Source organism: Cervus canadensis, chromosome 20 (assembly GCF_019320065.1).
Source record: "Cervus canadensis isolate Bull #8, Minnesota chromosome 20, ASM1932006v1, whole genome shotgun sequence".
Taxonomy (NCBI): Eukaryota; Metazoa; Chordata; class Mammalia; order Artiodactyla; family Cervidae; genus Cervus; species Cervus canadensis.
This window is the reverse complement of record NC_057405.1, coordinates 19,524,010-19,596,098: the sequence shown is the minus strand read 5'-3', so window position 1 is coordinate 19,596,098 and position 72,089 is coordinate 19,524,010. Positions and strand designations below refer to the sequence as shown.

General features: G+C 36.8%; 1 long non-coding RNA gene across 1 annotated transcript; it reads right to left on the bottom strand.

Annotated features, from left to right (window-relative positions):
- Positions 1 to 23,355: 23,355 nt before the first annotated feature.
- On the bottom strand, positions 23,356 to 49,711 carry LOC122422921. Its single transcript, XR_006264016.1, has 3 exons — positions 49,681 to 49,711; positions 43,770 to 43,773; positions 23,356 to 23,470 (listed from the first exon to the last, which is right to left on the bottom strand). It is a non-coding gene; the product is annotated as an uncharacterized LOC122422921 (long non-coding RNA).
- Between the last annotated feature and the right edge of the window lie 22,378 nt (positions 49,712 to 72,089).

Sequence of the window (72,089 nt, the reverse complement as noted above, 5' to 3'; positions counted from 1 at the left end):
GATACAGCATCCAGTAGGCACATGCGATTATTGAGTAGTTTAGGTATGACTAGTGCTACTGAATAACTGAATTCTTAACTTCACATAATATAAATTTATATGGTCTTATGGCTAGTGGCTATCATATATTGTTCACCATAATCTTAGAAGTTTTCTTAATATTATTAAGAAACTGTATTAGTTTATTAAAATAACACCTCATTGTTATCTCATAAATAGAAAAAAAGATTAAAAAAATAAGGCTCAGTTTTGACCATGCTGTGGTAGGAGTAACTTTCTAACAAAAATCATTAGGCCAGAAGATATTAATACTACATTAGAAAGAAAATTGTTACCAATGTCTTAAATTGGAACCAATGTCTTAAAATCTTAAAAGTTTTTACTTTACCATTTCCTTTGCAAAATAGCATAAGAAAATAGTTTTCAGACTTACACTTTTGCACACTCTACTTTCATTTTAGAGGAAATTGATCACTTGCTATAAGACGTCATTATTCCACTGTATGTGGAAAACATGGAATACTACGAGTTCAGTTCAGTTCAGTTCAGTTCAGTTCAGTTGCTCAGTCATGTCCGACTCTTTGCGACCTCATGAATCGCAGCACGCTGAGTAACAATTACTAATTAAATTAAGCACTTATAAATTTGCACAAATCAATGTGAGTTGCTGTATAGTGAAAAACAACAATAAAAATAATGCATTAGGGCCAGAGGAAAAAACTTTCCAGTTCTGGTGTCTGCTAATTGTCTGTCTTTGGGAAAATCAAATGACTGTCCCATGTTTTGCTTTCTTATTTGCAAAAATCACAGTTAAATAATCTATAAAAGGCATTCCATTCTATAAATCTGTCTCTTGATATTTTTCTTTTTTTTTAATTTTTAATTTATTATATTTTTTAATTTTTTAAAATATAAATTATTTATTTTAATTGGAGGCTAATTACTTTACAATATTGTAGTGGCTTTGTCATACACTGACATGAATCTGCCACAGGTGTACATGAGTTTCCCATTCTGATGCCACTCCCACCTCCCTCCCCACCCCATCCCTCTGGGTCACCCTAGTGCACCAGCCCTGAGCACCCTGTCTCATGCATCAAACCTGTTCTGGTGATTCTTTTCACATATGATAATATACATGTTTCAGTGCCATTCTCCCAAATCATCCCACCCTCGCCCTCTCCCACAGAGTCCAAAAGACTGTTCTATACGTCTGTGTCTCTTTTGCTGTCTTGCATACATGGTTATCATTACCACCTTTCTAAATTCCATATATATGCATTAGTATGCTGTATTGGTGTTTTTCTTTCTGGCTTACTTCACTCTGTATAATAGGGTCCAGTTTCATCCATCTCATTAGAACTGATTCAAATGTATTTTTTTAAATGGCTGAGTAATATTCCATAGTGTATATGTACCACAGCTTTCTTATCCATTCATCTGCCAGTGGGCATCTAGGTTGCTTCCATTTCCTAGTATTATAAAGAGTGCTATGATGAACATATAAGTACATGTGTATCTTTCATTCTGGTTTCCTCAGTGTGTATGCCCAGCAGTGGGATTGCTGGGTCATATGGCAGTTCTATTTCCAGTTTTTAAAGGAATCTCCACACTGTTCTCCCTAGTGGCTGTACTAGTTTGCATTCCCACCAACAGTGTAAGAGGGTTCCCTTTTCTCCACACTCTCTCCAACATTTATTGCTTGTAGACTTTGGATAGCAGCCATTCTGACCAGCGTGAGATGGTACCTCATTGTGACTTTGATTTGCATTTCTCTGATAACGGTGATGTTGAGTATCCTTTCATGCATTTGTTAGCCATCTGTATGTCCTCTTTGGAAAAATGTCAGTGTAGTTCTTTGGCCCATTTTGTGATTGGGTCGTTTATTTTTCTGGTATTGAGCTGCTTGTATATTTTTGAGATTAATTCTTTGTCAGTTGCTTCATTTGCTATTATTTTCGCCCATTCTGAAGGCTGTCTTTTCACCTTGCTTATAGTATCCTTTGTTGTGCAAAAGCCTTTAATTTTAATCAGGTCCCATTTGTTTAGTTTTGCTTTTATTTCCAATATTCTTGGAGGTGGGTCATAGAGGATCCTGCTGTGATTTATGTCTGAGAGTGTTTTGCCTATGTTTTCCTCTAGGAATTTTACAGTTTCTGGTCTTACACTTAGATCTTTAATCCATTTTGAATTTATTTTTGTGTACGGCGTTAGAATGTGTTCTAGTTTCATTCTTTTGCAAGTGGTTGGCCGGCTTTCCCGGCACCACTTGTTAAACAGGTTGTCTTTTCTCCATTTTATATTCTTGCCTTCTTTGTCAAAGATAAGGTGTCCATAGGTGCATGGATTTATCTCTGGGCTTTCTATTTTGTTCCATTGATCTATATTTCTTCTTTGTGCCAGTACCATACTGTCTTGATGACTGTGGCTTTGTAGTAGAGCTTGAAGTCAGGCAAGTTGATTCCTCCAGCTCCATTCTTCTTTCTCAAGATTGCTTTAGCTATTTGAGGTTTTTTGTATTTCCATACAAATTGTGAAATTATTTGTTCTAGTTCTGTGAAAAATACCGTTGATAGCTTGACAGGGGTTGCATTGAATCTATGGGTAGTATCTATCTATCTATCTATCTATCTATCTATCTATCTATCTATCTATCTATCTATCTATCTATATCTATCTATCTATTGATCTATCTATCTATCTATCGCTTTGGGTAGTATACTCATTTTCACTACATTGATTCTTCTCATCCATGAACATGGTATACTCCTCCATTTATTTGTGTCCTCTTTGATTTCTTTCACCAATGTTTTACCATTTTCTATATATAGGTCTTTTGTTTCCTTAGGTAGATATATTCCTAAGCTTTTTATTCATTTCGTTGCAATGGTGAATGGAAGTGTTTCCTTAATTTCTCTTTCTGTTTTCTCATTGTTAGTGTATAGGAATGAAAGGGATTTCTGTGTGTTGATTTTATATCCTGCAACTTTACTATATTCATTGATTAGCTCTAGTAATTTTCTGGTGGAGTTTTTAGGGTTTTCTATGTAGAGGATCATGTCATCTGCAAACAGTGAGCGTTTTACTTCCTCTTTTCCAATCTGCATTCCAATATTTCTTTTTCTGCTCTGACTGCTGTGGCCAAGATTTCCAAAACTATGCTGAATAGTAGTATGAGAGTGGGCACCCTTGTCTTGTTCCTGACTTTAGGGGAAATTCTTTCAATTTTTCACCATTGAGGATGTTTCCTGTGGGTTTGTCATATTTAGCTTCTATTATGTTGGGGTATGTTCCTTCTATTCCTGCTTTCTGGAGGGTTTTTTGTTTGTTTGTTTGTTTGTTTTTTCTTTTTATCATAAATGGACGCTGAATTTTGTTAAAGGCTTTCTCTGCATCTATTGAATAAGCATATGGTTTTTAGATTTCAATTTGTTCATGTGGAGTATTACATTGGTTGATTTGCAGATATTGAAGAATCCTTGCATAGTTGGGATAACCCCACTTGGTCATGATGTATGATCTTTTTAATATTTGTTGGATTCTGTTTGCTAGAGTTTTGTTAAGGATTTTTGCATCTATGTTATCATCAGTGATATTGGCCTATAGTATTCTTTTTTTGTGGCATCTTTGTCAGGTATTAGGGTGATAGAGGCCTCATAGAATTAGCTTGGAAGTTTACCTTCCTCTGCAATTTTCTGGAAGGGTTTGAGTAGGATAGGTGTTAGCTCTTCTCTAAATTTTTGGTAGAATTCAGCTGTGAAGCCATCTGGTCCTGGGCTTTTGTTTACTGGATGATTTCTGATTACTGTTTCAATTTCCGTGCTTGTGATAGGTCTGTTAAGATTTTCTATTTCTTCCTGGTTCAGTTTTGGAAAGTTGTACTTTTCTAAGACTTTGTCCATTACTTCCAAGTTGCTTATTTTATTGTCACATAGTTGCTGATAGTAGTTTCTTATGATCCTTTGTATTTGTGTTGTCTGTTTTAATCTCTCCATTTTCATTTCTAATTTTGTTGATTTGATTTTCTCCCTTTGTTTCTTGATGAGTCTGGCTAATGGTTTGCCAATTTTATTTATCTTCTCAAAGAACCAGCTTTTGGCTTTGCTGACTTTTGCTATGGTCTCTTTTGTTTCTTTTGCATTTATTTCTGTCCTAACTTTTAAGATTTCTTTCCTTCTACTAATCCTGGGCTTCTTCATTTCTTCCTTTTCTAGTTGCTTTAGGTGTAGCCTTAGGTTATTTATTTGACGTTTTTCTTATTTCTTGAGGCAAGCCTGTATTTCTATGAGCATTCCCCTTAGCACTGCTTTTACAGTGTCCCAAAAGGTTTTGGGTTACTGTGTTTTCATTTTCATTCATTTATAAGCATATATTGATTTTTTTTTTTTTCCATTTCTTCTGTGATGTTGGTTATTCAGCAGCGTGTTGTTCAGCCTCCATGTGTTGGAATTTTTAATAGTTTTTCTCCTGTAATTGATATCTAATCTTATTGCATTGTGGTCAGAAAAGATGTTTGGAATGATTTCAATTTTTTTGAATTTACCAAGGCTAGATTTATGGCCCAAGATGTGATCTATCCTGGAAAAGATTCCATGTGCACTTGAGAAGAAGGTGAAATTTGGTGTTTTGGGGTGAAATGTCCTACAGATATCAGTTAGGCCTAACTGGTCTATTGTATCGTTTAAAGTTTGTGTTTCCTTGTTAATTTTCTGTTGAGTTGATCTACCCATAGGTGTGAGTGAGGTATTATGGTCTCCCACTATTATTGTTAATTTTCCCTTTCATACTTGTTAGCATTTGTCTTATATATTGTGGTGCTCCTATGTTGGGTGCATATATAGTTATAATTGTTATATGTTCTTCTTGGATTGATCCTTTGATCATTATGTAGTGTCCTTCTTTGTATCTTTTCACAGTCTTTGCTTTAAAGTCTATTTTATCTGATATGAGTATTGCTACTCCTGCTTTCTTTTGGTCTCTATTTGCGTGGAATATCTTTTTCCAGCCCTTCACTTTCAGTCTGTATGTGTGCCTTGTTTCGAGGTGGGTCTCTTGTAGACAACATATATAGGGGTCTTGTTTTTGTATCCACTCAACCAGTCTTTGTCTTTTGGTTGGGGCATTCAACCCATTTACATTTAAGGTAATTATTGATAAGTATGATCCCGTTGCCATTTACTTTGTTGTTTTGGGTTTGAGTTTACACACCCTTTCTGTGTTTCCTGTTTAGAGAAGATACTTTAGCATTTGTTGGAGAGCTGGTTTGGTGGTGCTGAATTCTCTCAGCTTTTGCTTGTCTGTAAACCTTTTGATTTCTCCTTCATATTTGAATGAGATCCTTGCTGGGTACAGTAATCTGGGCTGTAGGTTATTTTCTTTCATCACTTTAAGTATGTCCTGCCATTCCCTTCTGGCCTGAAGAGTTCCTATTGAAAAATCAGCTGTTATCCTTATGGGAATCCCCTTGTGTGTTATTTGTTGTTTTTCCCTTGCTGCTATTAATATTTGTTCTTTGTTTTTGATCTTTGTTAATTTGATTAATATGTGTCTTGGGGTTTTTCGCCTTGGGTTTATCCTGTTTGGGACTCTCTGGGTTTCTTGGACTTGAGTGATTATTTCCTTCCCCATTTTAGGGACGTTTTCAAGTATTATCTTCTCAAGTATTTTCTCATGGCTTTTCTTTTTGTCTTCTTCTTCTGGGACTCCTATGATTCGAATGTTGGGGCATTTAACATGGTCCCAGAGGTCTCTGAGTTTGTCCTCATTTCTTGTAATTCTTTCTTTTCTTTTTTCCTCACTGTTTCATTTATTTCTACTATTCTATCTTCTACCTTACTTATCTTATCTTCTGCCTCTGTTATTTTATTTTTGGTTCCCTCCAGAGTGTTTTTGATCTCATTTATTGCATTATTCATTATATACTGACTCTTTTTTATTTCTTCTAGGTCCTTGGTAAACATTTCTTGCATCTTCTCAATCCTTGTCTCCAGGCTATTTAATGTAACTCCATTTTGTTTTCAAGATTTTGGATCACTTTCACTATCATTATTCTGAATTTTTTTTATCAGGTAGGTTCCCTATCTCTTCCTCTTTTGTTTGGTTTGGTGGGCATTAATCCTGTTCCTTTACCTGCTGAGTATTTCTCTGCCTTTTCATCTTGTTTATATTGCTGTGTTTGGGGTGCCCTTTCCGTATTCTAGCAGTTTGTGGTTCCTCTTTATTGTGGAGGTTCCTTGCTGTGGGTGGGGTTGGACGGGTGGCTTGTCAAGGTTTCCTGGTTAGGGAAGTTTGTGTCTGTTCTCTGGTGGGTGGAGATGGATTTCTTCTCTCTGGAGTGCAATGAAGTGTCCAGTAGTGAGTTCTGAGATGTCAGTGGGTTTGGTGTGACTTTAGGCAACCCGTACTTTGAAGCTCAGGACTGTGTTCCTGTGTTGCTGGAGAATTTGTGTGGTATGTCTTGCTATGGATCTTGTTGGCTCTTGGATAGTGCTTGGTTTCAGTGTAGGTATGGAGGTGTTTGATGAGCTCTTATCAATTAACATTCTCTGGAGTCAGGAGTTCTCTGGTGTTCTCAGGTTTTGGACTTAAGCCTCCTGCCTCTAGTTTTCAATCTTATTCTTACGGTAGCCTCAAGAATTCTCCATCTATACAACACCAATGATAAAACATCTAGGTTAATGATGAAAAGTTTCTCCACAGTGAGAGACACCCAGAGAGGTTCACAGAGTTATATGGAGAAGAGAAGAGGGTGAGAGAGATAGAGGTGACCAGGAGGAGAAGAGAGAGAATCAAAAGGGGGGAGAACAAGCTAGCTAGTAATCACTTCCCTATGTGCTCTCCACAGTCTGGATCCATCAGAGATGTTCACGGAGTTACACAGAGAAGAGAAGAGGGAGGAAGGAGATAGAGGTGGCCAGGAGGATAAAAGGGAGAATCAAAAGGACAAAGACAGATCCAGCTAGTAATCAATTCCCTAAGTGTTCTCCACAGCTCAGAACACACAAAGAGATTCACACAGAGTTGGGTAGAGAAGAGAAGAGGGAGGGAGGAGATAGAGGCGACCTGATGGAGGAAAAGGAAAGTCCAAAGTGGGAGGGAGCAATCAAGCCAGTAATCTCGCTCCCAGTAAAAATGGGTACTGAAGATTGGGTTCTTAAATGTACAAAATTAATAACAAATACCAAAAAGCAAAGATTAAAAATCTAGAGTAGAAGTTATATTCTCAAAAATACAATATTAAAGAAGAAACAAAGTCACAAAAATTATCTATATATAATAAATTATTATATATATATATATATGAAGTTTGATTTAAAAATAGGGTCTTTTTCTGGAAAGTAATAGCAGGTTATAAAAACAAAAGTTAAAGGGGTAATAGGGGACTTAAAAATAATAAGCAAAATTTTAAAAATGATAATAGTAAAAATATATCTAGGACTTTCTCTTGTGTTGTGGACAGTGTGGGGTCAGTTCATTTTCAGATAGTCCCTTGATCCGGCTTATACTTCTCAAGATCTATAGGCCCCTTCCTATGTAGTCGGCGCTAACTGCAGGGTTTTAATCTATTGCACCTGTCACTTCCAAAGCGGTTCCCTCTGTTTATTTTAGCTTCTTCTGTTTGTTGGTCTCTTCAGTGTCTAATTTCCGCCCTGACACAAGGGGGCGGTGGTGGTCACTCTTTTAGGCTCACTTGTTCAGTCGTGCTGTGGGGAGGGAGGACTTCTCAGATGCTCCGTGTGTCTCTTCTGCTGAGCTGATCTCTGGCTGTGACCCTCCGGGTGAATGTTGACTGTCCAGAATTCCAAGAAGTCTTGCTTAGCAACGAAACCTGCTTTCAGTTTGGTAGATGATGCCTTTCTGGGGCTTCAATTGCTCGCTTCCAGCTCTGGCTGTCCTCGCTTACCTGACTCAGGCAGGGGATGGGCCGGTCCACAGCCGGCTAGCTCTGTTCAGTCCTTTGTTATGTGACCGGGCCTGGCAGTGTCTCAGGTTAGGGCTTTTCGCAGGATGGCTATCCCACAGTCTGGGTTGCTATCTCAAGTTAGTTCCCTCAGATTGCCCTCAGGGCATTCAGGCCCAGTCCTTACCCTAAGCAATGCAGCCCACGCCTCCTTGTCCAGTCCCCGCTTGCTAGTGGCGGATGTGAAGGTCTGTGCTGCTTCTCCATTGGGAGTTGCCGTTAGGCACGTAATCTGTGAGTTTTAGTTATTTATTTATTTTTCCTCCCAGTTATGTTACCCTCTGAGGTTCCAAAGCTTGCCACCAACTCGCCCGTGAGGGTTTCCTGATGTTTGAAAACTTCTCTGTTTTTTTAAGACTCCCTTCCCGGGATGGATCTCCATCCCTACCTCTTTTGTCTCCCTTTTTATCTTTTATATTTTTTCCTACCTCCTTTCAAAGACAATGGGCTGCTTTTCTGGGTGCCTGATGTCCTCTGCCAGCATTCAGAAGTTGTTTTGTGGAATTTGCTCAGCGTTCAAATGTTCTTTCAATGAATTTGTGGGGGAGAAAATGGTCTCCCTGTCCTATTCCTCCAGCATCTTAGGACCGCCCCTCTCTCTTGACATTTTTCATGCAAAAAGCCAGAGACAAGTTAAAGAATAGTCTTATTGCCTGTCAAATTGTATTTAATGGGAATTTGGGCAAGAATTGATATCTATCCTAAGGCAAAAATGTTTCTAAGTCAATTTAATTTGTCAAATACTCTCTGAGAATATGTTGTTGTACATAATCAAAGGGAGGGTGAGAGCACAGGGCCTGTCTGGAGAAACATACAAGAGAGATTCCCTGAGTATAGCATATGATGTGGGAGCTCCAAGGCACACATGACAGTCAGAGGAAATGAGCCCAGCAACAGAGTAAATAAAGTATTAACTTTAGTGAGAACTTGACTACTTCTATAAAGTTTAGTAATTAAGACAAAGACTAAGAGCAGCACCTTCTGAATTACAATGATAAGCTGGAAAGAAAATCTCTACATTACTTCTATAGGATGCTGGTGAAATGAACTTACATGTAGAAACATTTTCTGATTGAAACAATTATTTATATCTATATCTATCTATCTTATCTATCTATACCAAGCATTAGATTTAGATATGAACCCATAGGTGACAAAGAATGTTAAAAAATAATGACCTAGGAACTATGAATGTGAGAAGAAGAAGAGAACATTTTGGAGAAAAGATCATGTTTTAGTCCCTGGTTTAATAGAATTAATAGTATCATGAGATCACTAAGGGAAATGGAAATCCGAAGGCAAGAATACACAGAAGACATACACACAAAAATATCTTCATGACCCAGATAACCATGACAATGTGACCACTCACCTAGAGCTAGACTTCTGGAATGCTAAGTCAGGTGGGCCTTAGGAAGTATCGCTATGAACAAAGCCAGTGGAGGTGATGGAATTCCAGTTGAGCTATTTCAAATTCTAAAAGATGATGCTGTGAAAGAGCTGCACTCAAAATGCCAGCAAATATGGAAAACTCAACAGTGGCCACAGGACTGAAAAAGGTCAGTTTTCATTCCAACCCCAAAGAAAGGCAATGCCAAAGAATGTTCAAACTACCACACAATTGCACTCACCTCTCATGGTAGGAAAGTAGTGCTCAAAATTCTACAAGCTAGGCTTCAACAGTACATAAACCGAGAACTTTCAGTTCCAAATTAACCTGGATTTAGGAAAAGCAAGGAACCAGAGATCAAATTGCCAATATCCGTTGGATCATAGAAAAAGCAAGAGAATTCCAGAAAAACATCTACTTCTGCTTTACTGATCATGTCAAAACCTTTGACTGTGTATATCACAACAAAATGTGGAAAATTCTTCACGGAATGGGAATACCAGACCACCTTACCTGCCTCCTGAGAAATCTGTATGCAGATAAAGAAGCAACAGTTAGAACCAGATATGGAAGAAAATTGGTTCCAAATTGGAAAGACTGGAAAGGAATATAAGGGTGTATATCGTCACCCTGCTTTTTTAACTTCTATGCAGAGTACATCATGGGAAATGCCAGGCTGGATGAAGCACAAGCTGGAATCAAGATTGCCGGGAGATATAGCAATATCCTCATATGTGCAGATGACACCACCCTATGGAAGAAAATGAAGAGGAAGTGAAGAGCCTGTTGATGAAAGTGAAAGAGGAGAGTGAAAACATTGGCTTAAAGCTCAATATTCAAAAAGCTAAGATCATGGCATCTGGCTTCATCACTTTGTTGCAAACAGATGGGGAAACAATGGAAACAGTGGCAGGCTTTATTTCCTTGGTCTCCAAAATCACTGCAGATGTTGACTGCAGCCATGAAATTAAAAGACGCTTGCTCCTTGCAAGAAAAGCTATGACCAACCTAGAAAGCATATTAAAAAGCAGAGACATCACTTTGCCAACAAAGGTCCTTATTGTCAAAGGTTTGGTGTTTCCAGTAGTCGTGTATGGTGGATAGTTGGACCATAAAGAAGGCAGAGCACTGAAGAACCAGTGATTGTGAACTGTAGTGTTGGAGGAGACTTTTGCTTGTCCCTTGGACTGCAAAGAGATTAAACCAATAAATTCTAAAGGAAATCAGTCCTGAATATTCATTGGAAGTAGTAATGCTGAAGCTGAAGCTCCAACACTTTGGCCACTTGATGCAAGGAACCGACTCATTGAAAAAGACCCTGATGATGGAAAAGATTGAAGGTGGGAGGAGAAGGGGGTGACAGAGGATTGAGATGGTTGGATGGCACCACCAACTTGATTGACATGAGTTTGGTAATGGACAGACAACCTGACAAGCTGCAATCCATGGGTTCACAAGGGGTTGGAGACAAGTGAGTGACTTAACTGATAAATGTAGGGCAGCTCTGAATTATGCATTTAATTTTAAAGATGTCCTATTTATAATCATACTTTAGATGTACAGATTGTATTCACACATTAACTTCACTGTTATTTCTGTTTTATTTCTTGGCTCTCATCATTTGAACTGTATCTCAATGAAATTCTAAAATATTTTCCCTTCTTAAGAGTACAAAACAACATTTAACCATGCAAAATAATATTAGAGACAATTCCTATATCAGGTTTAAATAAAAACAAAACAAAACAACAACAACAACAAACATGGAAAGGATTCCTCCCTATCTGTAAGGAAGAGCCCTGGGAAGAAGGCCATTCTGTTCCTCATCAGTCTCCCTTTTGTATCTCCTGAATCACCCATCCTTTCATGGGCCACCAGGAGTATTTACCTGTCAATGAGGATTATCAGACCTTGTTAAGTCTCTTCTCCTCCTTTTCTTACCTGCTTCTGTGGAACACCAGATGGAAGCAGATTTAGTCACTACAGGTGATTTTAACTACTGACACAGAAATGAGAGGTACTCTCCAGAGTCATTCTATCCCTCTGGATTATCTCCATTTTTTAGTCTTTGTTATGTAGGGCAAAATATGAGTTGTTGAATCAGTAATTTCATGAAGTTTATAAAAATTTCCTCACTGCTTTCATTTTAAGTAAATTGGAAAGAATTTGAAGTTTCAACATGGTGATGAGTCAGACAGTAGAAAGCATGAAGCTCAAGATAGAAATATTCTATCAGGGATTAAAATTATAAATTTACCAATGAGTAATTCCATTGAACTACATTTGTATTGCCCATGGAATAGAGGAGCAGTCATAAGTGTGAGGTAAGTACATTTTTGGTAAACTAATAATGCTAGCTTCCACATTTGGGAATTTTATACATGAGGAATGCATACCAAACAACAGTAAATTTCATTTTCCCTTTATTTTTATTTGCAATGGTTTCCTTAGATTTCAAGTTATACTTTTGCAGTTGTATTTAATGTTGTTCATGCTACCTCACTCTCTTGTCCTCTTTCTTTATCTCCTTCTTTGTATGATAAAATTAATGAGAAATTTCTCACTTATCTTCACAGAAATTTATCTTTTAAATTATATTCTCCCATTTTGAAAGCTAGTTTTAATATTTGCTGAGTGTTGGTAAATGGCTAACTCCCTAATTTCTGAAGGCAGGTAAATTGAGGGCTTGGACAAATGATCATAATTAACTGTAAAATCAGCAGATGCTTGCTATAACCATCATGAGAATATCTTTAATATAAATGCTGATCCCAAAAAGAAGTAAATCCATTTACCTGATAGGTATTTATTCTAAATGGAGGATGAATCTATGGTTACAGGAGTTTGGCAAGTTGTCTTATTTTAAAATTCAATTCTATGTTTTATGACAATTTCTGTATTAAAGTGATAGTGATCCCAATAGCAGCAGAGGAGCATACTTATTTATGAGTTCAACTAGTGAAAGAAAATCTTCAAAATTGGAAAAAAAAAGTTAAATGTTGATGAAATACATTTAATTTTTAATTTAAACATTTGTTTAAAATGTTTAAAACTTAAAACATATGTTTAATTTGCTTGAGTAGATTATAGAAAGGAATAATGTCTGTTTTATTCACTGCCCTATCTCCATTGTCTGGCTCATATTAGGTGTTTGACAAATATTTTTGGTTGATTGAATGAATGAATGATATCTTACAATAATCTTTTCCAGATGGCTGTTGCTGTCTCTATTTTCCAGGTATCTTACTGTTTATTTTAATTTCTTTCATTTTCCAAGCCAAGTAACATTTAGCCAAGTTTTACATAAAATATAGGATTAACAGTAAGGAATAACAATGCACAAAGGGGAAAAATTGTAATATGTATACAATATGACTACTCCAAAAGTACATAGCATGAGGTCCTTTATAATAATCCGTTCTAATTAAGTCTGGAGACTTGTTTACGGAGGACAACTTGCTTACTTCACCCTTACTTTCATTCCAGAAAGGGCTCAAATAATGTCTGCAGCTCCTGGCTGGAATTCTCCAATTCTTACTCCACCTACACATGTTAGAAGCATATTATCAGAAACAGAAATATTTTGCAGTCTAAACACTCTTAACATTATGGACAGAACTATTTACCTCTTCTCTTCTTAACAGTTTGATTCCAGTACAAGACATCTGCTTTACATTTATATAACTAAAAATCCAGGAAAAAGGAAACATTTCTCTTAAATATTAATTCATATATTTACTTTATTTTTTAAATAAATTTATTCATTTTAATTGGAGGCTAATTACTTTACAGTATTGTAGTGGTTTTGCCATACATTGATGTGAATCAGCCACGGGTGTACAAGTGTTCCCCATCCTGAACCTCCCCCCTGCCTACCTCCCCATCCCATCCCTCTGGGTCATCCCAGTGCACCAGCCCTGAGCACTCTGTCCCATGCATCAAATTTCACATATTTACATTTTTTTTTCCATTTATTTTTATTAGTTGGAGGCTAATTACTTTACAATATTGTAGTGATTTTCGCCATACATTAACATGAATCAGCCATGGATTTACATGTATTCCCAATCCCAATCCCCCCTCCCACCTCCCTCTCCGCCTGATCCCTCTGGGTCTTCCCAGTGCACCAGCCCCGAGCTCTTGTCTCATGAATCCAACCTGGGCTGGTGATCTGTTTCACTATAGATAATATACATGCTGTTCTCTTGAAACATCCCACCCTCGCCTTCTCCCACAGAGTCCAAAAGTCTGTTCTGTACATCTGTGTCTCTTTTTCTGTTTTGCATATAGGGTTATCGTTACCATCTTTCTAAGTTCCATATATATGCATTAGTATACTGTATTGGTACACATATTTACTTTAATGAAAGGAAAAAAATACAAGTCTTGGAAATTTGAAAAAAGTTCTACCCCTTCTACTCATTTGAGTTTCAATTGGAGCCAGCTCATACTTGATAATTTAGGGAGGATGAATATGATGGATGACGATTTCTTGAAGTCCAATTGAATTTAGCAAAAATGGACTGAGCACCTACCATATGCCAGATGGTTTTCAATAATGAACAAAATGCTACAAAGTAAAACACGGTTTAGAAAAGGGGTAAATATGTCCAAATGTAGCTAAAATATAATGTAATGATTACTATACTAACATGACGAGCAAAGTTCTGGAAGAGCAAGGAGGGAGGAGTAGTGCTCTGTTTTGGGATTTCAGGGGATAGGCATTGAATGTGTCATTTAAACTGAGCCTTGAAAGAAAGAATAAAGAACTTACAAAAAGAATTTTAGTAAGTGTGGAAAACTGAATATATCTGTTAACATTTTTCATACCATGTATATACTTGATAAAATTATAGAATGAATGAAATGTATATCACTCCAAACAATAATAAATAAGGAGAAGTGGAGAATAAACAATAGCAGACATATTTTCATGCAATGAGGAACACCTGAAGGAAATAGTAGAAAAAGAAAGTTAAATGACAAGAAATACCTAAGATGAGGAGAATAAGATGAGTATGTTGTTGTTTCTCAGTTGCTAAGTCATGTCAGACTCTTTTCAACACTGCAGACAGCAGCACGCCAGGCCTCCCTGTCCTTCACCATCTCCTGGATTTCACCCAAGTTCATGTCAGTTGAATCAGTGATGCCTTCAAACCATCTCATCCTCTGCCTCTCTCTTCTCCTTTGCCTTCAATCTTTCCAATGATTCAGCTCTTTGCATCAGGTGACCTTAGTATTAGAGCTTCAGCATCACTCCTTTCAATGAGTATTTAGGATGGATTTCCTTTAAGATTGACTAGTCTGATGTCCTTGCAGTCCAAGGGACTATCAAGAGTCTTCTCGAACATCACAATTCAAAAGCATCAATTCTTTGTCACTAAGCCTTCTTTATGGTCCAACTGTCATATCAGTACATGCCTAATGGAAAAACCATAGCTTTGACTACATGGACTTTTGTCAGCAAAGTGATGTCTCTGCTTTTTAAAATGCTGTCTCGGTTTGGCATAGCTTTCCTTCCAAGGAGCAAGTGTTTTGGAACCTTAGAAAATAAAATCTGCCATTGCTTCCATTTCCTGCCACCCTCACCTTTATTTGCCATGAAGTGATGGGACTGGATGAGATGATCTTAGCTTTTTTAATATTGAGTTTCAAGCCAACTTTTTTCACTTTCCTCTTTCACCTACAGCAAGAGACACTTTAGTTCCCCTTCAACTTTCTATCATTAGAGTGGTATCATCTAAATATCTGCAGTGGTTGATATTTCTCCCAGCCGTCTTGACTGCAGCTTGTGATTCTTCCAGCTCAGCATTTCACAATGTACTCTGAATATAAGTTAAATAAACAGGGTGACAATATACAACCTTCTCATACTCCTTTACCAATTTTGAACCAGTCAGTTGTTCCATTTTTGGTTTTAAGTGTAGCTTCTTGACCCACATACAGGTTTCTCAGGAGACACCTAAGGTGGTCTGGTATTCCCATATCTTTTAGAATTTTCCACATTTTGATGTAATCCATACACTCAAAAGCATTAGTGTAGTCAACGAAGCATAAATGGGTGTTTTTCTAGAATTCCATTGCTTTCTCCATTATCCAATAAATGTTGGCTATTTGATCTCTGGTTCTTCTGTCTTTTGTATATCCAGTTTGTACATCTGGAAGTTCTTGGTTCATGTTTATCTTTTTACAAAGAGTTTTAAAAACTTTAAAAACTTCACTTAATACAAGCTTTTAAATTGTCAAAAGTTTAAGAAAAAATAAGTATAATGAAAGCAAAAATAATTTTCAAGAAGACTGCTTTTAACTTTTAATTAATGAATGATATTAGGATGTATGAACTTCCATGGGACAGAGAAGAAAATGGAAAGCCTGACAATTAATTGTAAGCATAAAAAAAAAAATACACTCAGATTAAAAATCTCTAGGGATGGGGGCAGTCTAAATAAACCTAAGTACTAGAAAACTGAAGGTGACAATATTGACTTATAAGCATATTTTATCATGCTGGATTATCATTTAAACTTGGCATGGGAAGACTGTTTGATTCAGGAAATGATGAATATCATGCTGATTATTGTTCAGATAAGGTGCTAGTTTATGTTCATCTTCACTGATTCTAAGAGGCTTAAGATAAAAATTGGATACCATAATGCTATGATGACTAACCACTCCAAATTCTTTAATACTGACAAGTGTCTCAGTTCTGTTTTTGTTTTATCTTAATAACCATAGGTTGTTCAGATATTCTCCTTGGGTCTTCTTTTCCTGGAAACTAGTCTGGAGGAGGATCTCTATTTGATACATTCTCTCAGCAGAGGAGGGAAAGAAAAAAAAAGCAAAACAAACAAAGAAAAAAACTCACAAAAAATACAAGACAGTCGATGAAAATTTGTGATTTTTTTAAAAAGCTCTGCTCTTAACTAGCATATTTCATGCTTTCCCAAATGTCATTGATCCAGTGCTTTACAAATCTACAAATATCATTAAGAGGACAGTGTATCCCTCCTAAAAGAGACACTGGCTATCGTGTGGTGCTGAACTGAAATAAATGCTTTTATAGGAAGTAGAGAATACAGTTGGGAACCATAATGCAATCTACCATATTATTTGTAAAATAAAAACAAATCAACAAGAATGCTAGCAAATAATTTTTTAAACACCAACAAATATTTTTAAAAGAAATAAAGTTGCAGAATATATTCCTTAACATTATTAAAGAGATTTTATTTATCTATGGAAAATCTTCTCAAACATAAAAAAAGAAATTTTAGATGGACTCACTGAAATCAAAATGAAACATGGGTGGTGACTATCAATATTATTTACACTTTTTTTTTTTTTTTTTTACTTTCTGCTAAAAAACCAAAAACAAAAACATGAACGTATATGGAAAGATTCTCTATTCATCAAGTTGTAATGGCTGAATATAAAATTACCAACATTTGTTGAATCATGGAAAAGCAAGGGATCTCTATATATACATCTACTTCTGCTTCATTGACTAGGCTAAAGTCTTTGATAGTGTGGATCACAACAAGCTATATAATATTCTTAAAGATATAAGAACACAAGACTGCCTTCTCTTCTGAGAAACCTGTATACAGGTCAAGAAGCAACAAGTAGAACCAGACATGGAACGATGTAGTGGTTCAAAACAGGTAAAGAAGTACGTGCAGACTGTATATCATCACCTTGCTAGTTTAACTTATATGCAGAGTACATCATGTGAAATGCAAGGCTGATGACTCACAAGCTGGAAACAAGATAGCTGGGAGAAATATCAACAACCTCAGATATGCAGATGACGGCAGAAAAGTAGAGAAGAACTAAAGAACCTCTTAATGAGGCTGAAAAATGAATTTGAAAAAAGTTGGCTTTTCCAGGTTTGCATTCCCACCAACAGTGTAAGAGAGTTCCCTTTTCTCCACAACCTCTCCAGCATTTATTGCTTGTAGACTTTTGGATAGCAGCCATTCTGACTGGCGTGTAATGGTACCTCAATGAGGTTTTGATTTGCAGTTCTCTGATAATGAGTGATGTTGAGCTTCTTTTCATGTGTTTGTTAGCCATCTGTATGTCTTCTTTGGAGAAATGTCTGTTTAGTTCTTTGGCCAGTTTTTTGATTGGGTCATTTATTTTTCTGGAATTGAGCTGCAGGAGTTGCTTGTATATTTTTGAGATTAATCCTTTATCTGTTGCTTCATTTTCTATTATTTTCTCCCATTCTGAAGGCTGTCTTTTCACTTTGCTTATAGTTTCCTTTGTAGTGCAAAAGCTTTTAAGTTTCATTAGGTCCCATTTGTTTATTTTTGCTTTAATTTCCAATATTCTGGGACGTGGGTCATAGAGGATCTTCCTGTGATTTATGTCGGAGAGTGTTTTGCCTACGGTCTCCTCTAGGAGTTTTATAGTTTCTAAGTCTTAAATTTAGATCTTTAATCCATTTTGAGTTTATTTTTTTGTATGGTGTTAAAAAGTCACAATCCCACTCCTGGGCATACACACCAAGGAAACCAGATATGAAAGAGAATCATGTACCCCAATGTTCATTGCAGCACTGTTTATAATAGCCAGGACATGGAAGCAACCTAGATGTCCATCAGCAGACGATTGGATAAGAAAGCTATGGTACATATACACAATGGAACATTACTCAGCCATTAAAAAGAATGCATTTGAATCAGTTCTAATAAGATGGATGAAACTGGAGCCCATTATACACAGTGAAGTAAGCCAGAAAGATAAACACCAATACAGCATACTAACGCATATATATGGAATTTAAAAAACATGGTAACGATAACACAATATGCAGGACAGAAAAAGAGACACAGATGTACAGAACAGACTTTTGGACTCTGTGGGAGAAGGCAAGGCTGGGATGATCTGAGAGAATAGCATTGAAACATGCATTTTTTCAAGTGCGAAACAGATCACCAGCCCAGGTTGGATGCATGAGACAAGTGCTCAGGGCTGGTGCACTGGGAAGATCCAGAGGGATGGGATGGGGAGGGAGGAGGGAGGGGGGATCAGGATGGGGAACAAATGTAAATCCATGGCTGATTCATGTCAATGTATGGCGAAAAACACTACATATTATAAAGTAATTAGCCTCCAACTAATAAAAATCAATGAATATATATATATTCATATATATCTTATATATAAGATATCCAGGTAAATTGGAATTTCAGATAAAAATGAATCATTAAAAAAGTTGGCTTAAAACTGAAGATTCAAAAACTTAGGATCATGATATCTGGTCCCTCACTTCATGGCAAATAGAAGGGGAAACGGACAGATTTTAATCTCTTGCAGCCACTGTGAATGGTGACTGCAGCCATGAAATTAAAAGATGCCTGATCCTTGGAAATAAACTTATGGCAAACCTAGGCAGTGTATTAAAAAGCAGAGACATCACTTTTCTGGCAAAGGTCCGTACAGTCAAAGTTATGGTTTTTCTTGTAGTCATGTACAAATATGAAAGTTGGACCATAAAGAAGACTGAGTGCCAAAGAATAGAGGTGTTTTTTTTTTTGTTTGTTTTTGTTGTTTGTTTAATTTAAGGGACTAGAAAAGACTCTTTAGAGTCTCTTGGACACCAAGGAGAACATTCCTAACAGAAATCAACCCTAAATATTCACTAGAAGGACTGATACTGAAGCAGAAACTCCAAAACCTTGACCACCTGATGCGAAGAGTTGACTCATTGTAAAAGACCCTGATGCTGGGGAAGTTTGAGCACTAGAGAATAGAGTGACAGAGGATGAGATTGTTTGAAAGCTTCACCACCTCAACGGACATGAGTTACAGCAAGCTCAGAGAAATAGTGAAGGACAGGAGGGCCTGGTGTGATGCAGTTTATATGATCACATAATCAGACATGTTGTAGTGACTGAAAGCAACAATGGTTTTCAAGGCATTTAATCATTATAGTTTCTTTTCATGAAGGTCCTATGCATTTGTAAAAGTATGGCTAGATTATTTATGGAATTTGATCTGCTGTGAGTTTTTAAGTGTCTTCTGCTGAGGCATGGTCAGAAGTGGCCTGCCACAGGGACAAGGTCATTGACCACAGCAGTCTTAGGAGGCACAGATTGTTGGCATAAGTCCTCTTGCAGTAGGTAGCCATTAGCTCTACCATAGAGCCTGTGGTCTTACTATAGAGACTGCAGACTGGAGAACTGGGCTGTCTCAGGCCAAAAAAAGTACTGGGGAGTGAGCAGAGCCCCATTCAGCAGCAGAAAATTGGATTAAAGGTTTACTGAGCATGGCCCTGCCCACCAGAGCAAGACTGAGTTTTCCCCACAGCCAATCCCTTCCATCAGGAAGCTTGCACAAGCCTCTCAATCTCATCCATTAGAGGGCATACAGAAGAAGCAGAACTACAATAACATGAGCTCCAGAACGAAACACACAATCTCAGGAAACTAACCAAAATGATGACATGGATCACAGCTTTGTCATCCTCAATGAAACTATGGGCCTTGACATTCTGGGCCACCCAAGATGGGTGGGTAATGGTGGAGAGTTCTCATAGAAGATGATCCACCAGAGAAGGGAATGGTGACCACTTCAGTTTTCTTGCCTTGAGAACCCCAAGAAAAGTATAAGAAAGCAGAAACATATGACACTGGAAGATGACCCCTCCAGGTAGGTAGGTGTCCAATATGCTACTGGGGAAGAGCAGAGAAATAGCTCCAGATGGAATTAAGATGCTGAACCAAAGCAGAAACTGCACCCAGCTGTGAATGTGTCTAGTATTTTCCCAGTGTCTCAGAGGATAGCAAATCCACTGCAGTACAGGAGATACAGCAGATGTGTGTTTGATCCCTGGGTGGGGAAGATCTCCTGGAGGAGGAAATCGCAACCCAATCCAGTATTCTTGCCTGAAAAATTCCATGGACAGGGGGTCCTGGTGGATCCTACAGTCCCTGGGGTCACAGGAGTTGGACATGACTGAGTGACTAAGCACTAGTGGTGAGTAAAGAGCAATATTGCATAGGAACATGACATGTTTGGTCCATGAATCAAGGTAAGTTGTAAGTGATCAAACAGTAGATGGCAAGAGGAAACACTGATATTTTAGGAATCAGTGAACTAAAATTTACTGGAATGGGGAAATTAAATTCAGATGGTGACTATATCCACTACTGTGGGCAAAAATCCCATAGAAGAAATGGAGTAGACCTCATAGTCACCAAAAATCCCCAAACACAGTACTTGGGTGCAATCTGAAAAATGACAAAGTGATCATTTTTTCATTTCCAAGGCAAATCATTCAACATCACAGTAATCCAAGTCTATGCCCCATCAACTAAAGCTGAAGAGGAGGAAATTGAGTGACTCTATGAAGAATTATACGACCTTTTAGAACTCACACACACACACACACACACACACACACACACACAGGTCATTTTCATCAGATTTAAAAGTAAAAATAGGAAGTCAAAAGATACCTGGAGTAACAGGCGAGTTTGGCCTTGGAGTACAAAATGAAGCAGGGCAAAGGCTAAGAGGTTTGTCAAAAGAACACACTGGTCATAGCAAACATCCTCATTCAACAACACAAGAGATGACTACACATGGACATCTCCAGATGGTCAATACCAAAATCAGATTGATTTTATTCTCTGCAGCTAAAGATGGAGAAGTTCTATACAGTCAGAACAAGATCCACAGCTGACTGTGGCTCGGATCATCAGCTCCTTATTGCAAACTATAGACTCAAATTCAAGAAAGTGGGGAAAACCAATAGATCATGCAGGTACGACCTAAATCAAACATCTTATGATTATACAGCTGAAGTGATCGATAGATTCAAGGGACTAGATCTGATAGAGTGCCTGAAGAACTATGGATGGAGGTTTGGGACATTGTACAGGAGGTGGTGATCAAGACCATCCCCAAGAAAAAGAAATGCAGAAACGCAAAATGGTTGTCTGAGGAGGCCTTACAATAGGGGTGAAAAGAGGAGAAGCAAAAGGCAAAGGAGAAAAGGAAAGATATATCCATTTGAATGCAGAGTTCCAAAGATAGCAAGGGGAGATAACAAAGCCTTCCTTAGTGATCAATGCAAAAAAATAGAGAAAAAACAATAGAATGAGAAAGAGTAGAGATCTCTTCAAGAAAATTAGAGATACCAAGGGAACATTTTGTGCAAAGATGGGCTCGATAAAGGACAGAAATGGTATGGACCTAACAGATGTGAAATATATTAAGTGGCAAGAATACACAGAACTGTACAAAAAAAGATCTTCATGACCCAGATAATCACGATGGTGTGATCACTCAACCTGGAGTCAGATATTCTGGAATGTGAAGTCAAATGGGCCTCAGGAAGCATCAGTATGAACAAAGTTAGTGGAGGTGATGGGATTCCAGTTGAGTTATTTCAAATCCTGAAAGATGATGCTGTGAAAGTGTTGCACTCAATATGCCAGCAAATTTGGACAACTCAGCAGTGGCCTCAGGAATGGAAAAGGTCAGTTTTCATTACAATCCCAAAGAAAGGCGACCCCAAAGGATGCTCAAACTATCGCACAATTGCACTCATGTCACACGCTAGCAAAGTAATGCTCAAAATTCTTCAAGCCAGGCTTCAACAGTACGTGAACCGTGAACTTCCAGATGTTCAAGCTGGATTTAGAAAAGGCAGAGGAATCAGAGATCAAATTGCCAACATCCGCTGGATCATCGAAACAGCAAGACAGTTCCAGAAAAACATCTACTTCTGCTTTATTGACTATGTCATAGCCTTTTACTATGCGGATCACAACAAACTGTGGAAAATTCTTCAAGAGATGGGAATACCAGACCACCTGACCTGCCTCCTGAGAAATCTGTATGCAGGTCGAGAAGCAATGGTTAGGACTGGACATGGAATAGCGGACTGGGTCCAAATCGGGAAAGGAATATGAAAAGGCTGTATATTGTCACCCTGCTTATTTAACTTATATGCAGAGTATATCATGAGAAATGCTGGACTGGATGAAGCACAAGTTGGAATAAACATTGCCTGGAGAAATATCAGTAACTTCAGATATGCAGATGGCCCCACCCTTATGGCAGAAATGAAGAACAAAAGAGCCTCTTGATGGAAGTGTAAGAGGAGAGTGAAAAAGTTGGCTTAAAATTCAACATTCAGAAAACTAAGATCATGACATCTCGTCCCATCAGTTCATGGAAAATAGATTGGGAAACAGTGGCGACAGTATCAGACTTTATTTTTGGGGGGCTCCAAAATCACTGGAGCTGGTGACTGCAGCCATGAAATTAAGAGACACTTTTTCCTTGGAAGAAATTCATGACCAACATAGATAACATATTAAAAACAGAGACATTACTTTGCCAACAAAGGTCCATCTAGTCAAAGCTATGGTTTTTTTCAGTAATCATGTATGGATGTGAGAGTTGGATTATAAAGACTGCTGAGTGCTGATGAACTGATGCTTTTGAACTGTGGTGTTGGAGAAGAGTCTTGATATTCCCTTGGACAGCAAGAAGAACCAACCAGTCCATCCTAAAAGAAATCAGTTCTGAATACTCATTGGAATGACTGGTGCTGAAGCTGAAACTCCAATACTTTGGCCAGCTGATGTGAAAGTATGAGTCTGGGGGAGGGCTCATTTGAAAAGACCCTGATTCTTGGAAAGATTTAAGGTGGGAGGAGAAGGGGATAACAGAGGATGAGATGGTTGGATGTCATCACCAACTCAGTGGACATGAGTTTGAGTAAACTCTGGGAGTTGGTGATGGACAGGGAGGCCTGGTGTGCTGCAGTCCATGTGTTTGCAAAGTGTCAGACACGAGTGAGTGACTGAACTGAACTGAAATTGCAGGAAGTGCAGAAAAACGTGCAAGTTTCTTGATGAAGATGAAAGAGGAGAGTAAAAAAGCTGGTTTGAACTCAACGTTCAAATACTAAGATCGTGGCTTCCAGTTCCATGATTTCATAGCAAACAGATGGGGAAAAATGGTACACTTCATTTTTTGGTGCCCCAAAATCACTCTGGACAGTGCTTGCAGCCGTGAACTTAAAACACACTCGCTCCTTGGAAGGAAAGTTATGACAAACCTAGACAGCATATTGAAAAGTAAAGACATCACCTTGCCTCAAAGGTCTGTAGAATCAAAGTTGTGTTTTTCCTGTAATCGTGTATGGATATGAGAGTTGGACCTTAAGGCTGAGGGCCAATTAATTGATGTTTTTGAACTGTGGTGCTGGAGAAGACTCGTGAATGTCCCTTTGACAGCAAGAAAATCATACCAATCAATCCTAAGTGAAGTCAACACTGAATATTCATTGGAAGGACTGATGCTGAAGCTGAAGCACCAATACTTTGGCCTCCTCATGAGAAGAGCTGAATTCTTGGAAAAGACTTGATGCTGGGAAGAGTGAGGGCAGGAGGAAAAATGGTCAACAGAGAATTAGATGGTTGGATGGCATCACCGACTCAATGGACATGAGTTTGGTCGAATTCCAGGAGATATTGAAATACAGGGAAGGCTCACATGCTGCAGTTCTTGAGATGGCAGAGTCAGACATTACTGAAGAACTGAAAAACAACAATCTATTGTGAACGGAATTCTTTTCTCTAGTGTGCCTATTTGGTTATAGTAGAAAACCTATGCATTCTTATTAAGTCTATTTTCTTTTTCACTTGATTGCTTTAAATATTTTGTCTTCAATAATGAATTACAATTGATCTCACTTTGATTTTCAACTTTATCTTTAACATGCATATATTATATTCATGTTCATGAGATTCTCCAGGCAAGAATACTGGAGTTAGTTGCCATTCCCTCCTCCAGGGGATCTTCCTGACCTAGGAATTGAATCATCCTCTCTAATGCTCCGTGCATTGGCAGGCAGATACTTTACCACTAGTGCTACCTGGGAATCCCCTGATATCTATATCCAATAAAACAAAACCAAAGTTGCTTGGGGTTCTTTAATTAATCTTGCTATTTAATGAGTCAGTGGCTCCCCTTATTCTGACATTTTATTAAACACTGGTCAGATGGGCCTTCTCCAAAAAATGATGATAAATCTATAATTTACCACAAAGATAAATTATATTTGACTGGCAAAATACCAATTCCATTCAGAATTCCAGTTAAATTTCTTTCAGGTAGACACCTAGTAGTAAAACAGAGCAATGAGAGTACTCTTAACCCAAGATATGAGAAAAAGTCATGTAGTCCTTCTTTCTTTAGTATGAAAAGAATTTTAAGACTGCTAGATATACAAGAAAAAGCTGTATGAAAGATAACAATCAAGTTAAAACTAACAAACAAAATAGCAAGAACAATGGCTCAGTAGGAAGCCAAAATATTTACTGTAAGTGTTCACTGGGAAAGTCAAGAAGATATATCAATGACAAGATAATAATAAATTTCTATAAAAGGAAAATTATATAAAAGGATCTGTGAAATAAAAACATAATGGTCAACATAGTAATTCAAAACCAAGATAATATGAAGGGAAAATAGTTTTCATAATGAAGAGAAAAGGCTGAATAATATAAAAAAATGAAGATAGAGTGGAGTGATTTAGAAGTCATGTCGATCAATAGTAGTTCTTGGAAGGGATTATTGAGGAGACCAAAATCATTATGGAGATCCTATCAGTACAGTAGGATGAATTAGACAAATGGTTATGAAGCAAACAATGTTCATACAATTATAAAAATGATAAACAATGTTTACATATATTCATTTTTAGACATAACTTGTATATAGAATATATGTTCAGAGCTTCAGTCAGTTCAGTTCAGTCGCTCAGTTGTGTCCGACTCTTTGCAACCCTATGAATCGCAACACGCGAGGCCTCCCTGTCCATCATCAACTCCCGGAGTTTACCCAAACTCATGTCCATCGAGTCGGTGATGCCATCCAGCCATCTCATTCTCTGTCGTCCCCTTCTCGTCCTGCCCCCAATCCCTCCCAGCATCAGGGACTTTTCCAGTGAGTCAACTCTTCACATGAGATGGTCAAAGTATTGTAGTTTCAGTTTCAGCATCAGTCCTTCCAATGAACACCCAGGACTGATCTCCTTTAGGATGGACTGGTTGGATCTCCTTGCAGTCCAAGGGACTCTCAAGAGTCTTCTCCAACACCACAGTTCAAAAGCATCAATTCTTCGGTGCTCGTCTTTTTTCACAGTCCAACTCTCACATCCATACATGACCACTGGAAAAACAATAGCCTTGACTAGATGGACCTTTGTTGACAAAATAATGTCTCGGCTTTTTAATATGCTGTCTAGGTTGGTCATAACTTTCCTTCCAAGGAGTAAGTGTTTTTTTAATTTCATGGCTGCAATCACCATCTGCACTGATTTTGGAGCCTGAAAAAATAGTCTGACACTGTTTCCACTGTTTCCCCATCTATTTCCCATGAAGTGATGGGACCAGATGCCATGATTTTAGTTTTTTGAATGTTGGGTTTTAAAACAGCGTTTTCACTCTCCTATTTCACTTTCATCAAGAGGCTTTTTAGTTCCTCTTCACTTTCTGCCATAAGGGGGTGTCATCTTCATATCTGAGGTTATTGATATTTCTCCCAGCAATCTTGATTCTAACTTGTGCTTCTTCCAGCCCAGCATTTCTCATGATGTATTCTGCATATAAGTTAAATAAGCAGGGTGACAATATACAGCCTTGATGTACTCCTTTTCCTATTTGGAACCAGTCCATTGTTCCATGTCCAGTTCAAACTGTTGCTTCCTGACCTTCGTATAGGTTTCTCAAGAGGCAGGTCAGATGGTCTCTTATTTCCATCTTTTGAAGAATTTTTCACAGTTTATTGTGATCCACACCGTCAAAGGCTTTGGCATAGTCAATAAAGCAGGGAACTCTCTTGCTTTTCCTGGAACTCTTGCTTTTCCAATGGATGTTGGGAATTTGATCTCTGGTTCCTCTGACTTCTCTAAATCCAGCTTCAACATCTGGAAGTTCATGGTTCACGTACTGTTGAAGCCTGGCTTGAAGAATTTTGAGCATTACTTTGCTAGCGTGTGACATGAGTACAATTGTGCGGTAGTTTGAGCATCCTTTGGGTTTGCGTTTCTTTGGGATTGGAATGGAAACTGACTTTTTCCATTCCTGCAGCCACTGCTGAGTTGTCCAAATTTGCTGGCATATTGAGTGCAGCACTTTCACAGCATCATCTTTCAGGATTTGAAATAGCTCAACTGGAATCCCATCACCTCCACTAGCTTTGTTCATAGTAATGGTTTCTGAGGCCCACTTGACTTCACATTCCAAGATGTCTGGCGCCAGGTTGAGTGATCACACCATCGTGATTATCTGGGTTATGAAGATCTTTTTTGTACAGTTCTTCTATGTATTCTTGCCACTCTTCTTAATATCTTCTGCTTCTGTTAGGTCCATACCATTTCTGTCCTTTATTGAGCCCATCTTTGCATGAAATATTCCCTTGGTATCTCTAATTTTCTTGAAGAGATCTCTAGCCTTTCCCATTCTGTTTTCCCCCTCTATTTCTTTGCATTGATTGATGAGTGAGGCTTTCTTATCTCTCCTGGCTATTCTTTGGAACTCTGCATTCAAATGGGAATATATTCCCTTTTCTCCTTTGCTTTTCACTTCTCTTCTTTTCACAGCTATTTGTAAGGCCTCCTCGGGCAGCCATTTTGTGTTTTTTTGCATTTCTTTTCCATGGGGATGATCTTGATCCCTGTCTCCTGTACAATGTCATGAACCTCCATCCATAGTTCATCAGGCACTCTGTCTATCAGATTTAGTCCCTTAAATCTATTTCTCACTTCCACTGTATATTCATAAAAGATTTGATTTAGGTCATACCTGAATGGTCTAGTGGATTTCCCTTCTTTCTTCAATTTAGGTCTGAATTTTGCAATAAGGAGTTCATGATCTGGGCTACAGTCTCTTCCCGGTCTTGTTTTTGCTGACTGTACAGAGTTTCTCCATCTTTTGCTGCCAAGAATATAATCAATCTGATTTCGGTGTTGACCATCTGGTGATGTCCATGTGTAGAGTTTAAATGTAATCATATGGGTTTTGAAGAAAATGTATACAAGCAGTTACCCACAACCCTGTCATGTTGTAGAATATTCTTATTGTCCTAAATAATTCCTTGGTGCTTTTCCCCTGTCAACTCTTTAGCAGTACATGCTGCTTCTGCTAAGTCACTTCAGTCGTGTCTGACTCCATGTGATCCCATAGGTGGCAGACCACCAGGATCCCCCGTCCCTGGGATTCTCCAGGCAAGAACACTAGAGTGGATTGCCATTTCCTTCTCCAATGTGTGAAAGTGAAAAGTGAAAGTAAAGTTGCTCAGTCGTATCCGACTCTTAGCGACCCCATGGACCGCCTACCATGCTTCTCCATCCATGGGATTTTCCAGGCAAGAGTACTGGAGTGGGGTGCCACAGTACATAATCCCAGTCGAAACAGACTGTTTGGATTTCTGTTGTCATTTATATCATTACTTGATGTGGACCTTTATATAAGAGCTGTCACACAATATGCACCCTTTTGTGATTTTACTCAACAAAATATCTTTGAGATTCTTAAATCTTGTTGTCCAGTTGCCAAGTTCTGTCTGACACTTCATGACCCCATGGACTGCAGGGCTCCAGGCCACCTTGTCCCTCACTATCTCCTGGAGTTTGCCCAAGTTCATGTACACTGAATCAGGGATGCCATCCAACCATCTTATCCTCTGTTACCCTCTTCTCCTTCTGCCTTGAATTTTTCCCCAGCCTCGGGGGCTTTTCCAATGAGCCAGGTGGCCAAAATATTAGAGCTTCAGCATCAGTCCTTCCAATGAGTATCCAGCGCTGATTTCTTTTAAGACTTACTTGTTTGATCTCTTTGCTGTCCAAGGGACTCTCAGAAATCTTCAGCACCACAGTTTGAAAGCATCAATTCTTTGGTGTGCAGCATTCTTTAAAGTCCAACTCTCACATCCATACATGACTACTGGAAAGACTTGACTATATAGCTTATACATAACATACATGATGGTATTATTAGTTAATTCCTTTTCTTTGTCATACGATATTCCAGTGAATGATACACAGCAATCTGTTTGATACTCTACCTGTTGATGGAAATTTGGGTTGATTTCAGTTTTGTGTTACAGTGCATAAATCTTCCATGATTATTCATGATATATATTTTGCCTGCTTGTTTGACTTTCCTTTTCAAGATATAGGTTCTCAAGATTATTTCTCTGGATAAATAAGCAAGATTAAAATTTGGGAAGTCTTAATAATATGGATGTGCTTAATTTATAAGAAACCACTAAACAATTCTTTGAGGTCCATATTATTTCTCAGAACTTTTTGAATTGTCAGATTTTTAAAACACTTTATGAAGGAAAGACTGTATTTCCTGGGGGTTATTTTCATTTTCATTATAGCAAATATAAATTAGTCATATATCTCATGTATGATATGATTTAATATTTTTATATAATCTCACTAGAAGAATGGTCCTAGCAAAGGCAAATATACTTTTTTTTTCCTCATTCCATTAGCTGACACAAAATAACAGATTTTTTTGTTTGTTTGTTTCATCTTTTCATGTTCTCATTGGTCATTTGAATGTCTTTCTTTGTGAATTGTCTGTGCAAGTCTTTTGCCCGTATTTTTGTATGCTTTCTTGTCCTTTATTATTGAAATGTCAAAGATGATAAATAAATGAATAGTACATAGATAAATTTAAACATTTAGATTTTGGGGGGTAAATTATTCTTGTCACCTCTACTATTATAAATATATCTTCCTGGACTGTGGCTTCTCTATTCACTGTCTTTATAATAATGTTTAGTATAAATTGTGAATTTAGATAAAGTTTATTGTACTTGGTCAAAAAACATTATTTCACTAATTTGTCAATGAATTCAATTTGTGAATACTTCTTAAATATTTTGCACTTATTTTTATAACCATATTAACTTTTCTTTTGTGTGAGAATGATGTGTTTTCTGGCTTGATATCAGGATTTTGCTGACTTCATAAAATGAGTTAGCAATGTTTAACATACATTTTATTTTGAAAAAGATTGTATAATATTGACACTATTTCTTCAATAAATGATTGAATTCATTACCAGTAATTTATGTAGGTATAGAATGAATGAAAGTGTGTGTGTATGTATGTGTGTGGGGAGTTAAGATTTTTAGTGAATTTTATCATATCTAATAGATTTAGGTATTTTCATGATTTTGTTGTCATTTTTTAAATTCCATGTCATAAATATTCCATTTCATCTAAGTTTCAAATTGGTTACTGCATTTATCATATACTGCTATTATTAATGTAATAATTATAGCTCATGTAGTGAAATTTCCTTTCCTACTCTTAATTTGGTAATTTATAACTCTCTTTTTCCTTGATTTGCTTTCTTATGTGCTTATCAATTTCATCATATTTTTAAAAGCTAGTTTTCAATTTTGTTGATATTCTCTGCTGTTTGTACATTTACTATTTCAAAAAGTTTAGTTATTTTTTTTAATTGAAAGAAAATTCCTTTACAGAATTTTGTGGTTTTCTGTCAAACCTCAATATGAATCAGCGATAGGTAATCATATATCTCCTCACTTATGAACCTCCCTCCCATCTCCGTCCCTATCCCACCCTTCTAGGTGGATACAGAGTCACTCTTTGAGTTTCCTAAGACATACAGAAAATCCCCATTGGCTATCTATTTTACATATGGTAATGTAAGTTTCCATATTACTCTCTCCATACACCTTACCCACTCCTCCCTTCTCCCCAAGTCCAAAAGTCTATTCTCTATGTCTGTTTCTCCACTGTTGCCCGGCAAATAATTTCTTCAGTACCATTTTTCTAGATTTCGTATATATGCATTAGTATACAATATTTATCTTTCTCTTTCTGACTTACTTCACTCGGGATAATAAGCTCTAGGTTCATCCACCTCATTAGAACTGACTCAAATGTGTCCCTGTTTATGGCTGAGTAGTATTCCATTGTGTGTATGCACCACAAATTCCTTATTCATTCATCTGTCAATAGACATCTAGGTTGCTTCCATGTTCTAGCTATTGTAAATAGTGCTGCAATGAACAATGGGGTACAGATGTCTTTTTCAACCTTGGTTTCCTCAGGGTGTATGCCTAGGAGTGGGACTGCTGGGTCATTTGGTGGTTTTATTCCTAGTTATTTTAAAGAATCTCCATACCGTCTTCTATACTGGCTGTATCAATTTACATTGCCACCAACAGTGCAAGAGTGTTCCCTTTACTCCACACCCTCTCCAGCACTTATTGTTTGTAGACTTTTTGATGACAGCCATTCTGGCTGGTGTGAGGTGATATATCCTTGAGGTTTTGATTTGCATTTCTCTAACAGTGAGTGACTATAAAGACTATAAAGAGAAAATAAAGACTCCACGAGTGCATTAAGTAAAATTGAAACACATACCCAAAAACGGGAAACCAAAGATGAACTGGAGACAAATGGCAGTTACAAAATCAGGCAAATAATAATTAAAATAATGGAATATACACATACATATACACCCATGAGCAAAATGAAAACAGTCCAACAAAAATAAAGTGCAGTAGATTGACCAGCAAACAAAAGAAATAAAAAATTATATTTACCAGTTAAGAAAAAAACTTACTTAAATTATATTTACCAGTTAAGAAAAAACTTAAGAAAAAAACTAACTTAGGCACAAACTGGAAAGAAAAAAAAAAACCAAAAAACTAAAGCAAGGTGCCAAGTGGGGAATAAAACAATGAAAACAAAACTAACAAATATGTTGAGAGAAAAGGAAAGAAAGTAAAGAAAGAAAGAATAGATATGCAATGTTAAATAGAGGTAGATGAAGAAGATTTATATACATTAACAATTAACTGCAAGGGTAAAAGACCAGTAGGAAAGGCAAACAAAGGCATAAGTGTAGAAAAAAGTATAATAAATGAAAAATTAAAAATAAAAAAATAATAAGAAAGAAACAAACAAAACAGGAAAACTTCATAAAACTGCAGAAACCCAACATATAGGCAGAGGTTTATAACACCAGTAAAAAATGTGACTGAATACACACACACACACACACACACACACACACACATACACATATATATATGTATATATATATATATATACGCCCCTAAGCAAAATCAAACTAGTACAACGAAAAGTACAGTAGATTCATGCGGCAAACAAAGGAAACCAAACATTATATCTACCAGTTAAGACAAAAACTAACTAAAGCACAAAATGGAAAACAAAATGAAAGCAAGGTGCCAAGTGGGGAATCAAGCAATGGAAACCAATCTAAAAAATATGTTGAGAGGAAAGGAAAGAAAGAAAAGAAAGAAAGAATAGATATGCAAAGTTAAATAGAGCTAGACAAAGAAGATTTATATATATTAAAAATTAACTGCAAGGGGAAAAGACCAGTAGGAAAGGCAAACAAAAGAATAAGTGTAGAAAAGTATAATAGCTTTAAAAAATTAAAATTTAAAATGAAAAAAGAGAAATGGAAAAAATAAAGAACAAAAACAAAAAAGAAAGATTAAAAAAAAGAGAGAGAGAGGGAAAGAAAGAAAAGAAAGCTCCACAGAACTGCAAAAGCCCAACGTAGGAGCAGATGTTTATAACACCAATAAAAAGTATGACTGAATATACACATATACATATACACCCATAAGCAAAATTAAAACAGTCCAACAAAAATAAAGTACAATAGATTGACCCAGCGAACAAAGGAAACCAAAAATTATATCTACCAGTTAAGACAAAAACTAACTAAAGCACAAACTGGAAAACAAAACTAAGGCAAGGTGCCAAGCGGGGAATAAAGCAAAGAAAACAAAACTAACAAATATTTTGAGAGGAAAGGAAAGAAAGAAAAGAAAGATTAGATATGCAAAGTTAAATATAGGTAGATATACATTAAAGATTAACTGCAAGGGGAAAAGAACAGTAGGAAAAGCAAACAAAGGAATAAGTGTAGAAAAAATAATAATAGGTTTAAAAAATGAAAAAAGGAGAAAAAAAAAAAAAAAAAAAAAAAAAAAAAAAAAAAAAAAAAAAAAAAAAAAAAAAAAAAAAGGAAAACTCCATAGAACTGCAAAAGCCCAACAGAGGCAGAGATTTATAAGCACAATTAAAAAAAAAAAAATGCGAGTGAGAAAATAAAAGAAATGAAAAACTCAAAAGCTTAATTAGATTTCATAGTGACAATAAACTTGACCACTACAACAGAAGGAGGGTGGGGATAGGAGGGGAAAAAAAAAAAAGAAAAGAAAAAATAAATCCAAAAGATTCTACAGAAAAAGTCAAAACATAAGAATAATAAATGTTTTTCTTGAGCCACGGCTGTCAGAGTCCTTTCCCTCCTGGGTAGTCACAGTCCACGTCACCTCCCCAGGATGCTCTCCAACATTGTGGTGGTCGCTGGCCCTTCCAAGGGAGCAGCTCAGATTCTAATCTGGTCCTACTCCTGTGTGTTCTTGCCTCCAATGTCCACAGCTATTAGAACTAGTGCGTTTTCTTTTGTGGGAGCTCTCAGCATCCTTTCATATATTCCACAGACACAGAGTCTGCCTAGTTGATCATGCGGATATAACGTGCAGCTTGCACAGTTGGTGGGAAGGTTTTGGGTCTTCTTCCTTAGCCACACTGCCACTGGGTTTCACTTGTGGTTTTACTTCCACTGCTACATGTGAGTTATCCACTTGGGTTTGCTCCTGAGGCTGCCCTGGAGGACTTGGGTTTGTCCCTGTGAGGGCCAGGCATGGAGGTGGTGCAGCTGCTTGGGTCGCAGGGGTTCTGATAGCACCAGGTATTCAGGGGAGTTGGCGGCTAGGGCAGCAGGAAATATAGCGCTCTAGAAGGGTATGGCAACCAGTGTTGGCCAATACACTCCTGTACTCTTGCCTGGAGAATCCCCCTGACAGAGAAGACCACAGTCCACAGGGTTGCAAAGAGTCAGACACCACCAAAGTGACCCTGTGTGCATAGACACAAGACAGTTTTTGCTTGTGACAGCTTTGCCCCATTGAGGGTTGAGCGTGAAGGTGGCACCGCTGCTTGGCTTGCGAGGACCCTTGTGACATGAAGTATACAGGGACAGAGACTGCCTCTGCTGCAGGAGTTATGGCCCTATCAGAGTAATTTATTTATTTATTTATTTATTTATTTATTTATTTATTTATTTATTTTTGCGCCTCTTGTGGCTGGCGATAATAGGCCTCTTTGGCCAGTCTTTCTCCATACCTCTGCCCATTTAGGCACTTAGAGGACTCCCTTGCCTGAAGTCCTTCTCTGTTGTTTGGCACTTCAGGCACATAAAGGCATCCCCATGCCTGGGGTCCTACTCGGTATATCAGAGCATCAGGCACTTAAAGGGGCACCCTGGGTGGGGTCCTTCTCTGTAGCTCAGTTTATCAGGCATTTGGTGGGTCAGGCTGTCTGTTGTTCAGCTGCCAGATGCTGGCATGTGGAGAAAGAGGCTATGGTGACGGCTCCACTCCACTACACATCACTCAGCAGTATCGCCTTGTTTCCATGGCTGCCTGGCTTTCCTTCACAGGATTTCTCACCACGATCTCCTCTCTCACATCCCCTCAGTCTGTCTCTCCACAGTCAACAGCAGCCCTCACCCTGGGTTTGCGCCACAATCCCTAAACTCCAGCTCCCAGCTGCTGCACTTTCTAGGTGACATGCGTCCCTCCCAGGTTTATGTATGGCTGTGGCTAGGACTGTCTGATTATCATTCCATAGGCTTCCACAGGTCAGCTGTTGCACTCTCAACCTTAAATGGTTCTCCTCTGACAATTGCCATGATGTGGGGATTAGATCCCTGCTTCAGTTCCCTCACCCACTGAGGGCAGGTCTAGTCCTACTAGCACTCCTGTTTCTCCTCCTAAATCCTTCTTCCTACTGAGTTTTGTGTGGTTCTAAATATTCTTTTCCACTGGTCAGGTTCTCCTGTCTGCTCTCAGCTGGTGTTTTGCATGCACTTCTTTGTCTGAAGGTGTATTACTCATGTATCCATGGAGAGAGATGTTCTCCATGTCCACCTATTCCTCTGCCATCTTGGTCTCCAAATAGTTTAGTTTTTATTTGTAAATTTTCTGTCTTCTTATTTTGGTTTTAAATTTATTTTTGGGTTTTCTAACATTTTAATACAGGAAAATGTCATGGCCTTTACACTTTTACTTGTTCTAATATAATAAATTTCCATTTTATAACTTCTTTAATTGCACTTCTTCATAAACTATTACATAATTATGAAATGTCCTTTTTTTTTTGGTATTACTCTTTTCCTGATGTCTAATTTGTCTGATACGAATATAAAAATAAGTTTTCTTATGTGTATATTTCATGTGTTATGCTTTTTTAAACAATTTTTAAAAAAATACATAGGTATATTTTTTATATATGATGTTTTTCTTATAAATCAAAAAAAAGAGTTAAATTTTCCTTTTTTATCTAGCCTGAAAAATCTGCACTTTCATTTTTTAATGCAATTATTGTCATGTTTTAGGTGAAAACTAACATTAGTGGCACTTTTCTCTTTGGTTGATTTACACTTTCTTTTGTGCCCACTTTTCAGTGAATCATATACTCATATAATCAGCTTTATTTCCTCTTAGATGATTTATTATGCTTCAACATTATTTTTTTGAATTGTTTTGGGAATTATAATGTTCATCTTTATCTTATTACACTGTTTGTTGAAAAGCCTGCTTACTACTACATCAGTGATGTAGGATCTCTACAACAACATGCTGTGCTTACCCTCTCTGACTTTTGTTTTAATACCATGTAATTCATATCTGGATATGCTATAATTTTCAGAGTATAGTTTTCTTTAAAGAATCAACAGTTTTTTCATGAAAGTTTTATTAGGTCTAAATTAATTTATTTTTAAATATTTGGTTTTTAAATGTCTTTTTAAATGTATGGTTTCTTCATTTATTCCTGAAGATGAAGTTTTATTATTATATGATTTCTTTTTCTTTTTTTCTGTTTTGGTTGATAACATATTTTGATTTTTTTTAATATAGGTGGAAGTTTAAGTTTGATTAAAATTTTCGAAGTTTAAGACAGACAAAAATTATCACACCTCTTGTTTACCTGAAAATGCCTTTGATTTTGATTCGAATTTCTTTCTTCCATGATGGCTTTTTAAGATTTGTTCTTCATCCTTGTTTTTCAGCAATTTTCTCATGTGTCTGAGTATATGTATATTTTTCCTTTTTTCATTATAAGGCTTCAATGAGGTTCTTGTTTCTGGTGGTTGATCTATTTATTTCATTTTGAAAATTTTTTAAGCATTACTTCTTTATTTTTTATCTTTTTTTCTTTTCCTTCTGGGATTTCAACATATTAAAACATATGTTATATCACTTGATATTGCCCTGCAGATCACCATGTGTTTATATTTTTAATCAAGTTGGGATAATTTATCTCATGCATTCTTGAAATTAATTCTTATCTTTGTAATAACAATTATTAGACTTTACCTGTATTTTTTTTCAGGTATGACATTTTCAATTAATTCTTTTAAACATTTTCCATTTCTCTGTTGAAAATACTCAGGTGAACACATATTCTTTGGCCTTTTCCATCAGATACTTCAGCATACACAAGCCTGACAATGCTAGCATTTGAACCATCTCTGGTTCTGCTTCTGTTTCATATTTTTTCTGTTGACCATGGTTACATATTTCTTGTATTAAGAAAAACATATGCCAATATTCATGTATAAAAACATTATGTACACTATATTAAATGATAATTCCAACCAAGAAATTTCTTTTGTCAGGCATTTATTATTGGATAAGTGTTGTTGAGTCAATTTTATACATAGTGCATGGCATTTTCACTGCTTTAGTTAAATTTAGTTCACCATTCTCTTCAAATTAATTCAGAGTAGAATCAGAACATTTCTTTAATCAAGTACGAAATGTAATAACCATACATTCTAGATAGATGTTTATATTTTAAAGTTCAAACATCTATTTACAAAGAGTGAGACTCTCACACTGCTTTAGAAGATGGCTATCAGATTTTCTGGACATCTTGCTTTCCTGTCTTGGCCAGACATTTGCACTGTCTCCATATGTTTATTTCTCTCTCTTCTTCTTCTTCTTCTTTTTTTTTTTTCTGTCTCTGCACTTTTTTACTCACTATTTTCTCTTTGCACTGCTTTTCTATTTCTATTTCTCTGCTTGTTTATTTCTCTTTGCTCTGCTTTCTTTCACCAATCCCAGGTTTGGAGGGTGGTGAGAGAATAGTCCATGAATATCCAAATGTCTGTGACTGTTTTTCTCTCAGTTCTTTTTCTCTTCTGATCTTCAGCAAGTCCTACACATCATTACAGAAATGCTGTATGTTAAAAATTGCAACTTGAAACTTGATTCAGGAGACATGGAGGAAGGGTAGCATATATGAGCTCTGTTGTACACAGAGGACATTTGGAAATACTGTGAAAAAGAAGAAATAGTGATAGAGATTACATATATTTAAAGTCCCAAGGCCAACTGAAAAAAGAAATGAAAAGAATGCAACTATAAAAATTTGTGAAAAGTACTGAAAATCATAGGTATTATGTAAAAAAAAGTAAATTCATGTTGTTTTGCAAAGGAGACTCAATTGGCAGTGTCTGCAGTTCATTAATCCAGAAAAATGTATAATATTTGAAATTTTAGAGGTTAGAAAAGAGGAGAAATGACTAAAATTGCCATCCTTTAGGAGAGGCACTGATGATGGATCAGGAACAAGGAGTCATTTCACTTCATCAGTCAATTCAGTTCAGTTGCTCAGTCGTGTCTGACTCTTTAGCAACTCCATGGACTGTAGCATGCCAGGCCTCCCTGTCCATCACCAACTATCAGAGCTTGCTCAAATTCATTTCCATCTAGTTGGTGATGCCATCCAACCATCTATCTCATCCTCTGTCGTCCCCTTCTCCCGCTTTCAACTTTTCCCAGCATCAGGGTGTTTTCAAATGGTCAGTTCTTCACATCAGGTAGCCAGTGTTGGAATTTCAGCTTCAGCATCAGTCCTTCCATTGAATATTCAGGACTGATCTCTTTTAGGATGGACGTTGGATCTCTTTGCAGTGCAAGGGACTCTCCAGAATCTTCTCCAATGCCACAGTTCAAAATCATAAATTCTTCAGCACTCAGCTTTCTATATAGTCCAACTCTCCCATCCGTACATGACTACTGGAAAAACCATAGCCTTGAATAGATGGACCTTTATTGGCAAAGTAATGTCTCTGCTTTTTAATATGCTGTTTAGGTTGGTCATAACTTTTCACTTTATAATCAGGTCTTTATACCACTTTATTTATAAACAGTGCATTCCATGGGCACTCCTGGGCTTTTTATTGTGGATTATGAAAAAGCAAGAGTACTGAGGGTTAAAGGAAGAATGTGGAACAAGTTAAAAGCATATCCCCCCTGCCCTCCCAGGGCAAAAAAAGATCTTTGAACGTGACTATATGTTTGTACTCACAAGTCTGTCTAGTGATATGGCTAAAATGTTAAGCCCAAATGAAATGAGATCAGAAATATAGAAAATAATGCCTATTCTAGCAATGAATGTGCAGCATATCCTTAAATTCAGGGAAATAAAGTTTTGTTTTGCAAACTTTTTTTTTTTTTAGAATCCCCAAGCTGTAAGATAAAGAAAAGAAAGAAAAGAGTTGTGATATATCAGTGATTTTTTTTATATCTGTAATTTATTTGGTGTGTTCCTAGAAGAATAATAATAATTTGATGCATTAAAATGTATGTTTACAGGCACACATATGAATAGGATATCCTTTAGGTAAGTGATTTTTCTCTTTCACAATCTCCAGCCAGGATTCAATGAAAATAGTCATATGTTCTGCTTGAATTCTTTAATATAGAAATGCTATGAATTTAATTAGAATGCAAATATCAATGAGTTGAGGTCAGTATGGATAAATGTACCCAGATAGTATAGCTAATATTGATGGTCACATGTATAAGGAATGAATCTCAATAAAAAGTCTATATAAATACGTTCCCATGAGAGAATAGGATATTTAGAAAATAAGTTATAGTCAAGTGGTAATTTATTTAAATCAATGCAAATTAACTTTCAACTCTTCACATGGATATAATGAAAAGTTAAGAATGGTAGCAGTACAAATGTTACCATATTTGGAGCTTTACTTTACCCCAGACAAATCTTTATCATCTCTTCTTATCTTTTAAACAACAGAAGCAATGGACTAGATCAGTGCTACTGAGTGACCCTTGACTATTTCATAGTGAATTTGAGCTTTTTCCCTTATGTTCACTGTCTGAAGAAAACTGTTCTTTTAATTTTCCCTGATTTCATGAGTAATAGGGAAGATAATTGGGATGCATTTTTAGGATGATATTAATACCTTAATGTCTTTTATCAGAAAGTTTTCCGTCATAGGGCATAAAGTTTATTAACTCATAGAAGTTACACTATGAAGTATTTGAAATAAAAATGCTATGGAAATGCCTTTGTATTAAGTTGCGGTAATGAGAATTGTAGAGAAGTGACAATCTGCGGTGAAAATGTTTACAATAATTACTTTTTTAGATCACAGTTGGATGTCTAAAACACACATAAATGGTATATAAAAAATCCAACGAGGTCATAAAAGAGACCAAGGAAGACTTTAGTTTTTATACTTAGTCAACACATTTTAATGACTTCAGTGACCTAAGGACATGTTTAGAGAGGCACACTTATTGCTCTGTTAACAGGTTATACAATTTGGTATTCTACCATGTATAAATGCAAAACAATTTTTAGTACAATATTAATCTTGATAATTTTAGCCCATGAAAGTTAGGAATGAAAATTTCAGGTTCTCATAGTTAATTCTGTTTGCTAGGATGTGTTTTGCAACTTGTTTTGAATATGTGAACTCTAATTGCTTTGATTATGTTAATTAGCTATCTAAATACTGAACTTAACCTTAGAAATCTGGCAAGGTGTTTGTATAACGTTCTTATGATGTTCTCTTAACCTGGAAATAGGATGTGAGGCTGTCATGAAGCTTTAGGTAACTGAGCAGCAGCAGATTCAAGGCTCTGTGCTTCCCTGCCTGTCTTCTAGTATTTCCCTGAAAAATGACTGTTATAGTCACGGGTGAAGATATGGATGCACATACAGTGAGTTGCTTCTTAACACAGTATCTTTCACAAATTTCCATGTGGGAATGCAAGGTAGTGATATGTGTGCTGGTAGAGTGGCCAGAAGAACATAGGTATGGCAATGGGAATAGTGAAGAAGGAATGGAAGAGAACAATGGAGAGGAGTAGATAATATGACAAATCATGTGCAAATGTTTGTGGCCATGGTATGTTTGATTTCCCAGGTCCAGAAAGGTTACCCTAGTTACATCATTTCTTGATGCAATGGTTAATATAATTTAACCAAGTAGTAGATACTGAAAGTTACATAGCTCATTTCAAAAGCATTTAAAAATTTCAAAATAGAATATTGAATAAACAGTGTAAATCCCTAACACATGTAAAAAAGATAGATATTCTTCAATGAAAGTTTGTCTCATTTTGTCTATATACATCTATTTATCTTCTATGCAGCAACTGAATTGGAATCAACATTCAGTTATTAACAGTACAAGCTATTATCCAGCATAATCCCTGGGTATTTTCAGGCAATATTGTTTCCATAAGATTTTTCTAAAAATCTACTAGACAGAAAATTTCAGATGACCAAAATTAGTAGAGAGACACCAGCATAAAAATTAGATTTGAGAATTAAATGCATTGTAAACACTCATGCAATACGTAAATGAAATGGCACATTAAAAAAGGAGATAACATTATGAAATTGTGAGAAAAAGATATGATCCAAAATATGAAGTCTTTATTATAATCTGTACATAGATACATAAAAATTAAGCAGTTAGAATAGATGACGCCCATACAAAACAAAAACAAAAACTATTTTTGTAAGTTGTGGTGGTGGTATTAGTATTTTATTTTTATTTCAAAATATGGCACTCAAAATTCTGATTAAGCAAGCAAGTAATCAAGATATTCTCTCTCTTTTTATTTATTTATTTATTTTTGGTAATACGTTCTATCACTGGAAATTCTGGGGGATTTTCTGTGAAAATCTTTGTGTAAAGAGGTAGAGATATATTATAGAAAAGGTTAAGTAAAACCTACATGTTCCTGTATTTGAATATCAACCTGAAACTCATTGAAAAATACACACACACACACACACACACATATGCTTTATATGTTATAATCTACATATTTTATATGTATATAATATCAGATTGGGCTTCCCTGGTGGTTCAATCAGTAAAGAATCTGACTGCAATGCAGGAGACATGGGTTCAATCACTGGGTCCAGAAAACCCCGTGGAGAAGGAAATGGCAACCCACTCTGGTATTCTTGTCTGGAGAATTCCATGGACAGAGGAGCCTGATGGGCTACAGCTCATGGGATCGCCAAGAGTTGGACATGACTGAGCAAAAAACACACACACAGAGTCTTAGATTCGCCTACTGACAATTTTTAGAACTATGCACAACAGGACAATGAACATTCATAGAGACCAAATTATGGTTCTGCAATTTCATTTTCTATCAAAATATATTATTAAATCTCTTTGGAAAAATTGTTGATTAATATCTGTTGCAGAAATGTTCAAGATAAGCCTGAAACATTTTGACATATTACCTAGAATAATAAAGCTATTAAGTCAACAAGGGTCTTGAGAAAAGGACACAAGAGCCAATTTGAAAGGATTCCCACTTGCCAATGATGTGACATTGTAAGCTTCAAAATGGATAAAAATTGCAGTAATAAAGATTAAAGCCAACACAAATATCTAAATCTATGTGCTTTTAGTTATTAATTGGTTACTTTGAATAATGTGCTAGAGCTAATTCTTCACAATGGGAGCTGGGAAAATCAAAGAATTAAACATTTATCCTACCTTTCCTATATTTACTAACCTTTATAGATGTGTAGATAAAAGAAGCAAGCCATAAAGTATCCCAATCAATAAAAGAAAGCAAAAAACAAAAAACAATTAGAATATTACCATTTTGCCTCTACTCCTTACAATGAAAAGACAGACATTCAGTGTCCCTTGCTGTTCTCCAAAAATAATAAAACCAGATATTATAAATGTTGCCTGTAAATGAGCATACAACCACTCAAAATCTTGCAAAAGGGATTGAATCTGAGTTCCTTCAAGCCTCTCTTTCAAGCTGTCAAATACACAGAACAGAGAAGCAAGTGTAACTGCTGCATGAATGTGCAATCAGAAAGCCCTCAATCATGTGACACACCAAGATCCCTAAACACTCATGAGTTGGATATACATTCCTCTTTGGAGTTTCATGATGGTTTGTTTTAGCTGACAAATTTTTAACTGACTGTACTCTAACTGAAGGCTTAGTATCTTTTAGATTAAGTCCCTCCTGTTATTTTTCTTCAGAATTATCTTGACTTGCCTTCACTGTTATACTTTCTTGTAAATTGAGGATTAATTTATCAAATTATCGATTATTGAGGTGAGGAATTTTGGTTGTAATATCATTGAATTCATGTGTAAATCAGGAGATATTTTCAAATAAATCATAACATTTACTTTGTTTTTTATTTGTGTCACTAACTTTGTTCAAGATTTACATTTTTTCATAACAATCTTATCTTTCTTATATTGGACTTAATTTCTGCTACTTTGATGACATAAGAATAAAATAATTTAAAATTTTATTTTCAAGTGTATTGCTCCTGTTGTATAAAGATTCTATTGACCACTGAACACAAATATATATCAACAATCTTGCTATTTGATTAATTCATTCTAAATGTTGACCATTGAATCTGTCTTTTTACTTTGTCTTTCTTTCCAATCTACATCATTTTTGTTAATTTTCCCCCTCTCTCAGTTCTTTCCTTCCTCCCTCCATTTTTCCTTTCTCATTTCTTTATTTCATGTATTTCTTATTAAATTTTTAATACAAAATTTATAGAAGTTGACTTGGTGTACATAGTAGTAGTAGTAGCAGTAGTAATGTTGTTTTAGTTGTTTAGTTGCGAAGTTGTGTCCAACTCTTTGTGACCCCTTGAACACAGCACTCCAGGCTTCCCTGTCCTTCACTATCTCCCTGAGTTTGCTCAAACTCATGTCCATTGAGTCAGTGATGCCATTCAACCATCTCATCATCTGTCACCCCTTTCTTGTCTTGACATCAATGTTTCCAACATCAGGGACCTTTCCAATTAGTTGGCTGTTCACATTAGGTGAACAAAAACCTCTAATGAATATTGAAACCTCTAACGAATATTCAGAATTGATTTCATTGAGGATTGACTGACTTGATGTCCTTGCTGCCCAAAAAACTTTCAAGAGTCTTGTAAAGCACCACAGTTTGAAAACATCGATTATTTGGTACTCAACCATTTTATGGTCCAAATCTCACATCCATACATGACTACTGGGAAAACCATAGCAAGACTACACAGACCATTGTCATCAAACTGATGCCTCTGCTTTTTAATAAACTGTCTAGGTTTGTCATAGCTGTTCTTTCAAGGAGCAAGCATGTTTTAATTCCATGGCTGCAATCACACATTGATTTTTGAGCCCAATAAAATGAAATCTGATACTGTTTCCACATTTTCCCCACCTATTTGCTGTGAACTGATAGGACCAGATGTCATAATCTTACTTTTTCAAATGTGAGTTTTAAGCCAACTTTTTCACTCTCCTCTTTCACCTTCATCAAGAAGCTCTTTAGTTCCTCTTCACTTTCTGCCATTAACGTGGTATCATCTGCATATCTGAGGTTGCTGATATTTCTCCTGACAATCTTGATTTCAGCTTGTGATCCATCCAGGCTGGCATTTGCTTCCTGGCATGATGTATTCTACATATAAGTTAAATAAGCAGGCTGACAATATACAACCTTAATGTACTCCTTTACCAATGTTGAATCAGTCCATTGTTCCATGTCCAGTTCTAACTGTTGCATACAGCTTTGTATGTCTTGTCCTGCATACAGGTTTCTCAGGAGGCAGGTAATGTGACCTGGTATTCCCATCTCTTTAAGACTATTCCACAGTTTGTTGTGATCCACACAGTGAAAGGATTTAGCACAGTGAATGAACCAGAAATAGATGTTTTTCTGGAATTCCCTAGCTTTTTCTGTGATCCAGCATATGTTGGTAATTTGACTTCTGGTTTCTCTGCCATTTCTAAATCCAGTTTGTATATCTGTAAGTTCTTGGTTCAAGTACTGCTAAAACCTAACTTGAAGGATTGTGAGCATCATCTTGGTGGCAGGTGAAATGAGTGCAATTGTATGGTCATGTGATCATCCTTTGGCACTGCTTTTCTTTAACATTGGAATGAAAACTGACCTTTTCCAGTCCTGTGGCCACTGCTGAGTTTTCCAAATTTCCTGCCATAATGAGTGCAACGTTTTAAAGGCATCATCTTTTAAGATTTGAAATAACTCAGATGATCACCACCAGATGGTCAGTACCAAAATAAGATTGATTATATTCTTTGCAACTGAAGGTGTAGAAACTCTATACAGTCAGCAAACACAAGACCGGAGGCTGACTGTGACTCAGATCATCAGCTCCTTATTGCAAAATTCAGGCTTAAATTGAAGGAAGTAGGGAAAACCACTTGGCCATTCAGTATGACCTAAATCAAATCCCTTTTGAATATACAGTGGAAGTGATTAATAAATTAAATTCAAGGGACTAGATCTGGTAGACAGAGTGCCTGAAGAGCTATGGATGGAAGTTCATAACATTGTGCAGGAGGTGGTGACCACATTCCCAAGAAAAATAAATGAAAGAAGGCAAAGTGGTTGTCTGATGAGGTCTTACAAATAGCTGAGAAAAGAAGAGACGTCACAGGCAAAGGATAAAGGGAAAGATATAACTAACTGAATGCAGATTTCCAGAGAGCAGCAGTGAGATATAAGAAAGTCTTCTTAAGGGAACAATGCAAAGAAATATAGGAATACAATAGAATGGGAAAGACTAGAGATCTTTTTAAGAAAATTGGAGATATCAAGGGAACATTTCATGTAGAGACAGGCACAATAAAGAATAAAAAGATCAAGGACCTAACAGAAGCAGAAGAGATTATGAAAAGGTGGCAAGAATACACAGAAGAACTGTACAAAAAAGTTCTTAATGACCCAGTTAAGCACTATGGCATGGTCACTCACCTAGAGCCAGACATTCTGTAGTGGACCTCAGGAAGCATTACTATGAACAAAGCTTGTGGAAGTGGTAAAATTCCAGCTGAGCAGTAGTAATAGCAGTTTTCTCAAATATTACATGTGTTACATTTCAGCAGTGTATATATATATATATATATATATATATATATATATACACACACACACACACACATATATATACATATATATATATATACATATCTGTATATGTATATATATATATGTCTTTATATTTAGCATTATATAATTCTTCATGGATTTCCACATCCCTGATTGATTCTGCTCTAAAGTAAACAAAACCTCTGCATTTTCTTATTTTCTCACCTTCCTACTATTTATGGACTTTGTCTTCTTTATTTTTTCACTAGATTGGCAACTAGTAACAATTATTACAATTTTCATGCACACAGCAATTATTAAAATTTTAAATCTGCCTATTTGATCAGGTTGTGGTATTTTTAAACAATAGAGCTTGCAGCACTATTTACAATATGTAGGACATGGAAGCAACCGAAATGTCCATCAACAGATGAATGAATAAAGAAGCAGCAGTACACATATATAATGGAATATTACTGAGACATCAAAAGGGACACATTTGAGTCAGTGCTGATGAGGTATATGAACCTAGAGCCTATTATACAGAGTGAAGCAAGCCAGAAAGAGAAAAAAAAAATCATTATTTATTTTTAAATTTTAAAAAAATTAAAAAAATATATTATTAACACATATATATGGAATTGAGAAAGATGGTATTGATGAACCAATTTGTAGAGAAGCAAATTGAGACACAAACATAGAGAATAAGCTGATGGACATGGGTGGGAGGAAGAAGAGGGTGGAATGGAATGGAATGAATGGATAGAGTAGCATGAAAACATATATACTATCATATGTAAAAGAAAAATAGTCAATGGGAATTTTCTGGAAGACTCAGGGAACTCAAATTGGGGCTCTGTGACAACCTAGAGGGGTGGGATGGGGTGGGAGGTGGAAGGGAGCTTCAAAAGGGCAGGGACATATGTATAGCTATGACTGATTCATGTTCATGTATGACAAAAACCAACACAATTTTGTAAAGCAATTATCCTTCAACTAAATTTTTTTTGTTGTTCAGTCACTAAGTCACTTCCAAGTCTCTGTGACCCCATGGCTTGCAACACCTCAGGCTTCCCTGTCCTTCAGTGTCTCCTAGAGTTTGCTTAAACTTGCATCCATTGAGTTGATGATGCCATTCAACCATTTTGTCCTCCGTTGCCCCTTTCTCCTCTTGCCTTCCATCTTGCCCAACATCACAGTCTTTTCCAATGAGTTGGCTCCTCGCATCAGGTGTCCAAAGTATTGGAGCTTCAGCGTGAGTCCTTCCAATGAATTCAGGTTTGATTTCCTTTAGGATTGACTGGTTTGATCTCCTTGCTGTCCAAGGGACTCTCAAGAGTCTTCTCCAGCACAACAGTTCGAAAGCATGAATTCTTTGGTGCTCAGACTTTATGATTCAACTCTCATGCTGGTATATGACTACTGGGAAAAACCATAGCTTTGCCTAGATGGACGATTGTTGTCAAAGTGGTATCTCTGTTTTTTAATATGCTGTCTAGATTTATCATAGCTTTTCTTTCAAGGAAGAAGTGTCTTTGATTTCTTGGCTTCAGTCACTGTCCACAGTGATTTTGGAGCCCAAGAAAATAAAATCTGTCACTATTTCCACTTTTTCCACATCTCTTTGTCAAGAAGTGATGGGACAGGATGCCATGATCTTAGTTTTTTGAATAATGCATTTTAAATCAGCTTTTTCACTTTCCTCTTTCACCTTCATCAATAGGCTCTTTAGTTCCTCTTCACTTACTGCCATTAGGGTATTATAATCAGCATGTCTAAGTTGTTGATATTTCTCCTGGCAATCTTGATTCTAGCTTGTGAGTCTTCCAGCATAGCAAAATAAATAAATTTTTAAAAATAGGGCTGTTTCAGATTACTTGTATTAGCTTTCACCTTCTGTCACAAAGGAAAATAGCCTATAACATTTTTATCCATTTTCAATGGTTTATTTTATTATCAAGGTAAAAATAGCCCTAATAGTATACTTGGTTTAATAAGTCAATCAATAAGTAATAAATGATTTGCTCTTTATTATTACAGAAAAATAATAAAACATGAATTGTGTTTTTCTCGAAATTTTGGTATAACTTGCCACTGAAATCATCTGTGTCTTTATTTGTCCATTTAATACTTTATGTGTGTGAATAGATTTACCTCCTCAGAAACATCCATTTTTGACAGTTTCTTTTGCATTCCAGAGATAAGGATACAGATGGGGAAAATCCAAGAGCCATCCTTCCTCTTCTTCTGTCATCCTACTCCTGCTTCCTTCTCATACCAGAGGGTGCTCTCTTGTGTGCGGGTGTTGATTTTCACCTGTGGCTGCAATGATGCAACCTGTTCATCATCTTTCATCCCAAACAGCTGTTCCTTGGCCATCTCTCAAAGCAATAGCAATATAACCCATACATGAGAGAAAGGATCCTAAGCAGAAGTCCCTGAAATTCTTCGGTTTAACCTAGAGTTTTTATAGGGATTTGTTTTAGAAGAAGACTGTGACCACTTCTAGACAGTGCTGCTGATTTCTTCATTCTCCCTCTCCACCCTCACCCATTCCTTGCCTTGTGTTAAGGGGTGCAACTCTAGGCTGTCAACTTGTGAACTCTGTAACACACAGCCACATGCTGCTATCCAAGGCATTAGGTAGAATAAGGGAAGGCACTAACCTAGGCTGTGAGGTGGCAATGAGAAATGTAAAGGGAGGCAGTGTTGTGTGAAAGCTAAAGTATGCTTCAAGTTAGATAAAGTAGCAAACACATCATATGCTGAAGCAGATCTGACACAATAAGAAAATAAGACTATGCATTACCCTTAATAACATAAACTGCAGAAGCTATTTCAGTGACATCATTAGGGCATAATCAAATAGATTTTATTGCTTTTGTTACAATTATAGTATCTGTTAACACAAGGTATGTTCAAAACTTTTCGTTTAGTTGTATCTGAACTCAACCATATAAGTCAATGGGTCCTCTCCCCATGAGACTTGGATAAAGAATTCTGTACTTGCTAAAGAGAATGTCAGTATTTTCACTGGGGTTCAGCTATTATGTCAAGATCCTGTATTGTTATTACATGCCTGCCTGGGCTTGGCCCTTTTTTATTCAGTAAATATCTTTTGAGTTAGTACAATGGAATAAAGGTGTTTTGTCTATTGTCCAGTTTATTGTCTGTCATTGATGAAGCAATCATTTTTTTTTTTCCTGTATTAACTTGGAAAAAAAAAAAATCTTGTTTATTGTATTATCTTTCAGCTCAGGCATTGTTAAGCTAATTCATTTCAAATAGAAGCCTCCAGAAAGTCAAATTCTCAGCTGTCTGAAGAAACAAGCTTATTGATATAATTGAAAACAATTTCAAAAACTACTTGAGGTAAATCTTGCACATTTTCATGGCCAAAAATTGAGAAAGAAGTCTAGGTTTACTTTGGCATAAAGAAAACAAGTAGAGGGTATGAATGCAGCAATTTTCTCTCTTGTCACTGTGTTTTGAACAAGAGAATACAATAGTGACTATTCAGTGCCTGTTTGAGTCACTATTGTCAACAATTGGCATTATTTCCCCAAACAGAGCACAAAATGGTTAATTTATACAATTTATGCTTGATATACTTGTTGTAGACAATGTAAGGTACATAATTCTTTTTAAGATCTTTTCCCCTCTTTTTATTACTTAGTGCAGAATAACATATTCCACAATGGTAAAAACGGGTAAAAGACATTCTTCTAAGTTCTTTAATTCAATTTTTTTTTTTCAGTTTGTCATAGTCACCTAACAAAAAAGCTGCTTAATGTTGTAAAGTTCCTGGAGTGAGTTTGGAGAATGTAGAAGGAACAGACTCTAAAAAACAGAAGAGATTTTATATGTTCTGTCTCATCACTGTAATGACTTGGTTTGGAATTTCAGCTATTTTTCTTTTTTTTTTTTTTTGTACTTCTTACATTAAAAAAACAAACAAACAAACAAAAAAAAAAACCTGGCAACAAGCAATGACTCTGAATTTCACTGGACTTGAACTCTTTGTATCTATACAGAATAGAGCTTGGGCCTGATCTCAGTAATTGTTGAATAATGGACTCTACACACAAGTAGTTGTAGCCAAGAATCTTAAATTTCTTTGAGTACAGAAATCTTGTCCCAGGTCTGATTTCTCATTCTGACACCTCTTTTCATTTAGAAATTCATGTGTTCCTTTCTTATTTTGCTCCACAAAGTCAGCAAATCAAAAACAACTTTATGATTTGTTTCATCCCCTTAACCACTGATGACAAGAAGAGTTAGTTTCATGTCTTAAGAATGTTGGGGTTTCTACAGTATAAGTAGAGAAAGTGTTTTATGAGAAGAATATTTTCAAAACATAAACAAAATATTTACTCTTTATGTCTATCATTTTTTAAATTTGTGGATCCCAAGCTTCTCAAAAAGTAATTTTTCTATAAATAATGAAATATATACTTTGTCTTAAAATTTTATCATAGCTAGTAAAGATGTGTACTTTTCTCTAACATATGGTAACATACCATTTATATCAATATTTACTAATATTAAAATTTATAACAAACATTTGCAGTTTATTTTTCTGGAGGAGCGTTTTTCCTGACACATTTCCAAGATTACATTAGAGCCTAAATACTTACCTGAGTTGTTCTTATACGATACTCACATAGTCTTTCTAAACATATCCTCCTACTGAAGCATTAGTTAAAAAAAATAACCCTGATAATGTAATTTATATGGACAGTGAGGCAAAGGGAGAAAGGCATTGACATTAGGGAGTTCCAAGATCCAGAAGGAAGGAATATTCTAGAAAAGAGTAGAAGGATGCTGAGAGATTAGAGCAGCCAACACTATTGAAATAAAAATCTTTAATAAAGCAATATCTACTTATTCCTGAGTAATATTATTGCTAACAAACACATATTATGGACTCCTAGATAAATTAAGTTGCATTAGTTACACTTCCAACAAAGGTCCATATAGTCAAAGCTATGGTTTTTCCAATAGTCATGTATGGACATGGGAGTTGGACCACAAATAAGGCTGAGCACTAAAGAGCTGATGCTTTTGAATGGTGGTGATAGAGAAGACTCTTCCGAGTCCCTTGGACTACAAGAAGATCAAGCCAGTCAGTCCTAAAGGAAATCAAGCCTAAATGCTCATTGAAAGGACTGTTGCTGAACTGAAGCTCCAATACTTTGGTCACATGGTGTGAAGAGTAGACTTTTTGAAAAAGACCCTGATGCTGGGAAAGACTGAAGGTAAAAGGAGAGTGAGGCAACAGGGAATGAGATGGTTAGATATCCTCACAAGCTCAATGGACATGAGTATGAGCAATCTCTGAGAGACAGTGGAAGACAGAGGAGCCTGGTGTGCTACAGTCCACAGAGTCACAAAGAGTTGGACACAACTTAGTGATTGAACAACAAGCTACACTTTAGTTAGCAAGCTGTGGTACTTTAGGTTTTAGAAGATATATTTTGACAGTTTCATTCAGTTGAATTCAACAAATGTCGATTAGTGTCAACTGTACGACAGTCATTTTTTTTTTTTTTCCTAGACAGAAATAAGGGAATTGAGGCTAATGTGTATATGTCTTTGGTACACATAAGTGTTTGTATGTATGCATGTAACTATGTGGGGGTAGTTGGAAACATGACCCTGGAGCCCTAGCTTTACACACAGGATTGAAAAAAAGATCTATAAGGATTGGTGTACGGATGACTGCTGTGACCTAGGGACTGGGTAATTTCCTTTAGGTCAGGTCTGCAAAGGAAAACTAAGACCAAATCTGGAGTCCCATATAAGACTTCCCTTGAGAATACCTTCACTATTTCCCTCTACCCCAGTAAACTTGAAAAATAAAATACATACTTCAATAAGTTACACGGTTAACTAGAATAGTGGTTTTTCAAGATGTGTGAACTTGTGTGAAATTCTATGTGTGTGGGTGTACTACACACAGGGGTATATTGCCTCTCTTTGTGGTATGTTGTCTGTGCTAAACAGAGAAAAATTGAGAGGCTTACTCAGTGTTTCTAATATGGATATGGATTTTCCATGCTAAGTATTACTAATTAAAGAGTGAAGGAAAAGGAGGCTTCAAACAAACAAGTAAACCAAAACCAAACACACACATACACACACACACACACACACACTACAAAGAAATATCTGGATTGCTTGGAATGTTTTTCCTCAAAAAGGAAAAGAGAATTACTCCCAGATGGGAGTTTTAGGGAGTTGTAGGCTCTCTTGTCATAAGCCAAGATCAGAGATTTGATGTAGAGATCCTGCATCAAATATTTAACATTTAACTTGAGATTGATAGGTTCCCCTCAGCACAGCAAGTGAAGAGTGACCACTTGTGGTTCGGGTCACTGGTTTCCCAAAGAAGCCAATGAACAGAGGAATAATTAGGGCAACCAGATACGAGGTATCTCCCTTTGACTGAGTTTTAGAAACTGGGAATTGTTTCCCTGTAAGTTCAGGTCATCAAAGATTTGTAAAATTCAATCCTTATAACTCAAGGATTTTTCTTATTATTTGCTATCCCAAACCCTTAAGGAAATTTCAATTTGAAAACCACACAACCCAGATAGGAACAGGTTCTGGAATGAAAACCACAGACTTGATGCATGTAGGATCTGTACAGGGAAGTGACTCTGATATTTTGTTCTGACATATTTGATCACTCTATTCCCCTGAAACTCTTGCAAGGCACTCTTTAGGATTCTTTTATATTTACATCTGCCTTCGCTTTTGGCATGGAAAAAGACATGAGCTTACTCTGGTGAGTTCTGAGGAAAGCATAAAAAATTGCCCCTTTTGTGATTTACCATAGTTTCAAAAGTTTTGTCAGCTCTATAAAACTTAGACTGGAAAAATTCTCCTATTACAATTCATCTACATGCACTCTAGACCGTCCAAGAATCACAGCATTTATGCTTAGAGCCCCGTTTTCTGTGCTATCAAGGTACCATATCCTTAATAGCAGGTTCTTAAATCTTTACAGAATACTACTACTGTGCTTTCCAAACACCTTGTTGCTAAAGTTGTTGCTGTTTTTTTCATTAATGTTAATTTATATTCATTTATATTAGCTAGAAGGACTATTGCAAGCATACCTCCCCCCACCCCCAATCCTGGTTATAATTCTCTACCCTCTCAAAGTGTTCTTGCTTTCTTTCCAAATGCTCTTTAATTTATTTTTTAATAACTAAAAGTAGTTGGAGAAAATCATACTCTGGATTAAACTTTTAAATGGAGTGTCCCACTTAAAAAGCCAAGCCTTATCCAAGTTGTATTTGAGCACATTTTCTGGAGTCTGATGACTCTCTGCCCATTTGTGCCCTAGCGAAGTCTTCCACTCAGTGTATAAGACTATTCTTCCTCTCCAGGCTTCAGTAAGTGCCTAATAATTTACAAGCAGCTTTCAAGCTCTTTTTATCAAGGTTACTCTAGCAGTTGCTACTTTAGCAACTTTTCAGTCACATATCTTAGTTTCCTCCCAAAACTGAGTAATATCCTGAAAAAAAAAAACAAAACAAACAACAACAACAAAAAAAAACTCACTTTGATGACTGTGTCCACCATAAGTACAGGGACATTATTCTCTAAGGCCCAACCTTGTGATGATATGACCTCATCACATTGGTTAGAAAGGGCTACTGACCATAACAGGGTCTTTGCACCATATATGCCAGGTCAGTCATGATATATCTTCTACCTGAAGTAATACATTAATCCTCTTTAAGATGCTTGCAAATAAATTTTTAAATATCTCTCTTCTTAATGAAAGGTTGTTGCTGAACGATAAGACGCCGGGATTCTTGGCCTCCGGAGGAGACGAATTCAATCTGGGGCCAGAGACGAGGCTGGATCGCTCAGAGCTTTTGTGTAATAAAGTTTTATTAAAGTATAAAGGAGATAGAGAAAGCTTCTGACATTGGCATCAGAAGGGGGCAGAAAGAGTGCCTGCCTCCTAGTCTTTAGCTTTAAGTTATATAGTCACTCACAGTCTGTAAATGAAAAGAAAGGAATGTCTTAGAATTTAGAATGGCACCAGATAATTTATCCCTGGCCATAAAACTTGACTTGAATCTTGTAGAAGGGCAGTTTACCAAACAAATAGTTTCATTTACGTAGATTAGGGGAACAATATCTGAGTAAGTAGGTTAGGCCATTTGGCGGAACCAACTTGAAGATAGAGTCTGGGGTACATTAACATAGCTTAAGACAACATTTCCATAAGAAAAAGAAATGTATTGGTTAACTCAAGGTTTGAGAGTAGTTAGCTTCAGGTGAAACCAGGTGTCATGGCAACACAGCATTTTAAGAGAAACCTCCTTTTAAATTTGTACAGAGAAGAAAAAAAATATCACTGGTTTGTTTCCTCCTGCCGCTTAAGAGAGATAAAAATGTCTGGTACTTGTAGCCTATTTCCTCCATTTGGAGACCCCTGGCCTTCCTGCCTGTTACCCTCTCATCTCTGCTTAATATCAGTTCAGTTCAGTTCAATCAGTCAGTCGTGTCCAACTCTTTGAGACCCCATGGACTGCAGCACACCAGGCTTCCCTGTCCATCACCAATTCCTCGAGCTGAAGAAGGAATTCATAGGGCCTGGACTCCATATGAGGCCTGTCCATGCTGATTGTGCTCGGCTACTTCTCCAGTGGACTCTGAACTCTCTGCTAAGTGCCTGTGGGAATGACAATGGAAGGATAAGATCCCCTCCAGACAGGGGAACCTTGAAGGTCGTATCCAGGTTACTCATCACCTAAAAGAAAACAGACACTAATCACCCCTGCCTCCGGACAGTATCTATCGGATTGTAACCACAGGCTTATCGGTTATTAACTGGTTGGGATGTAACCGCGGGCTTATTGATTATTAACTGTTTGAGCACATAACACGTGAAAGATGGGGTTATTGTGATTGTATTTACCCTTCCTTTGTAAGCCTTAAGGGATTTGGGGTGGTGGGTTTGGACACGTACACATGGGGTATAAAAGATTTTCACAAATGCTGGTCTGTGTCCTTGGCTAAGAGGAGACTCTGCCTTGGGCCCGCCGGTGTAATAAACTGCACTCCACTATCTGCATTGTCCTTCTGAGTGAGTTTGTTTCCCAGAAAGTGTGGCTATAACAGAGCTTGCTCAAACTCATATCCATTGAGTCAGTGATGCCATACAACCATTTCATCCTCTGTCATCCCCTTCTCCTCTTGCCTTCAATCTTTCCCTGCTTCAGGGTGTTTTCTAATGAGTCTTCACAATATTACTCTGGAGAAATAATTGTGGTTAATTAATTTAACTTTTCACATAAAAATTAACCAAATCCCTTCCAGTAATCCAAGACATGAAATGCAGGTGCCTTAGATATTCTATTTTAATATAATTTGTCTTTCCAATCCTTCTCGGAGTTAGCAGGTTTTAGTACAATTGACATAGGGATTGGCTATTTTTATCTTTTAATATAAAAGTATGTATCTTATTTGGAGGCTAATTACTTTATAATATTGTATTGGCTTTGCCATACATTGACATGAATTTGCCACAGGTGTATATGTGTTCCCCATCCTGAACCCCCTCCCACCTCCCTCCCCATCCCACCCCTCTGGGTCATCCCAATGCACCAGCCCTGAGCATCCTGTCTCATGCATCAAACCCAGACTGGTGATCTGTTTCACACATGATAATGTACGTGTTTCAATGCCATTCTCTCAAATCATCCCACCCTCGCCCTCTCAACAGAGTCCAAAAGACCGTTCTATACATCTGTGTCTCTTTTGCTGTCTCACATACAGGGTTGTCATTACCATCTTTCTAAATTCCATATATATGTGTTAGTATACCGTATTGATGTTTTTCTTTCTGGCTTTCTTTGCTCCGTAAAATAAGCTCCAGTTTCATTCACCTCATTAGAACTGATTCAAATGAATTCTTTTTAATGGCTGAGTAATATTCCATGGTGTATATGTACCACAGCTTCCTTATCCATTCATCTGCTGATGGGCATCTAGGTTGCTTCCATGTCCTGGTTATTATAAACAGTGCTGCGATGAACATTGGGGTGCACGTGTCTCTTTCAGATCTGGTTTCCTCAGTGTGTATGCCCAGAAGTGGGATTGCTGGGTCATATGGCAGTTCAATTTCCAGTTTTTTAAGAAATCTCCACACTGTTTTCCATAGCGGCTGTACTAGTTTGCATTCCCACCAACAGTGTAAGAGGGTTCCCTTTTCTCCACACCCTCTCCAGCATTTATTGCTTGTAGACTTTTGGATAGCAACCATCCTTTATTTTTATTCATTTGTCCCACCACAACTGGCAGGCACAAAACTGCTAAATTTGCTTAGGTGACTTACCAAAATGGTTAATATTTGAAAAGCTGTTTTAAGTATAAGCAGCTATTTGAATTGTTATTATGCAATAGGTAAGATGTCCAGTTCATATATGGAAAAAAATAAAGTTCAAGGAAAATAAAGTTATCGAATTTTTGTGACTTGTTTCTAGTTCAAAATATATAGCATGATCTGGAGCTAAAATTGCCTTTGAGTTCTGTGTGATTCAATAGAATAATCATCATTAGCATTCAAATATACCTATGATAATTTCACCTTAATCTACAAAGGATTACATAAATTACTTATTGGTGGACTGGCAATGAGGTATTAAGATTCTTCTTGTGATTGAAATGGCAGTACCTGGATAGAGAAATGTTCTTAGAACAGTCATTGCACTTTTAAATTGTTAGTCTTCTTATTTTCAAGTTTTACAAGAACATTTATAGGGTGGTCTTTCAATCCCCAGAGCATCACTCAATAAATATTTATGATTGAATGAGTCACAGATTCCTTGTATTATGTAACTGAGGTGGATGTATTTGTTTTTGCTTATTTTGTCTGCCAATAAGAAGAATGGGGTAGGGTTAGAATTCCTAAAAATATGAGAAAAGCTTAAAGAGGCTTTTTTTTTTTTTTTTTTTTTAAGAGACTAGCCAGTTCTTCCATATCTGCTGTCTGCTGGGAAAAAAATCACCACGTGAGAGTTGTGAATTATTTGGAGCAAAATGAGGACTATAGCACAGGAGACAGCCTCTCAGGTAGGTCTGAGGAACTGCTCAGAAGATGTAGGAGGAAGGTCATTATTGCATATGATTTTAGTGAAGGGGGCACTTGCAGTCAAGCACATATTTTGGCAGAGGCTTGCTGCTAGTCATGCGGAGCATGTGTCATCATTAATGATTGTACCACTTTTCTAGATACAAAGAAATGCAAGGATTGGGCTCATAAAATCTTATCTGGAAAGTATTTAGCTATCTGAAAGCCTGTTCTCCCTGTTTATCCCAGAATACAGAGGGCTTCACTCCCGATTGCCAACCTGAATTTCTTTCAGGGTGTGTTGAAGGTCAGTGACTACAGTGGCCAGTGACTTCATTCTTGTGGAGGCAGATGACAAGCTACAAATTTGAGTTGGCACTAAATACTTTGGCCACCTGATACAAAGAGCCAACTCATTGGAAAAGACCCTGATGCTGGGAAAGATTGAGGGCAGGAGGAGAAGAGGGCAATAGAGGATGAAATGGTTGGATGGCATCATTGACTCAATGGACTTGAGTTTGAAGAAACTCGGAGATAGTGAAAGACAGAGATGCCTGGCATGCTGCAGTCCATGGGTTCACAAAGAGTTTGACATGACTAAACAACTGAACAACTGCAAAAATATAAACAATATAAAGTTTGGTATGGATGTCTTCCCTTTATATCTTTCTGGTGTAGGCATGAGTATTCATTACATGTTGTCCTCATCTCCCTGCCTGAAGACAGATAAATGCGAGGCATCACTTTGAAGGCGCACCATTAAGAGTCTAAATCTCCTGAAAGTGAAAGTCATTCAATCATTTCCTACTCTTTGCGACCCCATGGACTGTAGCATGCCAGGCTCCTCTGTCCATGAAATTCTACTAGCAAGAAACTGGAGTAGGTAGCCATTCCCTTCTCCAGGGGATCTTCCCAACCCAGGGACCGAACACTGGTCTCCCACATTGTAGGTGGATTCTTTACCATCTGAGCCACCAAGGAAACACTAAAGCTCCTGCAATATATACATTGAAGAAACAGGCACTTAAGGTAGCCTTCCTTTTGAGTTTAGTGGAAAGCCTCATTCCCCACATTGGTCCATTTTTCTCCAGAGAAGTTTTATTTTTCATGAAAGAGCAGTATAGAACAACTCTCCAGGGAAACCTATCTAGAGCTTGTAAGGAGCATAACTATCCTGCAGCAGAGCAATTTTGTACATTGCACAAAATTGCAGTTTGTTTCATTATGCTAAAGGAAACAAGGGGAAAAGCTTACAAGGTACTCATGCTTAAGCCAAAGTTACAAACTGAGCATTCTTTATGACCTTTTTCTGAAACTTACATTCTTAATGGAGGTAATACCACTCCCTTTAGAGAAGGCGAAAATGCCTTATTCTTTTTAGGGATATAGCACAGCTATACAGAAAATGCATAAACTTATATACAGTATATATGTGATATTAAAATTTTGTAGGCGGGATTTAAATAAAATGTCTAACAAGTCTCCTTAGGAGGGTGATGGTGTCAAAAAAACAATTGTTTGAGAAACAGTGTCCTGTTTTCAGTTTACTATCCCAAGGTTTTGGTTACTTTTATTTCATTCTGAAAACTTTTGGTGATTCTAATTTGTCCTTGTTTGTGTGGAAAACATTTAAAATTATCAGAAAGCACATCAGGGATAAAATTGAAAAATCCCGAGTATCATTATAGTAATTTAAATACAATTATATAGGCTCTAATATCTGATTTTTATTTTACAAAAATATCCTCAATTTCTTTGTCATGCCATTTTGCTTTTCAAGCAAGACATTTTGCTGTGACCTGTTGAACTTGCCATATTCATGCATCTGACCATCTCCCATATGGACACTGGGATGGCAGAAGTGGCTTTAAACTGCCATTTGTATACATCTTGCCAATATAAAAGCAAGATAATTAATAATTTGTATTGATACTGATTTAAAATGTCTTTTCATTAAAATAGCTATGTCAAGATCCTTGGAACTCAAGGGATGAAGCTCTATTTTAGTTACTGTTTTCAGTGTGACCAGCAGGCAAAACCAGGCATGTTTAGGCTCATAAATGGAGGAAGCAGTACCACTTGGAAAGTGCTATAATGAAGTTATAGACAAAGAACACTATTGCACAAGGAAAGGGTGAGTAAAACGCTTCCACAGACAGTGACAATTGCCCTCAATCTCAAAAGTTGAGTAGAAAATTTGTTTGTGAACGAAGGATAAAAGGCCATTCTTATTAGGGGAAAAATCTATGGAGGAAAAACAATCACAAAACACACACATGACAAAAACATCAGGAAGCAAGAGAACAAAATACTGACTGACTCCTGGAACTGTAGGCAGCTCAGGTTGGTGGACTCAGTGAAACTGTGGGTCTGGTATTTTGGCCGAGAACCTAGAAGGTGAAGTCACAGGATCACAGAGCCTTGATTGCTCTGAAGTGTTTAGGAAGTTTTTATTGCTATTTTTCTTTTCTGTAGGCATTGTGAAACCTACAGTAGACTTTGGTAGTGAACTGGCCTCAACATATTTCCTTTAAGTATGACATGGTGAATAAATTTGTGGACACGTGCTTAACGTCTCAACATTAGGAAGAAAATTTATGATTCTTTATCCTATAGGTAGCAATTCTGATTAAAAAAAAAAAATGGAAAACCTATATATAGAAGACACATAAAGTGAGATCAGAAAAAGCAAAATGCTGTATCATTAAAGGTTTGTATAATTAATGCTCAAGAGGATAATGCTGAGGATAGCTGAATGATGTTTGCATAACTATTCACATCTATTTAAATTAGAATTACATGTGATTATGGATATATTATTTACCTAATAATGAAGCAATAAATTAATAAAATAATCATGAATCATTTTGAACAGCTCAAATGAGTTAAGGGATGATATGATTCTTTGATCACTTGCTGGCTGCAAATCCTGCTTTTGTGAAGAGAGAGAGATATCCTAGGCTGATACCATTGTACAGGAGACAGGAATTAAAACCATCCCCAAGAAAAAGAAATGGAAAAAAGCAAAATCTTTGTCTGAGGAGGCCTTACAAATAGCTGTGAAAAGAAGAGAAATGAAAAGCAAAGGAGAAAAGGAAAGATACACCCATTTGAATGCAGAGATCCAAAGATAGCAAGGGGAGATAAGAAAGTCTTCCTCAATGATCAATGAAAAGAAATAGAGGAAAACAATAGAATGAAACACTAGAGATCTCAGCGAGAAAATTAGAGATACCAAGGGAACATTTCATTTAAAGATGGGCTCAATAAAGGACAGATATGGTAGGGACCTGACAGAAGCAGAAGATATTAAGAAGAGGTGGCAAGAATACACAAAATAACTATACAACAAATATCTTCATGCCCCAGATAGCATGATTGTGTGATCACTCACCTAGAGCCAGGCATCCTGGAATGTGAAGTCAAGTGGGCCTTAGGAAGCATCACTATGAACTAAGCTAGTGGAAGTGATGGAATTCCAGTTGAGCTATTTCAAATCACCTTTCAAACCTGAAAGATGATGCTGTGAAAGTGCTGCACTCAATAGGCCAGCAAATTTGGAAATCACAGCAGTGGCCACAGGACTGGAAAAGGTCCGTTTTTATTCCAACCCTAAAGAAAGGCAATGCCAAAGAATGCTCAAACTAATGCACTATTGCACTCATCTCACACGCTAGTAAAGTAATGCTTAAAATTCTCCAAGCCAGGCTGCAGCAATATGTGAATGGTGAACTTCAAGATGTTCAAGCTGGTTTTAGAAAAGGCAGAGGAACCAGAGATCAAATTACCAACATCTGCTGGATCATCAAAAAAGAAAGAGATTTCCAGAAAAACATCTATTTCTGCTTTATTGACTATGCCAAAGCTTTTGACTGTTTAGATCACAATAAACTGTGGAAAATTCTTCAAGAGATGGGAATACCAGACCACATGATCTGCCTCTTGAGAAACCTATATGCAGGTCAGGAAGCAACAGTTAGAACTGGACCTGGAACAACAGACTGGTTCCAAACAGGAAAAGGAGTACTTCAAGGCTGTATATTGTCACTCTACTTACTTAACTTATATGCAGAGTACATCATGAGAAACCCGAGGATGGAGGAAACACAAGCTGGAATCAAGATTGCCAGGAGAAGTATAACCTCATATATGCAGATGACACCACCCTTGTGGCAGAAAATGAAGAAAAACTAAAGAGCCTCTTAATGAAAGTGAAAGAGAAGAATGAAAAAGTTGGCTTAAAGCTCAACATCCAGAAAACTAAGATCATGGCATCCAGTCCCATCAATTCATGGCAAATAGATGGGGAAACAGTGGAAACAGTGGCTGACTTTGTTTTTCTGGGCTCCGAAATCACTGCAGATAGTGATTGCAGCGATGAAATTAAAAGACGCTTACTCCTTGGAAGGAAAGTTATGAACAAACTAGACAGCATGTTAAAAAGCAGAGACATTATTTTGTCAACAACGGTCTGTTAGTCAAGGCTATGGTTTTCCCAGTGGTCATGTATGGATGAGAGAGTTGGACTATAAAGAAAGCTGAGTGTCAAAGAATTGATGCTTTTGAACTGTGGTGTTGGAGAAGACTCTTGAGAGTACCTTGGACTGTGAGGAGATCCAACCAGCCCATCCTAAAGGAGATCAGTCCTGGGTGTTCATTGATAGGACTGATGTTGAAGCTGAAATTCAAATACTTTGCCACCTGATGCGAAGAGCCGACTCATTTGAAAAGACCCTGATGCTGGGAAAGATTGAGGGCAGGAGGAGAAGGGGATGAAAAAGGATGAGATGGTTGGATGGCATCACCGACTCAATGGACATGATTTTGGGTGGACTCCGGGTGATGGGGATAGACAGGGAGGCCTGGAGTGCTGTGGTTCATGGGGTAGCAAAGAGTCGGACAGGACTGAGTGCCTGAACTGACTGACTGACTGATACCACTCAACTCTTCTATGAAAACAGAACTTTTTACTTATTTGTGTAGTCCTGCTTGATGTGGACTATCTCCAAAATGCTCTGCCCAGATTTCATTCACAGCATTTTCTGAAAACTGTACTCACTTCTCCTTTGACATTTTCTGCACTCAAAATGTATCATAATCCATGATTTCATATCTACTTACTTATCCTTAACAGAAGCTCTCCTCAGTCACAAGGATACCCACTGTCACCCTTCAGAAAGAATGAAATTTAGGGACTCAAAAGTGGTTTGCCCTTTTCCAGATGACTACAGACATTTCCTGGCATAGAGTTAAACAAAAATAAACAAAGCTAAAATAACCACTACATTGTCAACTCTGGAAAGCTCTAAGAAACTCATCTGATGTACAATGTCTTACATTGCTCATCAGCCTTGGAACTTAATGTACCTTTGGATTAGAACAATTTTCTTAAATTCTCTGAGCCACAGTTCACTCCTCTGTAAATAAATGGATTACTAACAGCTCAGCTTACTATTTGAGTAGCTCATAACACATTTTGATGAAAGTTCTTGTTGAAAAAGCACACATAATTATTAAAATGTTAGATATTATTGCTACTAAACAAAACAAGTATTTTATATTCTACCTCAGACATCGCCATCAGTGTTTAGCATACACTTCATTTTCTCATTTAAAAAAAAAAATCCACAGGAGAATGATGTCTTTTATCAAATTAAGAATCCTACAGTAAGTGAGGCACCTTTAATTTATTCTACAGAACTTGAGTCTCTATAATAAAATCCTATTTTTAATTTTATGATGCTATGACAGTATCTGTAACTTCAAATGCTATTCATATTCATAAGTCAATTTGCATAACTATTTAATATTCTCCTGCTTTGCTCTACTTGTTGTGATATGCTATCTAAATTACCAGCTCAATTTTCAGAGTGTTGTAAGTGTGTAGTTATAGGCAATGATATGCAGTAGCACTTACACAAAGAAATCAAAATATTTTTCAGAAACACAATTGAAGCATCTCATGCGAAGGGATTTGTAGTGTTTTCATAACTAAGTCAGCTTCCTTCTGCTCTAGGTGTTATGCAAAATCATACTGCCTATTAATTTGGAAATGATTCTTAGTACTTGCTCTTTCACAGTATCTGACTCCTTTTATTCAGTCCCCTCTAACTTTGCTTTCATTAGCATGGTCTAAGCTGCTTTTAAAATCTTTTCTCACTCCACTCTAAAACTGACTTACAGAGTATATATTAGTGAAGATAGTCTATTCTAAAAATATAGCATCTCCAAAGTTTTAACAAGATAGTGTTTTTAATTTTTAAATTTTCAGTCATATTATTTTTATAGGAAAACTCCTTTATCATTTGCCATGTCATTAAAACTCAAGAAGCTAAGGATGAAATGAGAACTTCATCTGCACAATACTCCACTTTCTCTACAATGATTGACATCACCCAGGCACCCAAGTCAAAACTGTGAAAGTTACCTAGATTCTTCCCTTTCCTGTACTTTCCCCAAACTCTATGATCCAGTCTAACCCTAAGCAACATTGACTTCAGATTTAAATATCTCTCAAGTCTTTCCCCCTTTTCCATTTCTATTATCTGTATCCTAGTCTGAACATTATTTTATATTTACATTAGTGTTCAACCGTTGTCAAGTCCTTCAATCTTGACAACGTTCTTGTTTTTGTCAACAAATAAGCCTTGTTTTGGGGTGAGGGGGTAGATTCACGAAAGAAAATGAGCAAAAGGTGCAGAGTTCCCGTACAGTCCTCAGGTCTCAGTTTCCTCTTTTGGTCACACCTCGCTTTGTTGTGGCACATTTGACACAGTTGATAAACCAATACTAACATACAATTATTAACTAAACACCATAGTTTACATTACTGCACACTCTTTGTGTTGAAAAGTTTCTTGGGTTTTGACAAATGAAAAATGTCATGTATTACATGATGCATCCATTACAGTGTCCTAATGAGTAGTTTCTGGAGAAGGCAATGGCACCCCACTCCAGTGCTCTTGCTTGCAAAATCCCACGGATGGAGGAGCCTGGTAGGCTACAGTCCATGGGGTCACGAAGAGTCGGACACGACTGAGCAACTCACTTTCACTTTTCACTTTCATGCATCAGAGAAGGAAATGGCAACCCACTCCAGTATTCTTGCCTGGGGAATCCCAGGGACAGACAAGCTTGGTGAGCTGCTGTCTATGGGGTGGGACAGACTCGGACACGACCTACGCTACTTAGCAGCAGCAGTTGCAGAATGAGTATTTTCACTGCCCGAAAAAATCCTCTGTGTACTATCTATTCATCCCTTCCTCTCTACCCTCACAGCTCCTGGAAACCATTGATTTTTTTTTTTTTTTTTGCTATCTTTATAGCTTTGTCTTTTCTAGAATGCTGTAGAGCTGAAATCATACAGTATGTAGCTTTCTAAGATTGACTTCTTTGAATCAGTTTGCATTTAAAGGCTCCTGCATAAATTTTTGCAACTTGATAGCTGCATTCTTTTTACCACTGAATAATATTCCATTTTACAGATGTAGCACTATTTTTTGGTCCATCCACCAATGAAGGATGTATTGGTTACTTCATGAATGAAACTGCTGTAAATGTTTGAGTGCAGGCTTTAAGTGGATACAAGTTTTCAACTAGTTTGAGCAAATACTTAGAGTGATTTTTAGATCCTATGGCAATAGTAAATTTGGTTTGTTAGGAAACTGCCAAAATCTCTTCTAAAGTAGCTGTCCCATTTTGAATGTCCACCAGCAATGAATATACTACATCCTCATCAGCATTTAGTGTTGTCAGTGTTTTGCATATTAACCATTCCAATACATTAGTATCTTCTTGTTGCTTTAATTTGTAATTCCGTAACGAGATATGATATTGAGTATCATTCCATATGTTCATTGACTATCTGTATACCTTCTTTGGTAAGATTTGTTTACTTTTTCTTTATTTTCTTATTGTTGAATTTTAATTGTTCTTTGAATATTTTGGACACAAGATCTTTATCAGATAAACCAAATGTTCCAAATATTTACTTGCAGTTTGTGACTAGTTGTTTCATTCTCTTAACAGTGTCATTTACAGCGCAGAATTTTTCATTTTAGTGAAGTTTCATTTATCAAACACGTCTTTTATGGATCTTGCTATTGGTGTGTTTAAAAACAAATTGCCAAAGCCACTGCCGCGAAGCTGTTATCTTCTAGAAGTTTTATAGTTTCACATTTTACAGTAGATTTTATGATCCATTTGGAGTTATCATGAAAGGCATATGGTCAGCGTCTGGATGTTTTGCATGTGGATGCCCAATTGTTCCAGCAACATTTGTTGAAAAGATTATCATGCTCCATTTCATTGCTTTTGCTTGTCAACAATTTTTTTTTGGCCTCATTTGTGTGGGTCTATTTCAGTGCTCTCTATTCGGTTCCAGAGGTCTACTTGCTTGTTCTTTCATCAATAATGGCACTGACTGTCTTCATTACTGTAGCTTTATACTGTCTTGGAATTAGTAGTGTCAGACTTCTGTTCTTTGGTATCATGTTGGCTATTTTGCTTCTGCCTTTTCATATTAACTACAGAGTTAATTTGTCAGGATTTTGATTGAGATAGTACTGAATCTATAAATCAAATTGGGAAGAATTGATGTCTTAATGATATTGTGAAGTCTTCCTATCCATGAGCATAGAATAGCTCTCCATTATTTAAAGTATCTATGAGTTTGCTGACTTTTCATTCTTCACACTAGTATCTCATTAATATCAGCGCAATTCACTTGCTCAGTTATGTCCGACTCTTTGTGACCCCATGAACTGCAGCATGGCAGGTTTCCCTGTCCATCTCCAACTCCCAAAGCCTACACAAACTCATGTCCATCGAGTTGGAGATGCCATCCAACCATCTCATTCTCTGTCATCCCCTTCTCCTCCTGTCTTCAATCTTTCTCAGCAATAGGGTCTTTTCTAATGAGTCAGTTCTTTGCATCAGGTGGCAAAAGTATTGGAGTTTCAGCTTCAGCATCATTTCTTCCAATGAATATTGAGGACTGATTTCCTTTAGGATGGACTGGTTAAATCTCCTTGCAGTCCAAGGGACTCTCAATAGTCTTCTCCAACACCACAGTTCAAAAGCGTCAATTCTTTGGTACTCAGCTTTCTTTAGAGTCCAACTCTCAAATCCATGCGTGACTACTGGAAAAACCATAGATTTGTCTAGGTGACCCTTTGTTGGCAAAGTAATGTCTCTGCTTTTTAATATGCTGTCTAGATTGGTCATAGATTTTCTTCCAAGGAGCAAGTATATTTTAATTTCATGGCTGCAGTCATCATCTGCAGTGATTTTGGAGCCATCCCAAAATAAAGTCTCTCACTGTTTTCACTGTTTCCCCATCTATTTGCCATAAGTGGTGGGACCAGATGCCATGATCTTAGTTTTCTGAATGTTAGGCTTTAAGCCAACTTTTCCACTCTCCTCTTTCACTTTCATCAAGAGACTGTGTAGTTCTTCACTTTCTGCCACATGAATGATTTCATCTGTGTATCTGAGGTTATTGATATTTCTCCCAGTAATCTTGACCAGCCTGTGCTTCCTCCAGCCTGGCGTTTCACGTGGTGTACTCTGCATATAAGTTAAAATAAGCAGGGTGACCATATACAGTCTTGACATACTCCTTTCCTGATTTGGAACCAGTCTGTTGTTCCATGTCCAGTTCTAACTGTTGCTTCTTGACTTGCGTACAGATATCTCAGGAGGCAAAATGATATAATTTTAAGTTCCTTCTATGTTATACCTGAGTAGTCTAGCAAATCCCAGACTTTTCTCAGTGTATCACTGAACTCTCCAGCATCAGCCTCTGAAAGTTTCCTCTTCATAGTTTATTGCCAGCAATACAAATTTATTTAATTTTCTTTAATGAACAGTTGGGAGATTATCTGAAATGATATGAGTTGTTTTCTCCTTTCCCCTATCATTACTCAGATGTTGAAAAAGAACATTTTATTCCTATATTCCTTTTGTACCTAAAAATAACAATATCCACCTTGTTCATCTTAAACCTAATTGGAACTTTACTGAGACTTACAGGAAAGAAGTTTTCTTCCAGGTTATAGATGAAGCTTCACAGGAAGCACTGGGTATGATGTCTGAGGCTAGGATCACTGTCTTACAACCATGAGAGGAACATGAAAACCATAGTCAATATACCAATCAGACACTAAATTTGTAGAGTTGCTGAACCAACTGTAAAACTGCTTGTATTTTTTTATATAAACAATGGATGACTGCATGATTTAAATTTCTTTTAGTCAAGCTTTCAATTATTGTAGCTGAAAGAATTCCCAAATGACTTATACTTGATTTTGCCTGTGAATTTGTAGATGTAATGATCTCTGCCTAGAATGAAATTCTATTTGTCTTTACTAAGAACGTTCATCTATACTCAGTTGTCATAGTCTGTGTGAAAAACAACATTGAGAATGTGAATCATTTCTTACTACCACTTGCTTAATTTATAATTCTTCATTTACATGCAAATGTTTTATTAGAGATCTTTGTAAGAAATAATAAACTTTATTCATTTTTGAGTAATGCATTTTAGAAGAATGTGTACTATAAAAATGTTATTGTTTATCAGTGTTTGATTCAAAACATATTGTTCTTATTAAGGGAATTATTTAAACTTTCAAGTTTTAGAGAAAAATCAACTATTTAACTTTATATTCATATTTTAAAATAACAGAATCTTGATCTTTTTCTATTTCTTATATCTCAATGAACACTAAATCTTGTATCTGCTTTAGACATCCATATGTTTTTAAATTTTTCATCATTTTAATAAATTATTCAATTTTTAAAAATAAAACATGTGAGTTGAAATAAAATTACAAAGCTCTATTTAATAGTTTTTAGTATTAGCTCTCAATACTATGCATATAAACAAACGTACTCTGAATGCAAAAGAACTGAAACCAAATGATTATATTAAATTCATGAATGGGATATTTCACTAGTTAAAATAATTACTTTTCAGTAACTACTTTACTTATTAAAAAGAAAAATTATTGTAGAAAACTTAGAAAATACAGACAAAAGTAGGAATTAAACAATCACTCATTCCCATTCCAGCAAGAGACATATTGTAAACTTATTCATTTGTGTATTTCTAGATTTGAGACATGAATATTTGCTTATTTAAGCATATACAGCTGTATCATCTATATGTATAAATATAGATATTCTATAACCTGTATAATTCACTTAAATTTTATATCATGAGCATATTCCCATATTATTATATATATTTTTCTACAAAATTTGAAAGCATTTTTTTTTAACTAAAATTTGTCTTACTGTAAAGTTCAAAAATAGCACAGAAAATTCCCATATATTCTCCACCGATGGCTGGATGAAGCACAAGTTGGAATCAAGATTCATTTTAGTTCAGTTCAGTTCAGTCACTCAGTCATGTCAGACTATTTGCGACCCCATGAACCACAGCAAGCCAGGCCTCCCTGTCCATCCCCAACTTCCAAGTCCACCCAAAACCATGTCCATTGAGTGGGTGATGTCATCCAACCGTCTCATCCTGTCGTCCCCTTCTCCTCCTGCCCTCAATCTTTCCCAGCATCAGGGTCTTTTCAAATGAGTCGGCTCTTCGCATCAGGTGGCAAAGTAGTTGAATTTCAGCTTCAACATCAGTCCTATCAATGAACACCCAGGACTGATCTCCTTTAGGATGGACTGGTTGGATCTCCTCACAGTCCAAGGTACTCTCAAGAGTCTTCTCCAACACCACAGTTCAAAAGCATCAATTCTTTGGCACTCAGCTTTCTTTATAGTCCAACTCTCACATCCATACATGACCACTGGGAAAACCATAGTCTTGACTAATAGGCCTTTGTTGACAAAATAATGTTTCTGCTTTTTAATATGCTGTCTAGTTTGTTCATAACTTTCCTTCCAAGGAGTAAGCGTCTTTTAATTTCATGGCTGCAACCACTATCTGCAGTGATTTTGGAGACGAGAAAAATAAAGACAGCTGTTGTTTTCACTGTTTCCACTGTTTCCCCATCTATTTGTCATGAAGTGATGGGACCAGATGCCATGATCTTAGTTTTCTGAATGTGAAATTTAAGCCAACTTTTTAACTCTCCTCTTTCATGTTCATGAAGAGGCTCTTTAGGTTTTCTTCACTTTCTGCCACAAGGGTGGTGTCATCTGCATATCTGAGGTTATTGATATTTCTCCTGGCAATCTTGATTCCAGCTTGTGTTTCCTGCATCCCCGGGTTTCTCATGATGTACGCTGCATATAAGTTAAGTAAGTAGAGTGACAATATACAGCCTTGAAGTACTCCTTTTCCTGTTTGGAACCAGTCTGTTGTTCCAGGTCCAGTTCTAACTGTTGCTTCCTGACCTGCATATAGGTTTCTCAAGAGGCAGGTCATGTGGTCTGGCATTCCCATCTCTTGAAGAATTTTCCACAGTTTATTGTGATCTACACAGTCAAAGGCTTTGGCATAGTCAATAAAGCAGAAATAGATGTTTTTCTGAAACTCTTTCTTTTTCAATGATCCAGTGGATGTTGGCAATTTGATCTCTGGTTCCTCTGCCTTTTCTAAAACTGGCTTGAACATCTTGAACTTGATCGTTCACATATTGCTGTAGCCTGGCTTGGAAAATTTTAAGCATTACTTTAGTAGCATGTGAGATGAATGCAGTTGTGAATTAGTTTGAGCATTCTTTGGCATTGCCTTTCTTTGGGGTTGGGATGAAACCTGACCTTTTCCAGTCCTGTGGCCACTGCTGTGATTTCCAAATTTGCTGGCATATTGAGTGCAGCACTTTCACAGCATCATCTTTCAGGATTTGAAATAGCTCAACTGGAATTCCATCACATCCATTAGCATTGTTTGTAGTGATGCTTCCTAAGGCCCATTTGACTTCACATTCCAGGATGTCTGGCTCTAGGTGAGTGATCACATCATCATGATTATCTGGGTCATAAAGATGTTTTTTATACAGTTGTTCTGTGTATTCTTGCCACCTCTTCTTAATATCTTCTGCTTCTGTCAGGTCCCTACAATTTCTGTCCTTTATTGAGTTCATCATTGCCTGAAATGTTCCCTTGGTATCTCTAAATTTCTTGACGAGATCTCTACTCTTTCCCATTCTATTGTTTTCCTCTTTTTTTTTTTTTTTTTTTTTGCATTGATCACTGAGGAAGGCTTTATTATCTCTCCTTGCTATTCTTTGGAATTCTGCATTCCAATGGATATATCTTTCCATTTCTCCTTTGCTTTCCACTTCCCTTCTTTTCACAGCTATTTGTAAGCCTCATCAGACAGCCTTTTTGCTTTTTTGCATTTCTTTTTCTTGGGTATGGTGTTTTTCCTGTCTCCTGTACAATGTCATGGACTTCCATCCATAGTTCATCAGGCACTCTGTCTATCAGATCTAGTTCATTAGATTTATTTCTCACTTCCACTGTATAGTCATAAAGGATTTGATTTAGGTCATATCTGAATGGTCTAGTGGTTTTCTCCACTTTCTTCAATTTCAGTCTGAATTTGGCAATAAGGATTTCATGATCTGAGCCATAGTCAGCTCCCAGTCTTGTTTTTGCTGACTGTATAGAGCTGCTCCATCTTTGATTACAAAGAATATAATCAATCTGATTTCAGTGTTGACCATCTGGTGATGTCCATGTGTAGAGTCTTCTCTTTTGTTGTGAAACAAGATTGCCAGGAGAATTATAAATAACCTCAGATAAGTAGATCTTACCACCCTTACGGCAGATAGTGAAGAGGAACTAAAGAGTCTCTTGATGAAAGTGAAAGAGGAGAGTGAAAAAACTAGCTTAAAACTCAACATGCAGAAAACAAAGACCATGACATCCAGTCCCATCACTGCATGCCAGATAGATGGGGATACAATGGAAACAGTGAGAGACTTTATTTTGGGGGCTCCAAAATCACTGCAGATGGTGACTGCAGCCATGAAATTTAAAGACGCTTACTCCTTGTAACAAAAGCTATGACGAACCTAGATAGCATATTAAAAAGCAGAGACATTACTTTGCCAACAAAGGTCTGTCCAGCCAAATCTATGGTTTTTTCATTAGTCATGTATGGATGTGAGAGTTGCACTCTAAAGAAAGCTGAGCACCAAAGAATTGATGCTTTTTACTGTGGCATTGGAGAAGACTCTTGGGAGTTCCTTGGACTGCAAGGAGATCCAACCTGTCAATCCTAAAGGAAATCAGTCCTGAATATTTGTTGGAAGGACTGATGCTGAAATTGAAGCCCCAATACTTTGGCCACATGAGATGTGGAGGACTTGCTCATTTGAAAAGACCCTGATGCAGGGAAAGATTGAAGGCAGGGGGAGAAGCGGAAGACAGAGGATGAGATAGTTGGATGGCATCACCGACATGATAGACATGTGTTTGAATAGGCCCTGGGAATTGGTGACAGACAGGGAAGCCTGGCATGCTGCAGTTCATGGGATTGCAACCAGTTGAACACGACTGAGTGAACTGAACTGAACTGATGTCAACAACATGGATAGCTACAGTAAAATTCTTGTTAATAACATAATGAATTAATGTTGACAAATGCCTTTAACTAAACCATAGGCTCTCTTTATAGTTTACCAGTTTTCCTCACTAGCATTCTTTTTTGGTTTTGAATTCAAATCTGAGGTTCCACCTTGCGTTTGGTTGTCACTCACAGGCTTAATTTTAATGCTTTCATTATTCCATATTACAACCCCATGTGGTAAGGAATGATAATGACAGATTTTCTTTACTGAACACTTTCTACAATTCAAGCACTTTTCAAATACTCACAACAATCCTATGATAAAAAGAACACACTTTCCATTTTATGAGGATTCTGAGGCAGGAAAGATCATATATATTGCCAAAAATAATTTAGCCATTGTCAGAACCAAGAGTTGAACCCAAGAGGAGTCATCTTCAAATCTGTGTTCCTTATTAATTACTGATAATAGATATCTACATGTTGCACATTTCCCCCAATATACAGCCATTCACTATCTTGCACCTAAATGTTTGTATATCCTGTGCTTAGTAGTTCAGTAGTGTCCAACTCTTTGTGACCCCATGGACTGCAGCCCACCAGGCTCCTCTGTCCATGGGATTCTCCAGGCAAGAATACTAGACTGGATTGCCATGTCCTCCTCCAGGAGATCGTCCCAGTCCAGGGATTGAACCCAGGTCTCCCATATTGCAGGTGGATTCTTTGCCATATTAGCCACAAGGTAAATACAACTGTTTGTATAAGAATGATTTTTTTTACCTATAATAAATTCCTAGAAATAAGATTTTTAAGCCAATTTCTTCAGTGTGGCAAAATTTCAGAAATTAAAATTTGTTCTCTGTTTTTGTAAAATAAACGTGATAATAATATCTCTCAAAGTGTTATTTATATTTTTCAAACTCAGTATGGTTATCATAAATTTAAAAGCAGAAATTGCTCAATAGTCTGACCTAGGTTCTTTGAATGTATACAATGAACAATACTCTGACCATCTTTAGCCCAGTTTTAAGTGAATGGAGCTTATTTCATCCATGTTCACCAATAAAATGATGGCTAAAATTCATCTGCACAATACGTTGCTGCTGCTGCTGCTAAATCACTTTAGTTGTGTCCAACTCTGTGCAACCCGAATATGTTGTGCAAGGACATTTAATAAGCTATTTCATAAGCAGCAATATGATGAACATGCTAATGTACTACTGTGCATCTATAGTTTAATACTATCTTGAAAGTGCAACTGTTAGTTATTCAGTCATGTCCAACTCTTTGTGACTTTGTAGCCCGCAGGCCCCTGTGTCCACAGAATTTTCCAGGCAAGGCTACTGGAGTGGGTTACCATTCCCTTCTCCAGGGAATCTTCATGCCCCACGGTTTGAACCTGGGTCTACTGTATTGTAGGCACATTCCTTCCTGTCTAAGCTACTAGAGAAGTCTCAATACAATCTTAGCAAGCTGTTATAAAATAGAGACCAAATGGAAATATCTGTGTAAAGTGACCCAATATTTTACCTATTACTAGGTTTATTATTATTCTTATTACTCTTACCTGATTCATAAGGTAGGATCCATAATGTAGTCATGAAGTTTAGATGTTATAGTTACTTTATAAACTTCCTGTATTTCAGAGAAATTTCTGTACAACTGACAAAACGTCTTTATTTATATCTTTTCTTTATTACCAGATCATTTTATAAATAAAAGTGATCACTACTCAAAGAGATTATTTTTCCTAAGTTCTCTGAATTGATTTAAAACTCAAATTTTCATA